This window comes from Erpetoichthys calabaricus, chromosome 1, assembly GCF_900747795.2.
Source record: "Erpetoichthys calabaricus chromosome 1, fErpCal1.3, whole genome shotgun sequence".
Classification (NCBI taxonomy): Eukaryota; Metazoa; Chordata; class Cladistia; order Polypteriformes; family Polypteridae; genus Erpetoichthys; species Erpetoichthys calabaricus.
In genome coordinates this window covers 341,015,202-341,087,290 of record NC_041394.2, presented here as the reverse complement: position 1 = coordinate 341,087,290, position 72,089 = coordinate 341,015,202, and the positions used below count along the sequence as shown (strand labels likewise).

At 41.2% G+C, this 72,089-nt stretch overlaps 3 protein-coding genes across 4 annotated transcripts in view; 2 read left to right on the top strand and 1 right to left on the bottom strand.

Annotated features, from left to right (window-relative positions):
- The window catches only part of LOC127527220 (oocyte zinc finger protein XlCOF6-like), a 13,117-nt gene extending 10,376 nt beyond the window's left edge, over positions 1-2,741 (top strand). The window contains exons 2-5 of one of the 2 annotated variants that reach the window (XM_051925252.1): positions 1-503; positions 840-984; positions 1,321-1,415; positions 1,752-2,741. The exon at positions 1-503 is cut by the window's left edge and continues 201 nt beyond it. In XM_051925252.1, coding sequence (XP_051781212.1) covers positions 1-503; positions 840-984; positions 1,321-1,415; positions 1,752-2,288 — 1,280 coding nt within the window. In that variant the 3' untranslated portion in view covers positions 2,289-2,741. Of the gene's footprint in view, positions 504-839; positions 985-1,320 lie in introns of both variants that reach the window. The other variant, XM_051925248.1, reaches the window with a different exon arrangement.
- Positions 2,742-30,166: 27,425 nt separating this feature from the next.
- LOC127529671 (uncharacterized) lies at positions 30,167-31,613 on the bottom strand. The gene is made up of 3 exons (XM_051934141.1): positions 30,582-31,613; positions 30,237-30,392; positions 30,167-30,190 (listed from the first exon to the last, which is right to left on the bottom strand). The coding sequence occupies exons 1-3, from the start codon at positions 31,611-31,613 to the stop codon at positions 30,167-30,169; spliced, it is 1,212 nt and encodes a 403-aa protein (XP_051790101.1).
- Positions 31,614-40,665: 9,052 nt separating this feature from the next.
- Positions 40,666-71,861, top strand: LOC114668398 (zinc finger protein 569-like). Its single transcript, XM_051934071.1, has 4 exons — positions 40,666-41,749; positions 66,050-66,574; positions 70,249-70,476; positions 70,603-71,861. The coding sequence occupies exons 1-4, from the start codon at positions 40,936-40,938 to the stop codon at positions 71,859-71,861; spliced, it is 2,826 nt and encodes a 941-aa protein (XP_051790031.1). The 5' UTR covers positions 40,666-40,935.
- Positions 71,862-72,089: the final 228 nt, after the last annotated feature.

Below are 72,089 nucleotides of genomic sequence, written 5' to 3'. Positions count from 1 at the left end.
TACACAATTTAGACTCAGCCACCATCCACCAAGATCAGGTGAAATGGATTAAAAGCAAATCTGAATCTAGAAATGATCATCTGAATCAAACACCACATAAACTTTACCAGTGTTTGGAATCTGGCAAACGATTCACACAAATAGACAGCCTTCACATCCATACAAGAATTCACAGTGGAGAGAAGCCATATTGTTGTTCTGAATGTGACAAAAAGTTCACCAGCAGAAGTGGTTTTTGCTATCACAGAAGAGTTCACACTGGAGAAAAGCCATATTGTTGTTCCGAATGTGGTAAAAGATTTAACCACACTAGCAGCCTTCAGAAACATAAAAGAACTCACACTGGAATTAAGCCATATCGTCGTTCAGAGTGTGGTAAAGGATTGGTCTCCAGTAAATCCCTTAAGGAGCACAGAAGGACTCATACTGGAGAGAAGCCACATTGCTGTTCTGAATGTGATAAACGATGCACCACTGCCTCAAACCTTCGAATCCATGAAAGAGTTCACACTGGAGAGAAAACATATTATAGTTCCGAATGTGGTAAAGGATTTAACTTAATTGTTCGCCTTCAGGAGCACAGTAAAATTCATACTGGAGAGAAGGCATATTGTTGTTCTGAATATAGCAAACAGTTCACCAGCAATAGTGGCCGCTGGTATCACAGAAGAGTTCACAATGGGGAAAAGCAATATGGTTGTTCCGAATGTGGTAAAATATTTAACTGCACTAGCAGCCTTCAGAAACATAAAAGAATTCACACTGGAATTAAGCCATATCGTTGTTCAGAGTGTGGTAAAGGATTGGCCTCCAGTAAATCCCTTAAGGAGCATAGAAAGACTCATACTGGAGAGAAGCAATATTGTTGTTCTGAATGTAACAAACAATTCACCACTGCCTCATACCTTCAAATCCACAAAAGAATTCACACTGGAGAGAAGCCATATTCTTGCTCTGAATGTGGCAAACAGTTCACCAGCCATAGTGGCCACTGGTATCACAGAAGAGTTCACAATGGAGAAAAGCGATATTGTTGTTCCGAATGTGGTAAAATATTTAACCACATTAGCAGCCTTCAGAAACATAAAAGAACTCACACTGGAATTAAGCCATATCGTTGTTCAGAGTGTGGTAAAGGATTGGTCTCCAGTAAATCCCTTAAGGAGCACAGAAGGACTCATACTGGAGAGAAGCCACATTGCTGTTCTGAATGTGACAAACAATTCACCAGTGCCTCAAATCTTCAAGTCCACAAAATAATTCACGCTGGAAAGAAGCCATATTGTTGCTCTAAATGTGGCAAACAGTTCACCAGCAAAGGTGGCTTTTTGTATCACAGAAAAGTTCACACTGGAGAGAAGCCATATTGTTGTTCTGATTGTAACAAACAATTCACCACTGCCTCATACCTTCAAGTCCACAAAAGAATTCACACTGGAGAGAAGCCATATTGTTGTTCTGAATGTGGTAAAATATTTAACCACACTAGCAGCTTTCAGAAACATAAAAGAATTCACAATGGAATTAAACCATATCGTTGTCCAGAGTGTGGTAAAGGATTGGCCTCCAGTAAATCCCTTCAGGACCACAGAAAGACTCATACTGGAGAGAAGCCATATTGTTGTTCTGAATGTGACAGACGATTCACCACTGCCTCAAACCTTCGATTCCACAAAAGAGCTCACACTGGAGAGAAAACATATTATTGTTCCGAATGTGGTAAAGGATTTAACTTCATTGATCGTCTTCAGGAGCACAGTAAAATTCATACTGGAGAGAAGCCATATTGTTGTTCTGAATGTGACAAACAATTCACCAGTGCCTCATACCTTCAAGTCCACAAAAGAATTCACACTGGAAAGAAGCCATATTGTTGCTCTGAATGTGGCAAACAGTTCAACGGCAAAAGTGGCCTTTTGTATCACAGAAGAGTACACACTGGAGAAAAGCCATATTGTTGTTCTGATTGTAACAAACAATTCACCACTGCCTCATACCTTCAAATCCACAAACGAATTCACACTGGAGAGAAGCCATATTGTTGTTCTGAATGTGGTAAAAGATTTATCAGTGCTAACCACCTTTTTAAGCACAAAATAATTCACACTGGAGAGAAGCCATATTGTTGTTCTGAATGTGGTAAACAGTTCACCAGCAGTGAAGGCCTTCGGAACCACAAAAGACTTCACACCGGAGAAAAGACATTTTGGTGTTCCGAATGTGGTAAAAGATTTACCAGGGCTAGCAACTTTCAAAAGCACAAAAAAATTCACACCAATACCACCTGATGAAAAAAACATATACTATAAAATGTAATATACTTTTAAAAGAAAAACAGTCTAAGAAAGCATGTAAAATAGAAGTATCAGCTCCTAATGGCTACTCAGTACTAAGAATAGAAAGGAAGAAATAACAGAGTATCAGGAAACGCACTCCAAGACATTCCAAATGTAGAACAAAACAACAGAAATAGTTCCCATTGTGCTGAGAACAACAGGACTAATTAAAAAAAAATGTAAGACCCATCTTGACATCGTACCAACTATCATTACTCCATGTGAATTGCAGAACAAAGCATTATTAAGATCAATGCAGGTGCTACGCCGAGACATCGCTGCAAACTTTAAAGGGTAAGAAATGAAGCAGTACAACTGAACAGTAATCACTAAAGAGTGAAATCCACTCCTGTCTTGATAGCAACAACACCAAGAATATTTGAGAGAGACACTAAGACAAATTGTTGTTAACACTAGAATTACCAGAGCCTACGAAAAAACTCGTATATCCGGCCCACCTTAAATCGCTTCTTAAAACCTTTCTCATCTCTCCGCCAGCGTCTTTTGTCATTTAAATGTACTGATAAAGACAAGCTGCCAGCAGCCGGCTATTCCATCCCCCCAACGACTTAGAATGTAAACAGGCTTTTTCCAGCTCATGTCTTGATTGATTATCTGGGAGTGAAGTGGAGTTTTAGAGTAGAAATAATAAGATTGTTATTTGGAACACACGCATTTCATAAGTGTTGCATTTCTACAGTAATCTGTGTAAACACATTGGTAAAACAGAAACAGTTTACAATATTCTAGTAGCAAATGACAAAATGTAGGCATAAACTATATAATGTATGAAGCCTGAAGTCCAAATATCAAAGAAACACTTTCACAAAAGGTACAAAAAAAAAGCCACCGCCAAAAAAACCCACCTTTAGTGTGAGACATTGACATGACTTAACTATCACTGCTTCCGTGGCGCAACAGTATCAGTCACTGACTGGGAATCAGAAGGTCATGAGTTCGATCCTGCACAACTCCCATTTGAGAAGTGTTCTTATTTTCACTATTTTAAAATAAAATGATACATTTGATTTCAGTCTGTAACAGCCGGTGTAATTTATGATATTTGTAAAGGTTAGCTTTATTTTTTTTAAATTCACTTTTCATTGTCTCAGTCGCGTTCAGGATCCATCCCTACCGCCCCCCACCTGACACTGCGGTTTTTACATAAAGACGCGCTATAGTTCTGCAGTGTATCACGATACATACGACCACGTGTTTTTTTCCCCCAGTATTGCCAGTCCCCACGTGTTGCTGTATGCTGTTTCTTTTATACTCCAGGACATGCAGAGTAAAGCATAGTAAAGAGTAGTAACTTCAGCGCTATATGCAATCATCAGACACTCCCCATCTGACACTGCTGTTTTCATATAAAGACGCGCTAAAGCTCTGCACTGTACTTGTGACTGCATTGTCGTACCAATGCTTGCGAACTGAAGTGTCTGCATGCACTTTTCTTGGCATTATACGTGTATTTTTTGAGTATGCCCATGTAGCTCAAACACAGGAACATATGTTGATGTAAAAGTATAACAAAACAAGTGCACTTTTATTCAAGACTATAACCGAAGAAAAAAGAAAGCAAGTTACAGTAGGTTGAATGCTAAGAACTGCTGATTTCCATTCTGTGCTATATAACTGTTAACATTTGAATCTGATGATTGCATATAGCGCTGTCTTATTCAGTGTGCGCAAGAACATGCAGGTGGCCAGATGCTGAGTGCTACAACGCACATTTTAAAAAAAGAAAGGGACAAATATATGTGACGTTTTGAAGAAATCACTTTATGACGCGAATAGTACCAATCAGAAAACATCGTCGAAGTAATGCAATATTATTTGAAAACGAACAGCATCAGATCGGGTGTGAAGTTATACTGGCGCTGTTTGAGTCAGATCAGAAGCCGAATAAGCTGAAAAAGCTCCTGTTCTGACTCTAAGTAAAAAAGAATGAATTAATCAACAGAAATAACCGCGATTGACATTTTAAAGTTAACGATTTACAGTGCATACCAATTTATAAATTCAATGTCCGTTTGAGGAAAAAAAAAACTTTCTTCAAAGCTGGGAATCGAACTCGCGTCTCTGCGGCACAGTAAGGCAGTGGTGCTCCAAGTCAGCAAACCGTCCTTATAACTTATTTTTTCAAGATCCATAACACACAGACAGACAGAGCACTGCGTAATACAGAGACAGACAGGCAGAGATATACAAACAAACAGGGAAGGCACATGTACTGAAAGAAAAAAAAAATCAACATGTGCGTTGTTTCTGCAGCACTGAATAAGCTCACGCGCTCTAACATCACCCCTCCCTCGATCTGACTCTCTAAGTAACAGCGCAAGTACAGACACAAATCAAGTGCATGTGTGTACTGTATAATATTAACAAAAAGAGCAGCTTACTACTGAAAACGGCAAATATAGGAGTGAGTGGGGATCGAACCAGTACTCTTGATTACACTTGGTTTGTGTCTGTACTTGCGCTGTTACTTAGAGAGCCAGATCGGGGGAGGGGTGACGTTAGAGCGGGGGAGCTTATTCAGTGCTGCAGAAACAACGCACATGTTGATTTTTTTTCTTTCAGTACATGTGCCTTCCCTGTTTGTTTGTATATCTCTGCCTGTCTGTCTCTGTATTACGCAGTGCTCTGTCTGTCTGTGTGTTATGGATCTTGAAAAAAATAAGTTATAAGGACAGTTGTTCATGTTAATTGCAGTCTCAATTGTTAAAAAAATATTTTAAAAGGAGCATCCCACGTGAAAATATAACGATCTCATTACCTGACAGTCCATACCAATTTACAAATTTTATGTCCGTTTGAGGTTAAAAAGAAAAAAAAGAAGTAACATTTTATCCCCAGCGGGGAATTGAACTCATGTTTGTGAGGCAGAGAAAAGCTACTCGGTCTGAGAGGCAAATCTTAGCACACTACGCCACAGAAACTGTTACATGGTGTGTGAAGCTTTTGTGGAAGTGTTTATTTGATCTTAGGAACTCGGACTTTACACATTCTATAGTTTATGCCTACATTTTGTAATATTTATTACTAAAATATGAAAAAGTTTCTGTTTTAGCAATGTGTTTACACAGATTACTGTAGAAATGGAACACGCATGAAATGCATGTATTCCAAATAGCGATCTATTATTTCTATTCTAAAACTCCAGCAGTTCAGTCACTCCCAGGTAATCAAACAAGGCATGAGCTGGGAAAACTTAGTGAACTTTCTGCGACGGTGGGGGATTGAATGGCCGGCTACTTGCTGCTTGTCTTAATCGGCACATTTAGAAGACAAAAGAGAGGTGAGAACGGTTTTAAGGTGGGCCGGATCTACGAGTTTTTTCGTAGACTCTGGTAATTCTAGTGTTAAAGAGTACATTTGCAAAAATATGAATATCCACTGGAGTGCCTTAACTGCACACAACAAAAGTCAAGCCTTTGACCAACTAACAAGCAACGTCCTGCCCTACAGCTTTGGAATGCATGACTCTCCACAAAATGACTTCCGTAAACTGAACTGTATAAAGCAAGAAATGTGCTGCAATTAATGCCATCATTCTCATGTATATCAAAATATTACATCAAATCAAATCAAATCAAATCAAAATCTTTATTGTCTTTGTAGCAATGAGACATTGTACATTGAAATTTAGGGGCAAGAAAAATACAAACACTCAAGTTAAAACTAAAATAAATAAATATATAAGAGGGACTAAATAAAATAAGTGCCAAAATAGACCATAACAGTAGAATATTATTTTCCATTGATACATACAGTGGGGAAAAAAAGTATTTAGTCAGCCACCAATTGTGCAAGTTCTTCTACTTAAAAAGATGAGAGAGGCCTGTAATTTTCATCATAGGTTTACTTCAACTATGAGAGACAAAATGAGAAAACAAATCCAGAACATCACATTGTCTGATTTTTGAAGAATTTATTTACAAATTATGGTGGAAAAAAAGTATTTGGTCAATAACAAAAGTTCATCTCAATACTTTGTTATATACCCTTTGTTGGCAATGACAGAGGTCAAACGTTTTCTGTAAGTCTTCACAAGGTTTTCACACACTGTTGCTGGTATTTTGGCCCATTCCTCCATGCAGATCTCCTCTAGAGCAGTGATGTTTTCAGGCTGTCGCTGGGGAACACGGACTTTCAACTCCCTCCAAAGATTTTCTATGGGGTTGAGATCTAGAGACTGGCTAGGCCACTCCACTTCTTATGAAGCCACTCCTTCGTTACCCGGGCGGTGTGTTTGGGATCATTGTCATGCTGAAAGACCCAGCCACGTTTCATCTTCAATGCCCTTGTTGATGGAAGGAGGTTTCCACTCAAAATGGACGATACATCGCCCCATTCATTCTTTCCTTTGCACAGATCAGTGGTCCTGGTCCCTTTGCAGAAAAACAGCCGAAAAAGTATGATGTTTCCACCCCCATGCTTTACAGTAGGTATGGGGTTCTTTGGATGCAACTCAGCATTCTTTCTCCTCCAAACACGACGAGTAGAGTTTTTACCAAAAAGTTCTATTTTGGTTTCATTCCTCTTCTGGATCATCCAAATGCTCTCTAGTAAACTTCAGACAGGCCTGCACATGTACTGGCTTAAGCAGGGGGACACGTCTGGCACTGCAGGATTTGAGTCCCTGGCGGCGTAGTGTGTTACTGATGGTAGCCTTTGTTGTTTTGGTCCCAGCTCTCTGCAGGTCATTCACTAGGTCCCCCTGTGTGGTTCTGGGATTTTTGCTCACCGTTCTTGTGATCATTTTAACCCAACAGGGTGAGATCTTGCATGGAGCCCCAGATTGAGGTAGATTATCAGTGGTCTTGTATGTCTTCCATTTTCTAATAATTGCTCCCACAGTTGATTTCTTCACACCAAGCTGCTTACCTATTGCAGATTCAGTCTTCCCAGCCTGGTGCAGTTCTACAATTTTGTTTCTGGTGTCCTTTGACAGCTCTTTGGTCTTGGCCATAGTGGAGTTTGGAGTGTGACTGTTTGAGGTTGTGGACAGGTGTCTTTTATTGATAACAAGTTCAAACAGGTGCCATTAATACAGGTAACGAGTGGAGGACAGAGGAGCCTCTTACAGAAGAAGTTACAGGTCTGTGAGAGCCAGAAATCTTGCTTGTTTGTAGGTGACCAAATACTTATTTTCCACCATAATTTGCAAATAAATTCTTTAAAAATCAGACAATGTGATTTTCTGGATTTTTTTTTCTCATTTTCTCTCATAGTTGAGGTATACATATGATGAAAATTACAGGCCTCTCTCATCTTTTTAAGTGGGAGAACTTGTACAATTGTTGGCTGAGTAAATACTTTTTTGCCCCACTGTATGTCATATTTCACTTGTCCCTTAGCCAATGTTGACTTGTAAACATGACAGTGTATTGTATTGCAAACATGAAGGTGCACTCGGTCAGACTGACCACTTAGCAGCCTTCAGCATGGTGATGGCTGAAGGATAGAAACTGTTTCTCAGTCTATTTGTCTTAGTCTTTATGGATCTGAAACGTCTGCCTGAAGGCAGGCATTCAAACAATGCATCTCCTGGATGAGATGGGTCCTGAAGAATTTTCTTGATGTTCCTGAGACAACAGCAACTATGTAGTTCTTCTAGTGAGGGGAGAGGACAACCGACTATCCGCTGGGCGACCTTAATGACCCTGTGGAGCTCTTTCCTCTGTACTACTGTGCAACTGGAGAACCACACACAGAGACAGTAGACCAGGATGCTCTCTACTGTGCAGCAGTAAATGGACACCAGCAGTTTCTCAGGGGTGTTGTTCTTCCTGAGAACCATCAGGAAGTAGAGTCTCTTTTGAGCCTTCTTCACTACCTCAGCAGTGTGTGTTCCCCAGGTCAATTCCTCCCTAATGGTGACTCCCAAGAAGCGGAAGTCTGAGACCCTCTCCACACAGTCCCCATTGATGATGAGTGGCTGGATGTTGTCTGCCTTCTTCCTGAAGTCCACGATGAGCTCCTTGGTCTTGGCTGTATTTAGAAGCAAGTTGTTATTCCTACACCACGTTGTCAGCCGCTCCACTTCATCCCGCACTGTAATGCAAGATCTGTTTGTAGAAACCTGCGGACACCAGATGGGACAAGACTGGTGATGATATAGTGTATAGAGCAGCATTTCTCAACCTTTAAGTATTTGCGACCCGAGTTTTCATAACAGTTTTATTCGCGCCCCCCTAAGGTTTTTTAGAAAGGAGCCCACTAATACCAATTTGTTCTTTTTTAGTTAATGATATATCATAGATGCATATTTTATTATACCTACTTAACTTTTATCGACATTTATCTAACTCTATATTTATTTTTCTAGTATCAGAATGTAGTTTAAGTTAATTTGTTTTGGTTTCAATAGATGTATTTTTCATATTTTCGATTCTTGTTTCCTTTTTTTCACATCTTCACACCCCCCTTTTTGTTACTTCATGCCCCCCTAGGGGTCCCGCACCACAGTTTGAGAACCACTGGTACAGAGGATTTGATACAAAGTTGACTTTACAAAAGGGATGAAGTTACTTCTGAAAATGTTTGATTCCATGCTGATATTTTATTAATCACACATCAGATAAGTATGGAAATGGGAATGGAGTTGTGCTGAACGGAGACTTCGTTTTTGGTTTTAAAAACCAAACGCAAGGTTGTATGTATTATACTGCAGCTGGGCTTCAGACTCCGGTGCAGGTGCTACCAACAACACAACAGCATTCACGAGAATGACTAAAACTCAAACAAGAAGGAAAATAAGAATTTCACAAGTGAAACTCACCAAACGGCACGGTGGTGCAGTGGGTAGCGCTGCTGCCTCGCAGTTGGGAGACCTGGGGACCTGGGTTCGCTTCCTGGGTCCTCCCTGCGTGGAGTTTGCATGTTCTCCCCGTGTCTGCGTGGGTTTCCTCCGGGCACTCCGGTTTCCTCCAACAGTCCAAAGACATGCAGGTTAGGTGGATTGGCGATTCTAAATTGGCCCTAGTGTGTGCTTGGTGTGTTTGTGTGTGTCCTGCGGTGGGTTGGCACCCTGCCCAGGATTGGTTCCTGCCTTGTGCCCTGTGTTGGCTGGGATTGGCTCCAGCAGACCCCCATGACCCTGTGCTTGGATTTAGCGGGTTGTAAAATGGATGGATGGATGGAAACTCAGCAAAGGAGGACATTATTTGTAACTGATAATCCTGCAGAGAAACAATAAACCTAAACCCAGCAAACCCAGACCTGCACCATTGGAATCCTCTCAAATCAGAAACTTCCTTCAATCATTTATTTATGTTTTACTCCCTGTGGAAAATAATGAATTTAATCCATTTGGAATAAGGCTGTAACATAACAAAATGTGGAAAAAGTGATGCGCTGTGAATACTTTCCGGATGCACTGTATATACATATATATATATTAGATAGTTTACTGTCAAATAATGCAAAGAGTACGCGACACGTGTTTCGCCCTTATTTGGGCTCATCAGGCGTACACACTCTACTGCTCCCCTTGGGGTCGAACCTCGGACGTCAGCATTAGAAGTAAAGCCTCTTAACACTGCGCCACAGCATGTGGTTCGAGGGCCCCGTAGCAGATGTTTGCAGACTGGCAGACTAACCACATGCGTTACCTGGTAGGTAACCACTCATACAATCAGATCGAGATTCAGACTATGAATGCTATGAATGTAATTACTCTGCTCTCCAGGCTGTCAAATAAAAATGAACCACACCTTCTGGGTAGGGTGGGGGGTGATCTTGTGGTCTTGTGTGCATGTTATCATCCAGCTGACACTCGGAACAACCACCAGAGGGCGAACTGGAGGCGACTGCCAGCATTCTTTATTTTTGAGCAGCACCGCGCCACTGTTGCTTTTGAAATTAAATAGAGTTGGCCAGTTCTGAGCATCAACTGGATGATAACATACATACAACACCACAAGACATGCACATTTTGTCTTCATTGTTTGTTAAATTTATTTTAAAAATTTTTTTAATTATATTTTTCTCAAACAATAATAAAAAAAAACAAACTTTACTTTCCTCTGGGGCAACGCTGGGTGTAAGAGCCATTTACATAAGATTCATGAATGTTTTACTAAATGACAATGTATAATCTATGGGAGGTTCCTATAACCCCCATAAGTTGAGTAGAATTGGTATATTCTAGCTATTTCTATCTGCTCTGACTAAACCTTATTCTCAGTTAGTGACCAGCCTTGCCATGTGTAAGGTGTAGATGGCACATGGTTTTAAACCGTGCCCGTGCTTATGTGCCAACGGGCCTTTTGAGTGTGTAAAATAATATGTAAGACAACGCGCTTATTTAAGTGCAGAGCCGTACGTTTAAAGCATACAGAAGAAGAAGTTAAGAATCTTTAAGTATATAAGAAGAAATTAAGAACTTTTAAGTATAGAATTAACTAAAGTTTCTCAAGAAAAGCTAACTTTAGAGAAGATACATTTTTCCTTGTTTTGCCTTTTATTCTACTTGTGTAACTACTTTTTTCTTTATTCTTGTGTGAATTATTTGCTTTTAACTTTCACTAAATATTTTTAAAAACGAACTTTTGGACTGAGAGATTTCTTTCGGCACGCGTTTTACCTGTGCTTGATCTCGCCTTATACTTCGGTGGCTACACTTGGTATTTCAGCCAGTATATAATCTATAGAAGTGGGCATGCTGCACTTTTAATACTTCAACTTCAGTATATTCCCCAATCAGTCTGCTTGTTAAATTAATCTTTGTGCATTCTTTCTTTCAATTCAACTGACCCATCATTATTAATTGTAAATATTTCTTTAAATTGTTGTACAATTTATACTGAATAATTATTAATAAAATCTAATTTTTGGTAGTGACAATACAGAGTGTTTTAATTTGTGCTGACCCAATCAACTCGCATATTAACACGACTAGAACTGATAGATTTGAGCAGAGCCTCCTCTTGTATCAACACCGTCTACAAATGGCACTTTGCTGGACTCGCCGGTAATCCCACAGGATAAAACAGCTTGGAAACGGAGCATCCTGATCAAGACCTTGCTGTTCACTTACAAAGACAGTCTACAACAATAAGGGTCTTACTTATCTTTATTTAGGAGTCACATTTTCAATAAAACTTGCATTGTCTTTAACTGAAAATGCAGCTTTTATATATAAGAACAAAATTAAAGGAAAAGGATTGCACACTCCTGATTATCTATCTATCTATCTATCTATCTATCTATCTATCTATCTATCTATCTATCTATCTATCTATCTATCTATCTATCTATCTATCTATCTATCTATCTATCTATCTATCTATCTATCTATCTATCTAATTTTAGAGTCAAAAGTTTTGAAGCTCAGTATTCTAAAATCATAACTCACAGCTAGACCCTTCTAAGGTCTTGATATTAAGTGTGTGTCAGTGTTTTATATATATATATATATATATATATATATATATATATATATGGTTGAAATAGTTTACTGTCAAATAAATGCAAAGAGTACACGACACGTGTTTCGCCCTCATTCTGGGCGGATGTTAGCAGATTGCTGGCCAACCACAAGCGTTACCTGGTAGGTAACCACCCATACAATCAGATTGTGACACAGACTTCGAATGCCGTGAATATATATATATATATATTGTAGCAGTAGAAGTGTGTGTCCACCTCTTGAACCCTCAGGTACCACTCCAAACACCAGGTGAAAATACAAGACTCTTTTATTTTGTTCTTATACAGTGCAACAAGCACCCTCCACTCCACACTACTCATATAACTATCACAAATACTAATTACAATAATACTCTCTCTCCTCCTCGCCCAGACACTTAGCCACCCTACCTCCCAGCTCCGCTCAGTGTACTGGGCTTTCCCAGAGTCCTTTATACACCCTGACCCGGAGGTGTTCCTGCCCAACAGTCCACAGTTCCTTATTCCTTCCGGGTCAATGTAAACAGTCCTTATCTTCACCCCAGAAGCACGTTGTTTCTTCCTGTCCCGGGATTATAACGCACTTCCGGGTTATAGGGCATGTATGAGTCCACGGGCCTCCAGACAGCGACTCCCAGTGGTCCCCAGGGTATCCAGCAGGGCTTTGCATAAAAACTACATAGTCCATGAGGCCCTGCTGGAATTCGGGGCCCGTCCACACTGTCGGGAGAGCTCCTCCTGGCGGCCTGGGGGTGAGGGCCGGAATAGGAAGCCGGCAATCCACCACAATATATATTGTGGCAAGCAGCTGGGGGTGGTACCCAGCCGGGACACCCAGAAGGACTGGAAGGGGTGTTACGCCTCCTCCAGACCACAAGGGGGCGACAGCCGTGGTGGCTTTGGGGACCACGGGAAAGGAGCATTGAAGCTCAACCCAATAGGGGCCCATGGTCACCACCAGGGGGCTCCCAGATGCCTGAGGAGCCCCGGCCCTCAGCACTTCTGCCAGACCAGTAAGTGCTGGGGGGAAGAAGACCAGGGACACCCGGAGTGCTTCCAGGTGCGCAGCCGGCACTTCCGCCACACCAGGGAGTGCCAGCAGAAGCTCATTGGGAGGTACCTGGAGCACATCCGGGTGGGTTTAAAGGGGGCCGCCTCCCTCCACTCAATGGCTGGAGTCAGGTGGAAGAAGGACAGAGCTCAGAGGAGAGGAGTGGAGGTGGACCTGAAGAAAGAGAGACATTGATAAGAAGCCTGGGTAAGGATAAGGGGTACTGGGTTGTGTGTTGTTTATTTGTGTAAATATGAATAAATGTGTGTGTATTTTGGAACCATCGGTGTCCGCTTGTCTGTGTCCAGGCCGGCTTCCACAATATATATATATATAAACAGCTCAAAAAATTAAAGGAACACATTGAAAACACATGAGATCACTATGGGAAAAAAATCCTGCTGGCTATCTCTACTAATATGGACTGATATGGTGATGTGTGAGGAATGAAAGGATGGCAGCCACATGGTTTGATGTAAATAAAAATGACCAACATACTGAATTCAAAGACACCCCAGAAATCAAAGGGAAAAAATGATGCAGCAGGCAGGTGAGTCCATTTTGATTTCATTGTAGCAACTCAAAATCATACTCAGATTGCAACCCCCCATGTGCCTTTATGCATGCCTGAAAACATCCTATTGAGATGACAGATGGTGTCCTGGGGGATCTCATGCCAGATCTGGCCCATGGCATCACTGAATTCCTGGATAGTCTGAGGCGTCAGATGGACCGAAACATAATGTCCCACTCAGAGGTGTTCTATTGGATTGAGGTCAGGCGAGTGAGCATGGGGGCCAGTCAATGGTATCAATTCCTTCATCCTCCAGGAACTGCCTGCATACTCTCGCCACATGAGGCCGGGCATTGTTGTGCACCAGGAGGAACCAGCATAAGGTCTGACAATGGGGCCAAGGATTTCATCGTGATACCTAATGTCAGTCAAGGTGCCATTGTCTAGCCTGTAGAAGTCTGTGCGTCCCTCCATTGATATGCCTCCTCAGATATGCCATCACTGACCCACCACCAAACCGGTGCTGAACGATGTTACAGGCAGCATAACGTTCTCCATGGCTTCTCCAGACCCTTTCACGTCTGTCACATGTGCTCAGAGTGAACCTGCTGTCATCTGTGAAAAGCACAGGGTACCAGTAGTGGACCTGCAACTTCCGGTATTCAATGGTAAATGCCAATCGAGCTCCATGGTGCCGGGCAGTGAGCACAGGGGCCACTAGAGGATGTCTGGCCCTCACGCCACCCTCATGAAGTTTTTTTCTGATTGTGTGGTCAGAGACATTCACACCAGTGGCCTGCTGGAGGTCATTCTGTTCCTCTTTGCCCAAAGGAGTAGATAGCAGTCAGTCCTGCTGATAGGTTAAGCACCTTCTACGAGGGGCCCTGTCCAGCTCTCCTAGAGTAACTGCCTGTTTCCTGGAATCTCCTCCATGCCCTTGAGACTGTGCTGCGAGACACGGCAAACATTCTGGCAATGTCACATATAGATGTGTCTGCCATCTGGAGAAGTTGGACTACCGGTGCCACCAAACTCTGTAGGGTCCAGGTATGGCCTCATGCTACCAGTAGTGACACTGACTGTAGCCAAATGCAAAACGACTGACAAAATAGATGAGGAGGGAAAAATGTCAGTGGCCTCCCTCCACCTGTTAAACCATTCATACCTGTTTTGGGGGTCATCTCATTGTTGCCCCCTCTAGTGCACTAAAGCAGCTGAAACTGATTAACAAGCCCCTCTGCTACTTAACTGACCAGATCAATAGCCCAGAACTTTCATTGATTTGATGCTATACTCTCATTAAAAAGGGGTCCTTTCATTTTTCTGAGCAGTATACAGTATATATATATATATATATATATATATATATATATACAGTGCATCCGGAAATTATTCACAGCACATCACTTTTTCCACATTTTGTTATGTTACAGCCTTATTCCAAAATGGATTAAATTCCATTTTCAGAATTCTACACACAACACTCCATAATGACAACGTGAAAAAAGTTTACTTGAGGTTTTTGCAAATTTATTAATAATAAAAAAACGGAGAAATCCCATGTACATAAGTATTCACAGCCTTTGCTCAATACTTTGTCGATGCACCTTTGGCAGCAATTACAGCCTCAAGTCTTTTTGAATATGATGCCACAAGCTTGGCACACCTATCCTTGGCCAGTTTCGCCCATTCCTCTTTGCAGCACCTCTCAAGCTCCATCAGGTTGGATGGGAAGCGTCGGTGCACAGCCATTTTAAGATCTTTCCAGAGATGTTCAATCGGATTCAAGCCTGGGCTCTGGCTGGGCCACTCAAGGACATTCACAGAGTTGTCCTGAAGCCACTCCTTTGATATCTTGGCTGTGTGCTTAGGGTCGTTGTCCTGTTGAAAGATGAACCGTCGCCCCAGTCTGAGGTCAAGAGCGCTCTTGAGCAGGTTTTCATCCAGGATGTCTCTGTACATTGCTGCAGTTATCTTTCCCTTTATCCTGACTAGTCTCCCAGTCCCTGTCGCTGAAAAACATCCCCACAGCATGATGCTGCCACCACCATGCTTCACTGTAGGGATGGTATTGGCCTGGTGATGAGCAGTGCCTGGTTTCCTCCAAATGTGACGCCTGGCATTCACACCAAAGAGTTCAATATTTGTCTCATCAGACCAGAGAATTTTCTTTCTCATTGCCTGAGAGTCCTTCAGGTGCTTTTTGGCAAACTCCAGGCGGGCTGCCATGTGCCTTTTACTAAGGAGTGTCTTCCATCTGGCCACTCTACCATACAGGCCTGATTGGTGGATTGCTGCTGAGATGGTTGTCCTTCTGGAAGGTTCTCCTCTATCTACAGAGGACCTCTGGAGCTCTGACAGAGTGACCATCGGGTTCTTGGTCACCTCCCTGACTAAGGCCTTTCTCCCCCGATCGCTCAGTTTAGATGGCCAGCCAGCTCTAGGAAGAGTCCTGTTGGTTTTGAACTTCTTCCACTTACGGATGATGGAGGCCACTGTGCTCATTGGGACCTTCAAAGCAGCAGACATTTTTCTGTAACCTTTCCCAGATTTGTGCCTCGAGACAATTCCTTTGACTTCATGTTTGGTTTGTGCTCTGACATGAACTGTCAACTGTGGGACCTTATATAGACAGGTGTTTGCCTTTCCAAAATCGGGTCCAACCAACTGAATTTACCACAGGTGGACTCCAATGAAGCTACAGAAACATCTCAAGGATGATCAGGGGAAACAGGATACACCTGAGCTCAATTTTGAACTTCATGGCAAAGGCTGTGAATACTTATGTACATGTGTTTTCTCAATGTTTTTATTTTTAATAAATTTGCAAAAATCTCAAGTAAACTTTTTTCACGTTGTCATTATGGGGTGTTGTGTGCAGAATTCTGAGGAAAAAAATGAATTTAATCCATTTTGGAATAAGGCTGTAACATAACAAAATGTGGAAAAAGTGATGTGCTGTGAATACTTTCCGGATGCACTGTAAATATATTCTTTATTTCAAGAAAAATCTGAATATGTAATAACTCGAAACAAGATGTTCATCATTAGGAATGTGAGTACATGTTTTGTGTAGACTTAAGACTGAGTTTGGTTTACTGTTGTGATTTATTTCTGTGTTTATTCAATAAAGTTTGGTTTTAAAAATAAAAAAAATCTATATCTATTATATTTTAATAATAACCTTTTCCATCTATCTATCTATCTATCTATCTATCTATCTATCTATCTATCTATCTATCTATCTATCTATCTATCTATCTATCTATCTATCTATCTATTTGCTTATTCATTTATTTATTTATTTATTCATTCATTCATTCATTACTGATGTACAATTAAAGGCCGACAGCAGTTAAGAGTTTCATTTTCTTTGCTTCTTGAACTTTTTAAGTGTCAGGAAGGTTAAACACAGGAGAGCCTGTTTCTGTTTAAAAGTGGATTAACAACATCTTTACAAATGAACTGGAACTTGAAGTCAACCATCACGATATTTTATTTGAAGATGATCTTTCCGTAGTTTCCAGACTTTTACTTAATCAGCTCAAGAACACTTCAGTGTTACATCTCAGGGAAGCAACATTAACATCGAGGTTCTGCTCAAACCAATTTAAAAGTCTGGTTTGAAACAAATTACATAATATGAAATATAGAAATAGCAATTGGAAAAAATTATATTATCAAATATCTAAAACAAAATATGTATAAACATAAAACTTATCAAGTTAATTTCTATGGCAAATTAACATTTTTAAAAACATCATCATTCCCAAACAAATTTAAGTGTACACAACTTTATAAAATGAGATTATATGAAAAATGATTAATGGAAGATCCAAGTAATTGGATAATAAAGAAAAAATGTCCATGTTTGCAAAATTAACTCAAGATAACTTTTAATGTAAAAGTAGCCAGAACTTTCCAAAAATGATAACTGACATGTCTAATAGTGTAACTGAAGAGCAAATTCATTGCTGGTCCAAATATGTAATGACTGGTGCTCTTTCATAAATTATATTGTAATTTAGTGTTTCCCACGTCCAGGTGGGTTTAAAGTGCCAACATTCGTGTGATATTTGAATTTATCACATGTTTTATGTATGGGGAGGCTTAAAGAATTGGTGACAGTCTGAGCTGTGATGAGGCGACTCAGCATGGAGGAAATTAACTTTTGGTTTTGGATGGAAGTCGACGGGTGGAGTTGAGGAAACGGCAGTTGAGAACGTGAGGAGATCATCTAAAGATGGCTCAGCAGATGAGGTCTTACCTAAGAAAATATAAGACCTTGTTGATATCAACTGTTTCCTGTATTAAATAACTCAGCCACATTGCCCTCTTTTTCTTTTTTATTTTATTGATTTTATTGTAATCACACAACATTCCACACAAATAGATACATGTTTACAAAAGTAGGACCAAAAACAAATCAACCCCCAGCCCTGAGAAAGACAGCATGGCCAGCAGAGTAAAACTTAAAGCTAATAAAAATAAGTAGATAGATAAATTAATAAGTGATTAAAGATAAATGGAGAAGAATTCATTAAACCCAAACTCATGTAACATATTAGCAGCACACCATTGAACAAAGTCTGAATTATTAGAGAAAGATCAGCCTCACCATTTAACAGAATGAGATGATAACTCCGTATCTGTAAAGAGCAGCCGGACGACTGGCACAACAAAACAATACACGGGTAAGGTGTGTGCCTCTTAAAAATGTAATCATTATATCCAACTGTGTTATTAACGTTTAAAGGTTTGTGACACCCAGAAGGAATCTGTCATCTTATGTTGTTACGTCAAGGAGTTCCAACCAGGATTAGACATTCTGTGCCTCCCGTGTCATTTTGTAACTGAGTACACTTCGATGAACTGTACCAATACACGTAACTCTGCTGTTTAAATGCCTGCGTCTTGACCAAAGTGTCTTATTTCTCCTTCCTTGATATCTTCAGGTTCAGTAAAACTCCACTGTCCCAGCCCCCCATCGTTTTATTCCTGCAGGTCCCATTCCTCATCAGAAGGCCCAGCCGCCACATGCATGTTTATGTGCCATTTCTATAAAGCTCTACTGATGATATGAAGTCAGCATTAACTCAAATATTACAATAACTTCAAACCAACCCACAGCACACTGTACAAGTATCTTTACATATTAATAATAAATTGGAGTCATACTAAGAGATCCTCAGCCTTATTTCTTTGTTGGTCAAGAGGAGTGACAAGTTTGGTTTAATGCTGGTGAAATCAAAGGTGTAAATTCATTAAATAATAAATGTATAAATTGCCAGCCAGCTACAAAAGTCTACGAGGTGTAAAAGTTTAAAAAGCACAAATTGCTTAATCAGTGCGTTTATCACAAGTAAATGAGGTGAACGCTGATTTGTATTCTAAACTCGTGGCCCACATAACAGAAGCTCGAATCCTTCTGACAGTCGCTTGTGTTTCTCCTGCTGTGCACACATTCAGTGTTGGAGTTTCATAAATGACGTAAGGTGCAAGTCTGCTGTGCATGTGCTAAACTCCACATTACCAATTCCATGAAGCTTATGAAGCAAATGTGTTCTCCAACCCTTGAGTTCTGCCCTTCAGTACCTCACAAGTAGTCGGCCGAGCGTGCGACCGTCCTCACCTCCTCTCGTCTTCTAGTGACACTCAGCCGGCTAAACTCCACTTTAAAAAGATTCTCTAGAATTCCTGCTGTTAGTTTATAAGCAGAAAAACAAAAGTGTTTCAAGAATCCTGATGGATTTTGTTTCATTGCTTCAAGAACATCGAGTGTGGATGTCCTTCCTTGAACCTGCTAAAAAACCTATTCAATGAGATGAGGTTGTTCTGTTTTTTTATACATAGCATTTATTTCATACTCTGAACATTACAAGGTGAATGTCATTAGAAAAGAATATCCATCCAGCCATTATCCAACGTGCTATATCCTAACTACAGGGTCATGTTGGTCTGCTGGAGTCAATCTCAGCCAACACAGGGCGCAAGGCGAGAAGAATAAATAAAATAAATTTACCAAGAGAGTAAGCTAAGAGTCAGACCAGAATGTCAAACCACCTTTAATGCCCTAGGAAGGACGTATTCCTGAGAGGACACTTCATGACTGTGATGTCCATCATGTTGAGACATCCTGTCCGTATCTGTCAGCCTTACTGCATATAAAGAGGTGTCATGGCTTTATAAAATGAGAGCTTAGAGGCCTGCAGATGGCCTGACACATGTGCCACTTGTAACCTCCACAAACAGGAAGACCACATAAAAACTCTACACTGATTTAATCCTGAGTACAATTCAAGATGTGCGGAGTGGGATTCAGCAGGTTTGAGAATGTTATGCAGGTCACATCAGGACCTGGTGGGACATCAAAAAGCAGCCCTCAGAACATGGAGCCCACGCTAATATGGCCATCGACACACAGCTGTACGTTGTGATAATTGTTGTGCTGTTGACGTCTGAGGACTTCTGTTTCCATGAGATCTGCAGCGGCGTTTGCCAGAACCTCAGCAGTGCAGTCACAGGAGTTTCAAGCTGTTAGTGTGTTCCTCACAGAACCAGTAATGGGACACTTTATTGCCATTCGCTGATCTGTGTGTTTCACAGGGGCACTCACAATGAGATACTCAGCCCAAAATCTTTAATATGTCAACAGAAGGCACTGCTATGAACGTACAGCTCCACAATCTAAATACACTCTAATGAAAAGAGCAAGTCCTTCTAGTGCACGCGTGCACACACACACATATAAACACACACACGGATAACAAAACTAACAAGCATCTGGACTTGCCTCTAGTGTCACTGGATTACGTTTGCTGCTAAAACAGGGTTACTGTTTTTCTGTGCCACTCTGCAAATTTCCTGCGTTCAGAAATAATACAAATGAATATGTTAGAAGTGAGGGCAGCATGGTGGCGCAGTGCTAGCGCTGCTGCCTCGCAGTTAGGAGACTCGGGTTCGCGTGGAACTTGTATGTTCTCCCCGTGTCTGTGTGGGTTTCCACTGGGTGCTCCGGTTTCTTCCACAGTCCAAAGACATGCCAGTTAGGTGCATTGGCGATCTTAAATTGTCCCTGGTGTGTGTGTGTGTGTGTGTGTCCTGCGGTGGGCTGGCACCCTACCTGGGGTTTGTTTCCTGCCTTGCGCCCTGTGTTGGCTGGGATTGGCTCCAGCAGACCCCCGTGACCCTGTAGTTAGGATATAGTGGGTTGGATAATGGATGGATGTTAGAAGTGCTGATTTGTATTACTTTAAAAGAATGCCAGCACTGTACAAATGATACAAAAATAGTCACCATTACAGGGTGGCATAGTGGGGCAGTGGTAGTGCTGCTACCTCACAGTAAGGAGACCTCAGTTTGTGTCCAGGGGTCCTCCCTGCATGGAATTTGCATGTTCTCCCCATCTCTGTGTGGAATTCCTCTTGGTGGAGCTTGGGCTTCTTCTCAGTGACCAAAGCCATACAGGTTAGGGGCGTTGGTAACGCTGAATTGGCCCGCGTGTGTGTGTTTGATGTGTGTGTGTGTGTGGATGTGTGTGTTTGATGTGTGTGTCTGTGTTTGTGTGTTTGTGTGTGTGTGTGGGTGTGCTCACCCTGCAATGTTTGTTCCTGCCTTGCCCCCTGTGCCCGCTGGGATAGCCTTAAGCTCTCATGTGACCCTGGTCTGAATTAAGCAGGTTAGTAAATCTCCGGACATATCCACTGTGGACAAAAAAGGCACACTGAAAAGCAGGCAGATAATATTTCTCAATTCTCTTTTTTATTCATTCGGAGTCACAGTAAGTAGAGATTCAAAAGAGCATAACTTATTGCCGCAAAGCTCAATTGAACCCCGAGAAAAAAATTAGGAGGGGTTTTATAATTCAGCATTTCATGATTAATAAGACAGAAAGAACATCCTTATCAAAACAGTAAAGTTAAACAATATGTCTGTTGAGCTAAGCATTATCTGTGTTTTCAAAGCTAAGCACAGGAGAGACGCCTTTGCATAAACTACATGTACTTTCTGCAGCCTTGTGACCTTGTCCCTGAAACATTCACTCTGAGAAAGGAAAAACAAGAAACAGATTAGATTTTATTCATGTGGACACTATTTCTCCTGAACCCTGGAATAACATATTTTTGTTAGTTCATAATCCAAAGCGTCTCTCACTGGCAAGTTACAAAGTAGTTATTAGTAAAAATTTCTAATTTACTAAACACACAAAATACATGGTGCTGAGGAGAACATTCTTCTTCTACACCACCATTACCATTACATTATTTACCATTATATTCACCATTACTTGATATCCTTCACTGCTGCTCGTTTCTATCTGACTCAAGTCATGTGGTATTGTGTGTGTGCCGCATTCCTCAGCAACACATTCAGATTTGGATTAGCCATTAATTGCTACTTAATTTTACTTTCATTAAATCAAAGTGGCAACGTGCTGAGCTGGACAGATCATGTCATTCTGTGCTCAGCATCTTCTGCCAACTCCTCCTGGGGAATTCTGAGATGCTTCCATGCTGGTCAAGAGGCACAATCCCTCTAGTGTGTCACTTGTTCACTCCTAGTTTAATGGAAATGCTATTTCCTCATCTTGGTCAATTTCAGTATTCATATACAGTATATCTATGAAGAATTCATTACAACATACCTTTGGATACAAGAAGCATTTCTGCTTACAAAATCCCACGTCAGATAATCTTCTACAATTCTGTCTTTGTCAGAAAGCCATCCTGCTATCAGAGGCGCTGTAGCATGAACCTCCACTGCACTCCTACGGCATTCCAGTGAGGACGACGACTCGATCACATTCACTTCAAGGTTATATTACAATGTAACTTTAGTAGCAGTCAGGCACAAACAAAGCAATGCTTTATTCAAATATGAAAACAATATTGATTCAACATTTACCTGAACAGTAACCAAGAGGTGTAAAAGCAACTTTTTATATTAATTTAACCCTCAAATTTATAGAAGAATACTTTGTTGGTTTTGTCTTTTATAACACATTATGTGGAGTCTGGTTCTTTATATATATTATTTGTACAGAGAAGTTTTTTTGTTTTTTTCATTTAACTACTAACTGCAGGAAAAAAAGAATAAAAAAAAAAAAGATTTCTGTTGAACTCACCATACCCATTAGTCCTTCATACCACACAAGCTCCGTCAAGCAGCACACTTTTGGCTGTGAGAATAAGAAACAAGCAACACCAACCTGGAAAGTGGGCACAGTGTCATTAAATTTGACATGGCCAGTGTAAGTGGACGTGATCCAGCGATGAAATCAGCAACTCTGATATCCCCAATGGCTACAAGTCATGAAATGTGACATCGGCTCAGTTTTGTTAAATTGGCCCCGGTAACAATGTCACCCTGTTATTATCTGGTGCCTTGGCTAGGTGTTGACCAAGCCTTGCACCCAACATGGACACCTGAATAGGCTTCAACTCCTCTGCAACCCTGCTCTGGAATAAGATGATTTAGTAAAAACAGGAGACAGAGCTGGAGGTGACACAGTTAAAGATAAGATTTGCATTGGTTGTGATGAGAATGGACAGGATTAGAAATGAGGACATTAGAGGGTCAGCTCAAGTTGGATGGTTGGGAGACAAAGTCAGAGAGGCGAGATTGGATTGGTTTGGACATGTGCAGAGGAGAGATGTTGGGTATACTGAGAAAAGGATGTTAAGGATAGAGCTGCCAGGGAAGAGGAAAAGAGGAAGGCCTAAGAGAAGGTTTATGGATGTGGTGAGAGAGGACATGCAGGTTATGGGTGTAACAGAACAAGATGGAGAGGACAGAAAGATATGGAAGAAGATGATCTGCTGTGGTGACCCCTAACGGGAGCAGCCAAAAGAAGAAGAAGTAAATGTATGTATATATCCATCTATCCATTTTCCAACCCACTGAATCCGAACACAGGGGTCTGCTGGAGCCAATCCCAGCCAACACAGGGCACAAGGCAGGAACCAATCCAGGGCAGGGTGCCAACCCACCGCAGGACACACACACACACTAGGGCCAATTTAGAATCACCAATCCACCTAACCAGCATGTCTTTGGACTGTGAGAGAAAACTGGAGTGCCCGGAGGAGACCCACGCAGACACGGGGAGAACATGCAAACTCCACACAGGGAGGGCCCGGGAAGCGAACCCGGGTGCCCAGGTCTCCCAACTGCGAGGCAGCAGCACTACCCATTGCGCCGCCGTGTGTGTATATCTATATGTTCATCGGGGTAATTATATTCATGGCATTTGTAGTCTGAATCACAATCTGATTGTATGGGTAGTTACCTGGTAAGATCAGATTGTGATTCAGACTACGAATGCCATGAATATAATTACCCCGATCTACATGCTGACAAGTGAACGAAGCACACGCCGTAGTGCAGCGCTAGGGGCTTCGCCTCTGGCGCTGATGTTCGAGGTTTGATTCCCGAGAGGGGATGCAGTGAGTGTGTACGCCTGATGAGCCCAGAATTAGGGCGAAACACGTGTTGCGTACTCTTTGCTTTATTTGACTGTAAAACTATTTCAACCATATATATATAGAGAGAGAGAGAGAGAGAGAGAGAGAGAGCGAAAGAGATTCTTTAAATTTAGTTATTCCATTATTGTTCTCCACTTCACTTCTCTTCTTATTCTCATTTTTGTTAGCACCTGAACGGTTTTTCTCTACTTTGGCAAAACATATGGAGGCGCGCCAAGTCAATGAAGCCGTTTGGAATGTTTGAGGGAGTGGGAGAGAGAGAGAGAGAGAGAGAGAGAGAGAGAGAGAGAGAGAGAGCGAGACGCTGTCTGGGTGGGCGGAGTCAGAGAGCGCTGGACAGCTCCACGCAGAGGGTGTCCGAGTGCACCGATTAAAGCTGCGCGATCACAGGATGGAGAGAAAATATCATCGTGGATGACACAATTTGAGAAACAGTAAAGGTACGTGCTTTGCCTATACCGTCACCATTTATTGAACAAGGCGGCCACTTAGATAGTTTATTTTTTTAATCTATACAACCTATTAACGCGATTACATTGTTTGATATAATTTTCGAATACTAGTAATGTCTGACGACCTATCTGAGCCCATGTACAGGACGGGTGGTCTTCTAAATCTCGGGACAGACTGTACTCCTCTTCACAGAGGCTATGTTTACGCTGAGTGTCCGTGTTTCTTTATTTTCTTCAAGTTCAGGTTTGCACGTGTACTTGTTTTAGTAAAACTTTGGCAGGCTTGTTCTTCTTATTTACGACACTTATAGACGATGTCTTGTTGCACGAACAAGCTGCGCTGCACTTTTGATCACTCGAGAAAGTCGGCGAGTGGAGACTCGGATGAGCACTAAAAGACTTGCCAGCATGGGCTGTGAGTGACAGCGTGCAGATTTGGGGCGCAAACCACGAAGGAGAATGTTAAGAAAGGGCACGATGGGGAACACACGCCGTGTCTGTTTAGTACAGAAGCTGTCTCCACGAGAGCTGCAACAGGTGAAAGTGGCGGACAGTCGGACCGAAGAGGTACTGCGTGGCTAAAACACCAGAGAAGCTCGGCACGGGTGCGCTGCGTGTCTACAACACACTCGGGGCGCTTTATAGGGTTAATTATGGCGAGCTCTGGGGTCTTAAAACATTGGAGCTCCTCCCATCGGCTCTTGTTCCAAACCCTCTTTATGATAAGCGGGGGCGCGGTAGAAATGCTCCTATTCCAGCAAGCAAATGGCTCCAGTCCATAGCAGAGCAAAACACACAGACACACACACACACACACTTGGGCCAATTTTGCCTCACCGACCACTTAACCTGTTAATGTATGGACAGTGGAAGGAAACTGGAGAAGCCAGAAGAAATCTATGAAGATAAAAGTGGAGAACATGTAAACTCCACGCAGGGATTACCCGGGCTGTGAACGGTGGTGCCGTTACTGCAAAGAATTAAGTAAAGTAGGTGCAGAGCGCAGGTAGCTTCGGAGCTCATTTAAGAAATATCTCATTTTCTTCTTGAAACCAATAGCTTCAAGTTCTTGTTTCTTTATCTTTGTATTCTCGTGTCTTGAATAAACGGCCATCGGAGCATCTGCAATAACTCTTGAGACCCTTCTTCGTCCTTCTTTACGACAATTCGGCGGCTCCTTACAATTTAGTCTTCTTTCCGTTCTCACTTTTATCTTGATTGCATCGTGCATCGCCGGAACGAGCGATTTTACAAGCAGCGTTTATGCGCCTGCTATGAATCTGACAATATGAGGAGCAAAATGATTGAAAAGATACGGTCCTGTAAATTGTCAGGTGTGCTGTGAGTATGCCACCTTCCAGCAGTGGACTCTTGACTTGCGGCTTGCCCCTTCCATTCTGTGCTGTCTTCTTTCTTGGAATCTGCACTAGACTGTGTATTAGCTACTCCGAGTGTATGAAAAACATTTTAATGTCATTCCCGGTGATTTTATATATGGCTTTACCTAAGCGAAGTCATGACATGAAGACGTGGACCCTGGAGCAAGATTCATCCTGAGTGGCAGCTTGAGGCATGTCCATGGAGCTACACATAAGAGCGGGTTAAACTGCATTGCATTTGCTGTCTTAGATTTGGGAAAAAGCCATGGCCACCTGAATATCAATGCAAAGTTCAGAGGGGAAAATCAACACACCCAATAAAAAATACTGGAGAAATGAAAAAGGCAAATTGTGCAGGGACAGAGCCGAACCGCAGAGAAAGAAACACACTGAAGGGCCACAACTGTCAATGATGACATTCTATCAAGCCTAATAAGTCGAGGTTATGATCATTAAAGGCCTGAGGATAACATTTTTGAGTGAGTAAATATAATTTGTTTAGTCTCACAGTTTGTTCATGGAAGACTTTAACTCAAATCCGTAACATGATGAGGTAGTTCATAGTTTTGATTTGTATCAACTTTAAATATTATTATCATAACTAATGAAAGACTGACTGATCATAAGTGTTACACTTTTCGGCAAGTTCTGTCCAGTGATGGCAATCAACATTCAGTGATGTTGACAAGAAAGTGTGGAGATGAGTTTTCAAGGTCAAAAATACATGTTGGAGGAAATAATGGCCAGGAAGATAAACAGGGAGGTGACGCACACAGCTGGTCTCCTTTTACAGCGTTATTTTGGGAGAATTAAGTGGTGTGGGCTGGCAAGCTTTGTTACACTGAATGGCCTGTTCTCGTCTGAATTTTCTTAAAAGTTCTAATGTTCTAAAAAATGGCTAAATCTCAGAAAAATGTTTGATCCTTTCTAAAACAACATGGAAAAACATACAGCAACCTCAGCTTAGTTCTTCTGATTTTTTTCTAGTGTTCCATGATATACTCAATGCAATATTTTAATCTTGAAAAATCTGTCCTTTTGCAGTGTGTGACATTTTCTTTGTGCCCATTGAGCAAAAACTGGGAATTTAGATAGATAGATAGATAGATAGATAGATAGATAGATAGATAGATAGATAGATAGATAGATAGATAGATAGATAGATAGATAGATAGATAGATAGATAGATTTGTAATTTTAAATAACCTGTAAAGGTATTTTGTACAATGAATCAATTGTTTGAATGCAGGACTATACTGATATGGACTGATATGGTAATATGTTACATCATATATATCATATCATTTGATGGAAATGAAAATTATCAACCTACAGAGAGCTGAATTCAAAGACACCCTGAAAATCAAAGTGATATAATGATGCGGCAGGCAGGCGAGTCCATTTTGTCAAATTTCATTGCAGAAACTCCAAATCGTGCTCAGTAGTTTGTATGGCCCCCACGCGCTTGTATGCATGCCAGACAACTTCAGGGGGTGGGGTGGTGGGAGGCGCGGTCAGGCTCCTAATGAGACAACAGATGGTGTCCTGGGGGATCTCCTCTCAGATCTGGACCAGGGCACACTCAAAAAAATAATTCATTGGATGAACGTAATTTTATCTTGCCACTTATATTCCATCTAAATAAATCATGTTCTATCAATCCATCTTGATAGTGTTGTTTCAACACCACCCATGTTTGTAAGTGTAACATAATATTAACATTTACATTCAATTAATTTGGCTTTTATTAAATTAACATGTTTGTACCAAGTTAGTCTAATTAAATTCATTTAAATTGATTTTATATTGATTAAACACTTTGGCACAACAAAAGTCAGCCATGTTATATGAACTAGTAAATGTTTTGTCTGTTACACCAATGTTAATCTTGTTGAATGAAGTAATGTGAGTATTACAGACAAAAGCTACATCAAACTTTTTTCAGTTAGTGTTTTTTATTGCTTATGTAAACAATTTTAATTCAATTACTGAAACATACATAAAGGATAGCTTGCAAAACCATCTCTTTTATTTTGCTCTATTATTCTTAAAACAACTGTAAGGATCCCAGTTCAGCCCAGCTTTCTCCCCTTCAACCATCTCATACTAAACTTATTAGCACCAACCAAATGGGCTCAATAACTTTTTTCATACTACCCAAGAATTTAAATCAACAGTCCAAATTGCAACCACACTCTTCTTAGGGGTAGTTCAAAGCTAAGAGATCAAGCTGAGCTGAGTAAATAACGGGTACATTTAGAATCTTTCATTAACAGCAATGCATGTAGGAGATTACAGAACTTCCAGAACAATGAAGACATGCTGACTTCCCGTGGACTAAACATTACACCAGATCTTAACTATCATCGTCATGTCAATGCTGCCATATTGTGGAAATGTGTGGGAAATAACAGTTCAGAAATAGTCCTTCAAAATGTGGGCACTTCTGTCATATAAGGTTTAACGTTCAACAAATGTAGAATATTTTGCCAACAAAAAATAACAGCCCTAAAGCAATCTTTTGGGATTTGTGCGCAACTTAGAATTTTTAAACTTAAAATGACAAGTGCAACAATTCAGATTAAACTTACTTGTAAAAATGTAATAAAATATGCATTGGAACCAACAATATGCATTTTAACACCATTTTAAGCACTGTTATAACATTCAACACTTGCATTGCAAAAAATAAATCAAAAGAAATGAAACATTATTGTAATGTTGCTTGCATACCTTTTGCTAACTTGAGATGTCAAATCTTTGTAAATTAGTGCTCGGTTTTAATCAGACTGTATCCATTAATGTAGTCTATTTACATGTGCAGAAAGCATTCAATGTGTGTTCAAGTTCGAGTATGACTGCTCCACTTAGAAACAATTTTTGAAAAACAGTGTGTACATTTGACTTTGTAACAATTGTCGATGTGGTAAAATCGCTGTTTACACTGTAAGTGTATGAGACTTTAACTTATGAGCCAACAATCTTTATCTCAAGTCTACTGAGCAAACCAAATAGTGCTTCTAAACATTTTTATAATTTTGTAATTTTGAACTTTCAAAGTTAAACACAAAACAATCTGCATTGAAGAGATATGGAAAAATATCTGTCTTCCATGAGTCTGTTTCAAGCTCATTCACCCCGTTAGCTTGTTTTTTAGGAACCGTGCCTTGGATGAAAACCTCTGCCCATCCAAATTCATGATAATTTTTTGCAAGACTTCAAAAGTGCATTTGAGCTCCGGTGGGTAGCTTAGGTTCAGACAGTATATCAGTCCAAATAACAGAGCACAAGCAATCGCGATGCTCCTCAAACCGGTGAGAACCTCCACACCTTCAATCAGGACACCAATATTCTCTGGGTCATCTCCAGGCTCTGCACCCTCCTGCTGTATGACATACACTCCCATCACAGTTTGCTCCATGGCTTCAGTGTTGGCCTCAGTGTTCTGTGAAGTAAAATATGATAATAAATACATTTGTTTGAGACTAGATATTGGTGCAAAAAAATGCTGATTGCTAATCATAACATTATAAAAACATTTCCAATTTTATGACTAAAAAAATTTACTCAGTTCAATTAGAGATGTACAAGAATAACACAGATGCACCAAATAGTAAAAAGTGAAATCTAAGCTTGGACATCCCAGTGTGCAATGAGAGAATTAACTGTAGAAACAAAGAAGGAAGTAACAGAGACCAATGATCGCTATAAAAGAGCTCAGTCAACCACATCAAGACAATTGCATACAAGTAGCCTACCATTGCCTACACAACATTCAAAGCCCATCTGCAATTTCCTAGAGGAACTAGGTGGGGCATTTTATCCATATGCATGAATTATTTACAACACTTACCCAGCTCTGTACAAAATATATTAAAATAATATTGTTTTAGAAACTGATATGTTTACCAAATTCTAAATTCTATGTCTCTAATTTCAAACCTCAGAAATTTGACATGAAACAAAAACAAGGACAAATTACATTATGTTTTAGTCGTACAGGGTGTCACATTTTGCTGTTTCAAATTTATTACCCATAACTCCTGCAGTTAATTACATAACACACAAGTAAATGTGTGAATGAAATGTGCTGTAAGTCTACATCTTTGTCACACGTTGTGAATGTAACTCACTGTGTATTCCTTCACAAGTTTCTCGTGGTCTTCGTTCAGGTAGACGCACAAGGACTTGAGGATGCATGCTCGTCTTGAATGTATTGTGTCATCCTGGGGTAAAAAGGGAATCCATTATGAGAATATTTAGCTTTTAGGCAGCAGTTTGAAAAAAGAACTATGGTAGACAATACTTAGGTCGGAGGAGACCAAAAGGCAAGTACTCATCTATCTCAACCACATCAGACACAAAATAAGGCAACCACACACACTACTGTTTTAAAATTAACCATATGATTTTATCAATTCCTTATTAATCTCAGACTGACGCTTATGCAATTGGTATAACAATATGATTAAGTGTCTGATTAGGTAAAAACATCTTAGGACTTTTGCCTACCATATGTATAGATATTTTTGCTCATGAAAGTTTCGTGATATGGGCCTAAAAAGAACTTCATAAGCACAGGTCTAACCATTTTAGCACAAACCTTGGAGACGGCCATCATGATGTGTCTCAGTTTTCTTCCAGCCACCCCACCTTTGCATCGAAAGATCTCCATCATGCGTGGAGTGTACCTGTCTATCTCAGAAAAGAATGTAGATAGCAGTGGTACAGTCGATATGTGCAGGAATTCCTTGTCGATCTGAAAAACATGAACAATGCACTTATGACTTGCACTGTTAGAACACAACATGCAACAGAGAAAGGACATACCAGGAATTATTAGCTGTTTGATCACAATATTATATCACTATTAGTGAAGAAACAAACAACTGGTCATCACTATATAACACATTCTTGGGGCATAAAGCCTTACATATAGGACATGCACCTCTTTCTGAGTGAACAGAGATGGCCATCTGCTTTTGAAGTCTGCAATCAAGGGCTGTCCTTGAATAACTTCTTGCCTTCTGTATGAGAAAGTCTTCTCCATTTTCATTGTCACTATATGGTCATTATTTCTCTTCTGAATCTCTGAAAGCAGTGCAATTCTCTCCTTTTCCAGACTGTCAGTGGTTTCTCCTTTTGGATACTGCGGACAATAATTGGCTTCTGCCCTTCTAGGCTTTTTCACATTCAACGCTGCCTGACTTTTGTCTTGGGCCTTGTTCTTTAGTGAATTTACCATCACCTCAGCACAGCCCAGGCCTCTGAGTTTGGTCCAGAGATTGGCCATTTTATACTTGAGGCTAATCTTCCAACCATAACAGCCATTGAAGGATCCCTGCTCCCTCAGACAAGGATGCTTTTTCACAAAGGCTTCTGCAACTTCATTCAGGTCATTGTCAGTTGGATAGACTTTAAATTTAATTATTTCTTCAGCCAGTCTTTCTAAAAGGTGGGATTTCAGTTTTGGTGAGGGGGTCAAATGAGTTCCACCAGCACTGAACTCAGCGTTGGCCTTTTCAAGTTGCAGTTCGGCCTCATAGCTAAAACGAGGGACTGTGAAGACACTTGGCCACACTGACAGTCTTGTAGATGGCGATGAACCTGATGATGAAGCAGGCTTTGTATTATCCGTATCTGCTGAAGAGCTTGAAAAGGAATGTGTTGGACTCTGGACTGCAACAGGTTGACCTGTCACTGCTTCATCTTCTGTAAACCTTTGTAACTGTAGAGTATATAAGTATACAACCTTTAAAGTTGCTTTATCATTGATTTCAGAGATCGAAGTCAGGTTTATGAACTCATTTCCGAAATCAGGATCTTGATATTGAAGGCGAAAATCCTGTTCCACTCCAAAATTAGTCTTTATATCCTGGCACAATTCCTCAATGGAGTCTGATATCCCCGCTGGTAAAATTAGTTTCCTGGCATCATCTTCTCCAAGTATGATCCTCAGTCTTATGGGCTGGGCCATCATGTTGACCTGGAAAATTATTTAAAAAATAAATAAAGATGCACTCATTGAATATTGTGTGAGTGTGTGTATATATGGGTCAAATTTGTCAACAATTAAGGCAATCAACAATAATTTGATGATGTCACCTAGGACATTGTAACTGGAAAAGGACAGGTGAATAGTGCATTTTCCAGATTTGTCTTGGATTCTTTTAGTTAATGACATTAGTTTAAAAAAATCAACAGTCAATTCTCAAAAAATTAAGTAGCAGCTGGTCTGCAAAGCATGATTTATTATTTACAGTACCAGGTGATACAGTAGGAAAATACTTACAAACATTACTCCTGTTTACCCTGCAAGTTAGTGTGTCTCTTCAGAGTAACCAGACGCAGGCCTCCCACTGAATAGGCAGCTAACGGGTAGTCATCGAGTAGTTCCCTATGCTCAATCAGAGACACCTCTGTCACATGTGACATGTCAAGTTCAAAAGCTCTGAAGTGCTCTCGATACCAAGCAGAGAACTTTTTCACAAAAAAGTATATCCTACCAGTCAAAATAAAAATCTGCAGAATTTCTTCAAACTCTGGCAGACCAAATAATTGCCCATGGACAACTATCATTCCTTTGTTGTAGTTCATGCCATTGTATGACACACTTTTTGTAATATGGACATCAGTTTCATCTGGTAATCTTTGCTTAATAGCTATTGCAATGTCGCTTTGCAGAATATCAATTGGTACTGATGAGACAGCAGTTACCATTAAAGGTGTCCTATGGTCAGAAGAGTGCAAGTCAGAGGCAATCATGAGCTGATGTTTTCTGGCAAGTGTGAGGGGTATGTTTTTAAAACAGTTGGTATGGCGAGCAATCTGTTTAAAAAAACTATGTTTCGCCTCAAATCTCATTGTCCATTTGTGGACAAGAGGCCCAAAGAGCCGAATCAGAGCAGGGTAGTGCTCCAAATAATGATGTTTAGGGAGAAGACTGTTGTTTGGAAAAAGTTCTTGGTATTTCTGGCGATGTTCACTGATTTTACACTCAAGGTATGAAATCGTCTCATCAGACTGGACAGGGGCTACAACAAGCTCCACAATGTCTTTCAGATCCAAAACAATATGCCATGCAGGTTCATCCTCTGGAACAAGTGGACCAATAATTAGAGGCAACAATCGAAGTAGAGACCAATTTTCATGTGCATTTCCACCAATGTTTTTTTTTTACTGAGAAAGCCTGTGGTATTGCGTGAGGCCGATTGGTTTTATCTGCCCATTTGTACTCAAAATTTTGGATCAAGTTGTTAAGTTTTTCTAAGGTTAAATACTTATTAGAGATTAAAAGAGAAAAACAATGAGCAAGCTCCACGGGTATTATGCCCTCTAACAGATCATGTGCTACATCTGGAGGGTAGCCTGCAGTGACATGAAAATGGCTCAGATTCTTACTCAAAATACAATCCCGTTTAACTCCACAACACGCACTTGCTGTTTCTAGTGCACGCTTCAAATGGGCTTCATGAAGTTCCAGTGTTCTACGCTCAAAAACACCAGCAGTCACTGACTTTATTTCAGATTTTTTAGCTGTACAGAATCTGCAGATGTATTCAGCAGAAAAATTTTCCACAAAACCTCCCAGCCCATGGGCTCCTAGGTTGTCAGCTATGACGCAACTCACAGTTCCTTTAATACACTCGTTCAACTGACTGATGAACACACCATGTTGCTCCAAAATCACCAGATCTTTCAAAAGTGGATCCAAGACTTTTTCAAACCCAAATGTCCTCAAATCTTCACTTTTACAAAGGACTGCCAGATAAATGGATGAGAGGGCTGAATGAGAGCCAGGAGGTAAATTGCCCAAGACCCAATATACACCACAAAGCTTATGCTTTTTGCGTGAGGTCCCAAGAGGGTTACAAACCTCAAAATCGTCAATATAAAGGTTTATGGAAATTCTCAACTTCTCAACAGCTAGAAAGCCATTTCTTTTATAATGCTCACCATCTCGAAAAGATCTGTAAACCCGCTGATTCAGATTCTCTCTGTTTTCTTGAGCTATTTGTTCTTCAATCACTCTATCCAATAATTTATTGTGACTCAGTATTACCTGCAATAACTGTAATAAAGGGATGTACTGAAATGACTTCCTTTGGTCTTTAGATAAAAAATACTCAACAGGCTCTACAACCCTAAAATTTAGTGTGTAGTATAGTTTTCTTTTATAAGAACTGGCAAGAGGACCACACTTTCCCAAAATTTTAGCCACAGGGTTAGAAACACACACAGAATCGGCAAGTTCTTCAATAACAGCCTGACCAATATGGAGGTTATGGCTTTTGAAAATTTCTGTAATTGTATGCTTTGTGAGAAGCGCACTAGCTGAACTTAACAGAAAATGTAACTCCTCTAATAACTCATCTACTCCTTTTGCTGGAACATGAAATATATGTTCTAATTTCAACAATATTACTGCTACTTTCCGTTCAATTAGTTCTGGCTGATTTTCAACAGCACTATAATCACTTTCTGTCACTGACTCACTTTCAAATTCACCATAGGATACATCTGCAGAACAGCTAGCCCTTACGTTATCAGAGGACTCTGACACTTGAACCGGGTCCACAAGTGTAACTACACTGGCTTTAAAATCTTTAAGTGTGTGTGGATGATGTTTCCTCTTTTTGTGTGTATAAAATGTATTGTAAATATTTGTCTTGAAAGGGCAACCAAGAAACACACAACTAACTGTCTCGTTACTTCGCAGATGTGTTCCAATGTGGACAAAAAAATCTTTCTCCGAGAAGACGTCACTGCATTCACATAACTCACATTTAAAAGTTACTGAACTGGAAGCTGTCTGCATAAACTGAGATGAATGAGCTTTATAGACATGAGTGTTCAGTCCACTCCACGTCTTGAATGTGCATGGACAATTTACATATATGCACAGATAATGTTGGCCTATTCCATAATGATGATGTAGTTTATAATGCTTTAGTAATTTGTACCTACTTCTCTCTCTGGTGACACAATGTTTGCACTGCCACATACACGTCACTGATAGAAAAAGAAATATGCATTAGCAAACGATAATATAACAAACAAAGGCCGGGTTTGGGTCAGGGGGATTAAACTTCTGCATAATGCCAACTAAATAACAGATACAAAATAATAGGACAAACATATGAACTTATCTGGTGCAAAAGAATCTCAGAGCATGGGGATGTGGCTTTATTTTGTGATGTATTTCTGGTGGGAAAAAAATATAGAGAGATTAAAGTAGTTACTCTGATGAATGTGTGTTAATATCTACATACACTGAAATGTGAAGACTGTTAGCCTTAATGCAGAGCACCAGAGAGCACAGAAACAATGACCCAAACAATATTCCACTTAAATAATTCTGAATTCAAAAACTAAGTGCGGATATTATAGAAAAAGAAAATGCACATGAAATTAATGCTGTTGTCCCCCACTATAGTGCACTCCTCAAAGGCACCAAACTCCACTGACAAAAACAGCAATTTCAGGTAGACCATCATAAAACTCTTCAAAATCACCAAAATCGTTTAGAAGAAATTACGGCGCTACACGGCGTTCCCACCGACTTCGCGCTCCTCAAAGTCAGCACACGCCATAAGTAAACCCCAGAGATAAAACAGACCTAACCACGCAGATAACCATGAAACACATCTCATTCAAAGTCCACAGAAACGAAAAACAAAACTTACCAAAGTCTCCTCGTTTGTCTTTGCACTGTTCCAACAATTTGCGAAATTCTAATTCACCGAATTACATGTGAAAACATTCTGGCTCACTCTCCGCTATATCGTGCTCCTCAAAGTCACCAAACTCCACTGGTAAATCATTTTATCAAACCATGCAGATAACGAAGAAACACACCTCATTCAAAGTCGACAGCAACAAAATAAAACTTACTAAAATAACTCAGATATTTCTAAAAACTACTATTTATCTCTCACACTACTAACCTAAAAGAGATATGTGAATTACTTACTTCACTGTCAAGTATGCCAAAGGATTCACTCCACGCGCGCTCGTTAACGTCTCAATGAACTTTTCCGCATCCGGTGAGCGTGGAGCATGCGCAATAGCTGACGATATCAGAGTCATTGGTTTGATGGACCTCATTCTCATAGGATTGCCATGAATGAATTTAAGTCATCAGATTTTTCTTTGAGTCATGTTCAACAAAAAAGAATGAAGCATTTAATGAACATAAAAATGATTTATTCATGTAATGTAAACATATTACTACTTTGCTAATCAAACACATGCCCTAGTTGATTTTTTTGAGTGCATAACTTAACTCCTGGACAGTCTGAGGCGTCAGATGGACTGAAACATAATGTCCCACCCAGAGGTGTTCTATTGGATTGAGGTCAGGTGAGTGAGCGTGGGAACCAGTCAATGGTATCAATTCCTTCATCCTCCAGGTACTGCCTGCATACTCTCGCCACATGAGGCTGGGCATTGTTGTGTACCAGGAGGAACCAGCATAGGGTCTGACAATGGGTCCAAGGGTTTCATCCCGATACCTAATGGCAGTCAAGGTGCCATTGTCTAGCCTGTAGAGGTCTGTGCATCCTCCATGGATATACCATCACTGACCCACCACCAAACCGGTTATGCTGAACAATGTTACAGGCAGCATAACGTTCTCCACGGCTTCTCCAGACCCTTTCACGTCTGTCACATGTGCTCAAGGTGAACCTGCTCTCATCTGTGAAAAGCACAGGGCACCATTGGTGGACCTGCCAATTCTGGTATTCTATGGCAAATGCCAATCGAGCTCCACAGTGCCAGGTGGGCAGTGAGCACAGAGCCCACTAGAGGACATTGGGCCCTCTGGCCACCCTCATGAAGTCTGTTTCTGATTGTTTGGTCAGAGACATTCACACCATTGGCCTGCTGGAGGTCATTTTGTAGGCTCTGTCAGTGCTCACCCTGTTCCTCCTTGCCCAAAAAAGCAGATTCTGGTCCTGCTGATGGGTTAAGGACCTTCTACGAGGGGCCCTGTCCAGCTCTCCTAGAGTAACTGCCTGTCTCCTGGAATCTCCTCCATGCCCTTGAGACTGTGCTGGGAGACACAGCAAACCTTCTGGCAATGGTATGTATTGATGTGCCATCCTGGAGAAGTTGGACAACCTGTTACACCAAACTCTGTAGGGTCCGGGTATTGCCAGTAGTGACACTGACCATAGCCAAAAGGAAAACGAGTGAAAAAACAGGTGAAGGGGGAAAAATGTCAGTGGCCTCCACCTGTTAAACCATTCCTGTTTTGGGGGTCATCTCATTGTTGCCCCACTAGTGCTCCTCTTTACCACCAAAGCAGCTGAAACTGATTAACAAGCCCCTCTGCTACTTAACAGACCAGATCAATAGCCCAGAAGTTTCATTGACTTGATGATATACTCTCAGTAAAAAGTGTTCCTTTAATTTTTTTGAGCAGTATATTATAACAAATACAAACTCCCTTATGACCAAAACTGAAAAAGGCTGAAGATATCTGCTATGAATATCATTAGGGTCTCTGCTTTGTTAAAAACCCTAATTTATATATCATATACTGTATATATATTGTAGATGAGATACCTTTATCTGTTAATGTTGTCTTTTGATGGATGTACAATGTGAAAGATTTCTTTTTTGCTTGATCTTAAGTTTTTGCAATTTGATTTTTTTATGATATTATTCGCTGATATTTCATCATTACTGGTGCTGGTAGTCTAACACATTCTCAAATACAGTGTCTCTCCATTACTCCTTCACATAAGCTTTACTGAAGGTTGTCTCCTTCCTCGCCTGCCATTCTGGTCTTTCATCACTACCCTCCATGCAGCACCAATGATCTTTTCTTTGCCGTGTCTGCTGTTTGTATATTCACTTTGCCAACTCCACCTCTCACTGCTCACTTGGGGTCAGAGGTAATCCCATCTGCACTCACTTTCATCCACGCTGGAGATCCTACCCTTTTCTTTCAGCGTCACTCTCTCTTTCTCTCCTTCTCTGTCAGGCCCTGTCCCTTCTCACAGAGTGTCTCTTTCAGGTCCATGTGGACCCATCCTTAAACATTTTCCTTCCAAAAGTGCCATTGGTTAAGAGGGGTCTCACAGTAATGAGCTGTAAAGAATAACTGAATGAATAAACTCCAGTGTGTTTGTTTTTGGTGCACTCCTCAGTTCTACTCTTCTTTTTCTACAGATAACACTGAGATTATTATCTCCACTTGTACAATATGGACAAGGTGAGCCCAACTGTCCATGGACCTCAACAAGGGAAATACAAATGTGAAGAGGGGGTCTCAGAAGAAGCGTGCAATGTCAAGGATGAGAAATATCTCAGACGGAACTGGGGGCTCCTCTTAATGAATGGCATAGAAGTTGAAGAGGAGTACTGTAAATGGGGGTCTGATCATCCTGAAGAGGAAAGTGTCTGCATCAAAGAGGAGGAGAATTGTGAAAGTGGACCTATAGACTTTACAGTAGACTGAGGTTTCCTTTTAAGGAATTGCATAGATGTAGATAAGCAGCACTGTAAAAGGGGGTCTGAACATCTTGATCATGAAAGTGTCTGTATAAAGGAGGAGGAGAAGGAGGATTGTGATAGTGGACCTAAAAACTTTACAGTGGTCTCTGAGCCAATGTTTTACATCGGTGATGTGCAGAAATATACCTGTGAAGAGGGGGTCTCAGAAGAAGTGGGCAATGTCAAGGAGGAGACAAATCCCACAAGCCACTGGGGTCTCCAGTTAAAGAATGGCACAGATGTTGATGAGGAGCACTGTACATGGGGGTCTGAACATTTTGATAATGAAAGTGTCTGCATAAAGGAGACGGAGAAGGAGGATTGTGATAGTGGACCTAAAAACTTTACAGTGGACTCTGAGCCAATGTCTTACATCAGTGATGTGCAGAAATATACATGTGAAGAGGGGGTCTCAGAAGAAGTGTGCAATGTCAAGGAGGAGACAAATCACACACAACACTGGGGTCTCCAGTTAAAGAATTGTGCTGATGTTGATGAACAGCACAGTAAGTGGGGGTCTGAACATCTTGAACAGGCAAGTGTTTGCATAAAGGAGGAGGAGAAGGAGGATTGTGATAGTGGACCTACCTGTATAGACTTTACAGTAGAATCTGAGCCAATGTCTAACATCAGCGATGAACAGAAAAACAAAACTGTCGATGGCATAAAGGGAGAAGACCTCAGATATGAATCTGACCAGCAGGGTTTTTACCGAGATGAAGAGGCTCCTGGATTAGGATTCACCCCCAGTAGACACTGCTCCATACAGCAACATTCTATAAATGTGAAGCTGGAATCTGTGATGAAGAAGACTACCAAAGCATCGGGTTCAAGTCCTTCAGGAGAAGGTAGGTGATGAAATTCAAGAATTAGCCTGAGGCTCTGGGCTGGTGGGATTTACCTGACATGCACAGCTTTTTCTTATCACTGAATTCAGAACTGCAGGCTTGTTTCAGTTTGTGCCAAATCTTTACACCTCTTAAACAGTAACATGGCCAGCACTGGGCAGCATTAGGCCCAGCAAAGGAATACATTTTGCTGTTAGTGAAACTCCATCCGTTTCAGGAGTGAAATGCTGAGTTTTGCTACAAATTACCTTTTCTAGCGCAGTTATATCCCAATGCAGGAGTGTCCACCTGCTCTATTTATTTAGATGGGGTGCAATTAATTCACATCTAGGGCTGTCAGATCGAATGTCACTATTCAAATATATTTCAAACGTATTTTAAAAAAAAGGTCTTATTTGAAGACAAAAGCAGACATTTGATTTTTAAAGAGCGGCTGTTTTTATTCATTTTGGCATCATGCTAATCCTGACACGTTAGGCAATGCAACACTTTTTTACTGTTTATGCACATCAGTTTTTATAATTTTAAATGGTTAGTTTTTTGTTCTCTTTATTGATAAAACTTACCAAGCACACCCCTTCACAATGTAGTTTGGGACAATTTGATATCCCTGACTGTTTAATGCTTAAATGTTGTCATTAATGCAAAGGGAATATAACTGTCGTACTTCTGATATTCCCTTTCTTAATACAACATTTTCAAATCCTCACGTTTAAGAGCCTCTTCAGTGTCAGTAATGGATATTTAGTTACCTTAGCTAACTCACAGTGTCCCACAATTAGTCTCCATTTTATGTGGCTGATTGCTCAATGCCTAAAAATATGGAGTGTAACTAAAAATATTGAGGCCACCGCTATTACAATATTGACGCATCTGTGAAGGAGATCAGAGTAGTCAGAGTGTGCAGATCCTGACTTAGCACATTTGTAGTGCAGGATGCCAGATGAATGTGGCAAGCAGGACCCACACAGCATTGTCATAAGCGCTTCATGCAATGAGTGAAAATATTCATAATTATGGAGTGAAGCGCGCTGTCAGCACATGTGGCTTGTGAGGATTTCCACTCCTGCTTGTGGCTGATTGTTTGGCTCGCTGCCCTAACAAGTGTTTAGTGCTCAGTCATTCATCAGTTACAGACTGAAGACAAACCATCTTTGCAGATCCTTCCTTTCCATAGATGGTTCTTCTATTTAAATAATCATTGCTTGAGTGACACTAAGATTTTTTCGGTTTGTTATTTCTGAGGCCAGTGCTGCCACCGTGACTGTAATAATAATGTTGATGTTACACCCAGAATCATTGATCTATGTCTGAGTATTTTTAAATATTTACTCACTTTTATTTTGAACATTCATTCCTAATTTTTGGATTAACAGTCATAACAGTGGTTTATCTCACTGATGAGCCCCGAGCCCCCTTACCAAGGATAAAGCCTTCTCTGAAATGTCCACGCAGCCCCAAGGCCCACATACCCCTCTTACACACCTCTATCTCTTTTTGTTTATGCATTTCTGAATACTCTTCACATAATCCTTGTTTGTGTGCCTGATTGTGTTTTTCATAGACAAATCACAATGATCTGTTATAAGTTTCAATTAGATTTATGAGTGGAGACTGGTTCATAATTAATACAATTTCCATTCTCCATTTTACTTCTCTTATTCCAAGGGTAATTTTTTTCTTTGCACTTGGGATTCCATTTCAATCCGAATGAACCCATCCTCGATAAAGTGAAAGTACTGATGGTTGATCTCACCTCTAAGTGTTTGTCTTTCTTAGAAATGCACCTCTTGTTTCCATGTTTGTATTTCTGCAGCTTCACAAGACAATGGCAGCTTCTCCTTATCTTCATTGGCTCAGACGGCTCTTCAGTGCACATCACAACATGCAACAAAAGAAGAAAATTTAAAGAAACTTACATCTGGATCGGAGCATGAGACATCAGATTCTATGCACAATGATTCTCGACTGGTAATGAAACTAACGACACTAAGTGCCATCACCAGTCAATTCAATTCAGACTCAAACAGTGTCCACCATGAGCAGACAAAAAGGTTTAAAAGCAGCTCTCAATCCAGGGATGGTAATCAGAGTCAAACACAGCAGAAGGTGTACCAGTGTTCTGAATGTGGCAAGCAGTTCAGATACAAAAACAGCATTTACAATCACAGAAAGATTCACAGTGGAGAGAAGCCATATTGCTGTTCTGAATGTGGCAAACGATTTACACAAATGAGCAGTCTCTACTCCCACAAAAAACTTCACACTGGAGAGAAACCATATTGCTGTTCTGAATGTGGCAAACGATTTACACAAATGAGCAATCTCCGCTCCCACAAAAGACTTCACACTGGAGAGAAGCCATATTGCTGTTCTGAATGTGGCAAGCAGTTCAGACACAAAAGAAGCATTTACAATCACAGAGAGATTCACAGTGGAGAGAAGCCATATTGCTGTTCTGAATGTGGCAAACGATTTACACGAATGAGCAGTCTCTACTCCCACAAAAAACTTCACACTGGAGAGAAACCATATTGCTGTTCTGAATGTGGCAAGCAGTTCACACACAGAAACAGCATTTACTATCACAGAAAGATTCACAGTGGAGAGAAGCCATATTGCTGTTCTGAATGTGCCAAACGATTTACACGAATGAGCAGTCTCCGCTCCCATGAAAGACTTCACACTGGAGAGAAGCCATATGTTTGTTCTGAATGTGGAAAATCATTCACCAGCAGTAGCGCTCATCAAAAGCACAAAAAACGTCATACTAAACGGAAGGGACAGTAGGGACAATATACACCCTACACCAAGCCCTGTCACCACATCTAAGAGAATAACAAAGGTTCACTCGTGTCTTGAAAGTAAGCAAACTAAATCATTGCTGAGAAATTAACCCAAAGAAGTCCTGAATGAGTAAGCTGGATGGTGAAGAATAAAAGGAGCAGAGGAAGAAGTGAAACGTAACTCTTCATAATACTTAAGTCTTGATGAGTGTCTTCATATGGTGGGCTTCATTGTATGTGATCCACCTCACACCTCATCAAGGAAAAAGTACTTTTATAATGTTAAACGGACCTAAAAAAAGTCATTCATAGTGGCCACACATCTCCAAGGATGGAAAGGTTCTGACCCCACGTCTCAGCACTAGCATAAGTGATAATGCAACATCTCTAGAAGAAGAGGAGAACACCTCCATTGTGATGTAAGTCTAAATGCATAGTGTTGCTGGTCACTCCACAGTTGAACTAGTCAGGCCACAAAAGCACACAACTAGAACAAGAAGTTAAGAGGACTGGACACAGTTGAATGTTCTGCTGAAGGTTAACAGAGGGTTGTGTTCTGCCACCTTTATGCAACAAATCCAGATTTTCTAAATAAAGGATATGTCAGAATAGCCTGTGACAAAAAAAAAGAATCCTGCAGAGTAATCTCAGTTTCCAAAAGAAATCAGATACCTAATCAAATATCCATCCATCCATTATCCAACCCGCTCTATCCTAACTACAGGGTCATGGGGGTCTGCTGGAGCCAATCCCAGCCAACACAGGGTGCAAGGCAGGAAACAAACCTTGGGCAGGGCACCAGCCCACCGCAGGGTGCGCACTCACACACACAAACACACACACACTAGGGACAATTTAGAATTCCCAACACACCTAACCTGCATGTCTTTGCACTGTGGGAGGAAACTGGAGTACCCGAAGGAAACCCACGCGGACACAGGGAGAACATACAAACTCCATGCAGGGAGGACCTGGGAAGCGAACCCGGGTCTCCTAACTGCAAGGCAGCACTACCCACTGCGCCACCGTGCATCCCCCTAATGCAAACATCAAATGTCTAATTGGGATAATTTAAGAAAGAAAGCAGATTAGTCCATAAATTACAACATTTTCAATGAAAAACAAAATAAGAAATGAACTGGAAAAAATAGAATCCAGATGACTTGAGAATAAAAATTGGGAAGAAGAAATGGAGAGACTTCATACTTTGTGGGCTTAATCCTAACATGAAAGCATCAGCATCCAAACTAAGTAAAAAAGAGGAAAACAGGCATAGTTTAAACAAGTTCAGAAATAAACATAAAATATGAACAATCTCACTCCAAAGATGATTACACAAATGTGGAATGTCTTTAAAAGTATTTGATTCTCAAATGAAGTGAATGCCAATAATACAGAGAAGTTTTGGAACAATTAAGAATGGAAGGAAGACTGAGGGTGACAGCAAAATCCAGTGTGCAACATAAACCATCCAAAGACCACAAAAGCAATCGGCTCCAAGTGGTCAAGAAGCAGAAGACCAAGAAGAACAGAAAAATCTACAAGCACTTAATAGAAAGTCACCAACAACAAAAAAAAAAGACAATACCCTAAAAATGACAGAAAAGATCCCATCAATTGAAGACAGAGAAATCAAGGAAGGCCTCATGGACCTCACTGACATTGACAAGTCCAGTCTTAAAAATAAAAGGTGCCAAAGCACTTCTTTAGAGTGATGCCTTTGGGAACCATTTTAGTTCCTAAAAGAAACATCCCCAAGAAGGTTCCAGACACATCCTTTATTTATTTCTTTAGATCCATAAGGATGTCCGTACATATCCATGAACAGAAGATAACAGATTTATAAAATACCAGTGGGTTCCTGATTTTCCAAGGCCTCTTGCTATATGCAGTGACACAAGCTAAGTTCAGGTGTTCTCAGCCTTTTAGGACCCTGCCAGGTAGCCTACTAGAGTCAAGTCAAGTCAAGTCAAGGGACTTTATTGTCATCCCATCCATACAGTGACACAAAATAACATTCAACAGGACCACAGTGGTGCAATTTGCACATAAACACAGGGCAAGTGCAGCACAGGTAAAGAACTATACCATACTATAATGAAAAAATAAATGATAGGTAAGTAGATAAATATAAAAAAATTGAAATAGATATTAATAAATAAATAATCAATAAAAGTAAAGCTAATAATAAAACCACAGTAATGACAAATGTACTGCATGTAAATTTTTACTTGGTGCAGATCTGAACACAGGTGGGCCATACAGAGTTCAGAGTCCAGATAGCCATGGGTAGAAGCTGTTGTAGTGCCTGGCAGAACTGGTTTGGATGCTACAGCACCTTCTGCCAGACTGAAGTGAGATAAAGAGACCATGGGAGGGCTGGGAGTGGTCCTTCACAATGTTGTGAGCTTTGCAGATAGAACACTTTACAAAGATAACTTAACGAACATTTCTGCTGTGTGTACTATCCACTGCTGGACCTGATGGTCAGAGACACTGCAGTTCTCAAACCAGAGAGTGATGCAGCTGGTCAAACGTTCTCAATGGTGTTCCTGTGGAATGTGGTGAGAAAGGGGGCAGGTAGTCTTACCTTCTTTAACCTTTTGTCTGGCCATGGATGAATTAATTGACCAAGTAAGGTCAGCTGCCAGGTGCACACCAAGGAATTTAGTGCTCTTGCCCAATTCCACCTCAGAGCTCTCAATAAGGAGTAGGGTGTGGACAGCATGGGCTTTTCTAAAGTCAACAATTGTCTGTTTTGTTTTGTCCACATTAAGAGACAGATTGTTGCACTTGCACCAGTCTGCCAATTGTCGTATCTCCAGTCTGTAAGCTGACTCATCTCCCTTGCTTATGAGACCCACCACCGTTGTGTCTTAATGATGGTGTTAGATCGGTACGCAGCCATACCGTCGTGAGTCACCAAAGTGAACAGAAGTGGGCTGAGTACACTGCCCTGGGGGGCTCCAGTGCTCAGCATGTTGGTGCTGGAGATGGTGTTTCCAATGAGGACTGTCTGGGGTGTCTTTGTCAGGAAGTCCAGGACTCAGCTGCATAGGGAACAAGGTAGCCTAGTAGACCCAACTTCCCTATGAGCTTCTAAGGGATGATGGTGTTAAAAGGTGAACTGAAGTCAATAAAGAGTTTCTTTTGTCTAAATAGGACAGGGCCAGGTGAAGATTACATCCAATTGCATCTTCAGTGGAATTTTTTCGGGCGATAAGCAAACAAGAGAGGGTCATGTGATGTGGGGTCAGGCTTTCAAGTGGCCCGAGACTCAAAGCACTTCATGATGACATGTGTGAGTGCTAAAGGGTGATAATCAATGAGGCAAGAGACAGAGGACTTCTTTGGCATGAGGATGGTGATGGTGGTGGTTTTGAAGCACTGGGGGATGATGGCCTGCCTCCGGGACATGTTGAAGATGTCTGCAAAGATGTCCATCAGCTGATCTGCACATTCCCTGAGAAAGTGGCTATGTGTGTTTTCTGGTCCAGTGTCTTTGCATGGTGTTTAAATTCAACAAAGTTCTTCTCATGTCAGCACTGGACAAGCACAGTGCCTGTTCCTCCATTGAAGATTAATGAAGACATTTATTATGAGATTATTCAAGATATTAAAGCTTTCTGTTTGTCTCCATGTTAGGACACTTTTCAAATTCCCAAAGAACCAATTTCAAAAGCAAAGGCCCCTTCTCTGCATGAAGAGGTCATTGGTCAAGCAATGGCTCAACAAGGAACCACACAGGTTAGGTGGATTGGTGATTCTAAATTGACCCTAGTGTGTGCTTGGTGTGTGGGTGTGTTTGTGTGTGTCCTGCGGTGGGTTGGCACCCTGCCCAGGATTGGTTCCCTGCCTTGTGCCCTGTGTTGGCTGGGATTGGCTCCAGCAGACCCCCGTGACCCTGTGTTCGGATTCAGCGGGTTGGAAAATGGATGGATGGATGGATGGAACCACACAGCCCAGCAAAGTGCCATTAAAGAACCATTATTTATAAGAGTTTACACACACACATCTATAAAGGAGAGATGCGACCAAGAACATCAGCATATGGAGCAGTAGAGCAGAGTTCAACACGGTCATAACTGAAATAAGAAAGCCAACAGCATATAACGGATCAGAACTGTGCAGCAGAGCTTCTCACCTCTGAAATAACAAAGCAAAGGAAGATCAGAGTATCCTCTCAAAAATGCTGGGTCTTTATTGGCACTTTAGAGTTCTTTACTGGGTTGTGTGGCACCTTACAGAGTCATTTTTTAACCAAATATCATTTCATTCTGGGAAGGGTTCTTTGCATATGAAGTTGGGTCTTTGTGATTTGAAAAACTTTCTAATATGTAGGAGAAATCTGAAATCTTAGGCTACTTATAGGACTGTAACAGATTAAGAAAACCTGAACATAGGCTGTGTTATTGTATGCAGTGAGAGTCCTTCTAAAATCAGGAAACTGTTGGTATTTTACACATCTGTTACTCATTTAAATAAATAAAGGATTCTTCTGGATGGGTGTTTGTGGAACCCAGGATGGCTCCCCTATGGCATCTCTCTGAAGAACCACTCTGGCACCTTTGTTTTTAAGAGTGTATGAAGAAACTGACTAAACTACAGAACTACAGTCCAACACGGATGACATTAATAGGAGGCAGAGGTTTATACAGAGAGAGACAATCAAGTCACCGGATTACTCCACTGAAGGAGGGAAAAACAACTTGCTTGATAGCACCACAGATGTATCAGGAGGTCAGTGAAGGCCGAATAGCAGACTATGAGGAGGAGCGGGTGGTCACTTGGGACATGTCAAGGTGATGTTGGGGAACCAGGACGGTTTATAACAGCTTTATGTTCAGCTTTGTGACAGATAAATATCTTTATGATTATACAGATTATACAGATTATACAGATAATATACAGATTATAATTCTAATTAAAAATTATATTTATATATATTATAATTATATTCTAATTATTATAATTATACAGATTATACAGATAACCATCTTTATGACGTTGGGGAACCAGCTTTATTTTTTATTTATATTTTTCCATCCATCCATTATCCAACCCGCTATATCCAATCTACAGGGTCACGGGGGTCTGCTGGAGCCAATCCCAGCCAACACAGGGCGCAAGGCAGGAACAAAAAACCCCGGGCAGGGCACCAGCCTAACGCAGATTTATATTTTCCATCCATCCATCCATTTTCCAACCCGCTGAATCCGAGCACAGGGTCACGGGGGTCTGCTGGAGCCAACATAGGGCACAAGGCAGGAACCAATCCCGGGAAGGGTGCCAACCCACCTCAGGACACACACAAACACACCCACACACCAAGCACACACTAGGGCCAATTTAGAATTGCCAATCCACCTAACCTGCATGTCTTTGGACTGTGGGAGGAAACCGGAGCGCCCGGAGGAAACCCACGCAGACACGGGGAGAACATGCAAACTCCACGCAGGGTGGACCCGGGAAGCGAACCCGGGTCTCCTAACTGCGAGGCAGCAGCGCTACCACTGTGCCACTGTGCCACCCAATTTATATTTTTGTCAAGTGAATTTATGTGAAATGCATTTGTCTAAAGTTGAATCAGTGACACTAGACTACGTTCCTTAGACTTCTCAAATGTTAAAGACACTCCTGTGTGAGTAATGGCAGTGCTAAGCTCATTAGAGGCTGAGCAAGTATGCTAAAAATCATTCATGGCATCCATGCACAGGTCCGTCTTTTTAGAGGACCATGATGTGAGTGGCCAGTCAGACGGAGCACTCAGTCATTCTGATGAAGACAAACTAATCAGCAGAAGTGATTTTGGGCCACCGGTATGGTGTGCCAATGTTCTTTCATACATCAATGTACGGTATATTCTAGTAATTCTGAAGCGTGTTCTTGTATGTAATTTGCTGACAGACCTGCTTCTCATTGTTTGTAAATACTTCATTGTTTGAAGTGTTTAAACTCGAACGTTCATAACTATTACATTTACAATCAAACTGGGCAGTTCACATTAGCTTTCTTTGATTTGGGTAGTGCCATTAACTTCTAATTATGCAATGCACAAATTCAGACTCGTATTGTCCTTCGGCATTAATCGCTGCAGCCTCTCCCAGCTTCCTTAATAGAAGACGCATTTCTTTTTTGTGTTATTATAAGCTTTGATCCACAGTTACTTTTAGATCAACTGCTCAAAGGGCTGCCACTGTCTCTGCTATGTGTTCTTGTATTTTACTTCATTTATTTTTTTGACAATTAAATAAAGCACTAAACTTTTTTAAGCTGTTTGTATTGCATATGATTCATTAAGTGTGTACGCAACATGTGGAAATGAATGCAGTAAAGGTGCAGACAACACCAGTATGGAGAACAGAATACGGCTGATGAAGATGCATGTGTTTATGACTTTATTGCTGAGTTTATTTCCGTACTAAATTTTGGCCTGCACACACATGTGCCATTTCCTCCATCTTCATTGCTTGGTGGACTTTAGGTATTTTTGGCTTTTATGTATTGTCATCTGATATTACATATGGCCAAGCATTTTTTACTTGATCCAGAGCAGGGCTTCCTAACCTTGGGGTGCTCTCCCCACCTGGGTGTGTGACAAAGGGGACTGCTGCGTTGTGACTCACCAGAATTGAGTGAGGTGCGTTGTACGACTTTATTGCAGTGCGTCACTAGAAGTTACAGGAGACATAAAAAGGTTTGGGGCAGCCACCCATATATTATGCCCTGGAGGCAAAAGGGATGCATTTCTAAGGGATGTCTCTGGTTCAGAGTCCAAAATCGAACTGATGAGATGTGGTAAAGATGGTAGGCTTTAAAGGTCTGCCCCGGAAGTGACGTCATCATGGGCATCAGAACTGGAAGTGACCCGTGTGGGATTTTCCCAGGAATGGTCTGCAGAGGATTGAGACAGAAAATCAGTGCACCTCGTCCTCACCTGGTCAAGCATGGAATTCGGTATTCAGTATTCGGACCCTTTAGCTGCCTCCCACGCACACGTGTGTCACAAGTGCAACTGGTGTCTTGCACTGTGTCACCATTTGTTGGTCATTTATTAGTTTGTGCTCCAGTCCTATGATATGAAAAGAACTGAGCATGCAATTATCACCTGTAAATGAACCACAAAAGTGTGTGGTCTCATGGGTTGCTTGCTGAGGGCTTTTTCCCCAGTGGGGACTGGGTGGTCTCTTGACCATGGAACCCCTGCAGATTTTGTTTTATTCCTCTGGCCCATCTTGAGTGTTTTTTTTGTTTCTGTCCTCCTGGCCATCGGACCTTACTTTATTCTTTGTTACTTAGTATTGCCTAATCTTATTTTTGTTTCATATAAACTTTTCTTTCTTTATCTTGTAAAGCATTTTGAGCTCCACTGTTTGTGTGAAAATGTGCTATAGAAACAAATATTGTTGGTTTTTTTTAAGAGGATGGAATTTGCACCTTACAATGACCAATAGAGAAGGGTGAGGTCAAGTATTGATTTCAGCGAGAGCCCTGATTGTGACACATCACTGGTTTCGAGGTTAGGTCGACATTTTTGTCAGGGGGGACTGAATTGGATGTAACACCTGCTGCTTACATTCAGCCCATCTCTCCTGCTGGCGGTGCTGGCAGTAGCACAGCAATCTGAATTGTGTGGCACATCTGTTTTCGAGCTGCAGTTGCCGGTGTTATAGGAGGGACAAAGCTTGGCGACTGGTTTCATTGTTTATTGGCCCATTGGCACCCGTTAATTCACGGGGTTCTCCAATCCCCCAAACCCCTCGATCATTGATTGTATGTCAGTTCTATGGTGCTTGAGATTTCACACTTGGATCAACTAAGCTTCAAGGGTGACACATTTACAAGATGATTGAGATTTATTAAAGTAAATAGCTCCATTTATATTTAAATTGTATGCACTGAGTTAGAAGATGTATTTTCCTGAGTTCAGTTTGTTCACCCGCAGCACTGGATATGGTTCAAAAATTAGAAATTTGACTACTTCATCTTCAAATGTGATATTCGTTTTCCAGGAGGTGCATAGATAAATCAAACATTTTCAGAAAAATCTACCAGAACTTAATAGAAAGTCACCAACAACAAAAAAAGTATGTAAAGACAATGCCATTGAAGAACTGGGATTTTTAAGAATGTACGGCGCCGCCATCTCATCTCGCCATTCAATACATTTAAGTGTAAAGTGCATCTTTCTGTAATGATATAATGGATTCCAAATTATCTGCTAATCCACCTATCTTGGTATCATCTGCAAACTTAACCAGCTTGTTCCTTATATTCCTATCTAAATCATTTATATTTATTAAAAATAGCAGTGGCCCTGACACTGACCCCTGCTGGACACCAGTCTTATCAGTCAATTCTGATGAGGTTCTTCACACCATCACCCTCTGCTTCCTGTGTCTGAGCCAATTCTGCACCCATCTACAAACATCACACTGAACTCCCACTTCTCTAAGCTGGATGTCCAACCTCTCATGTGGCACCTTCTCAAATGCTTTCTGAAAGTCCAGATAAATAATATCATAAGCTCCACTTTGATTGTATCCTTTTGTTGCCTCCTCATAGAATTCCAGCATATTAGTAAAACACGACCTCCCTCTTCTGGACCCAGGCTGACTGTTCAGAAAAACTCCTGTCCTTGCCAGGTGTTGCTCAATCTTATCCTTAATAATTCCTTCCATTAATTTTCCTGTGATGCATGTTAAGCTTACTGGCCTTTAGTTCCTGGGATCTGCCCGGTCACCCTTTTTATATAATGGGATGATATTTTCCACATAAGAGGATGAACAGCAGTACCCCAAATACAGGGGAAGTGAGGGACCCCAGTCTCACCACACCATGAGAAGTGAGCCCAGAGTTCACAACACTGGATGATAAAATATGAGATGAGAGGGGAGGACCAGACAGTAGGTAGAGCAGCCAGATACAGAGTTGGCAGAAGAAACAGAATGGATGCAAATTACATGGATAGTCCATGCATGCGTGTATGTTTTTTTATATACTTATTTGTAATTAATTGATATGCTAAAGTAAATCTGTATATATAGAAGGGTGTCATGGTGCTTCCTTGCAGCTGGAGACTGGGGTTCTCCCTGAGTCTGTATGGGTTTCTACCAGGTGGTCTGCTTTCCTCCCACATTTGAGGCCATGTCACAATAGACAACTTTGCCAGTAATTTTAAGTCATTTACACAATCTCAGTGAGTCGGGGGTGGTCGACGGTGCACTCACATGACTGCCAGATATCCGGTGTGACATACCCCATCACACACGCCAACTAATCCGGGACTTACCCCATTATTTACAGCGGTGGACTCTGTGTGACTGAGAGCTGACAACCAATGAATGCTAATCCAGATGTACAATGCAATAATGCCTATGATGAGGAATAAGCAAAATGTGTGTTTTGGATCTTTAAAACAGAAGAGAAGTTTATCTGTGTGATGTCTTATGTTTTATGTACCAAGACAATCCTGACATCCCCAATGACTAGAAGTCATGTAATGTGACATCAGCTTATAGGCAAATCTGTGCTGTTAAACTGGCCCTAATATACAGTATGTTCATCCTCTAATGGACTGGTGCCCTGTCCAAGTGTTGTTCTTGACTTGCACACAGGCTGGGTTTCTGGACAGGCTCTACCAGCCATGAAACCCTACTCTGGAATAAGTGAATTTAGTAAATAGAGCAATACACAGTATGTACAGTCATATGAAAAAGTTTGGGAACCCCTCTTAATTCTTTGGATTTTTGTTTCTCATTGGCTGAGCTTTCAAAGTAGCAACTTCCTTTTAATAGATGACATGCCTTATGGTAACAGTAGTATTTCAGCAGTGACATTAAGTTTATTGGATTAACAGAAAATATGCAATATGCATCATAACAAAATTAGACAGGTGCATAAATGTGGGCACCCCAACAGAGATTTGACATCAATACTTAGCTGAGCCTCTTTTTGCAAATATAACAGCCTCTAGACACTGTCCTCCTATAGCCCTTGATGAGTGTCTGGATTCTGGATGGAGGTATTTTTGACCATTCTTCTATACAATCTCTCCAGTTCAGTTAAATTTGATGGCTGCTAAGCACAGACAGCCTGCTTCAAATCATCCCATAGATTTACGATGAAATTCAAGTCAGGGGACTGTGACGGCCATTCCAGAACATTGTACTTCTCCCTCTGCATGAACGCCTTTGTAAATTTCGAACTGTGTTTTGGGTCATTGTCTTGTTGGAATATCCAACCCCTGCGTAACTTCTACTTTGTGACTGATGCTTGAGCATTATCCTGAAGAATTTGTTGATATTGGGTTGAATTCATCCGACCCTCGACTTTAACAAGGGCCCCAGTCCCTGAACTAGCCACACAGCCCCACAGCATGATGGAACCTCCACCAAATTTGACAGTAGGTAGCAGGTGTTTTTCTTGGAATGCGGTGTTCTTCCTCCGCCATGCAAAGCGCTTTTTATTATGACTAAATAACTCAATTTGTGTCTCATCAGTCCAAAGCATTTTGTTCCAAAATGAATCTGGCTTGTCTAAATCAGCGTTTCTCAACCCTTAAGTATTTGCGACCCGAGTTTTCATAACAGTTTTAATCGTGCCCCCCCTAACATTTTTAATAAAATGTTTTCCTGTATTTTTTGCTGCCAATACACCGCTACAAGTTTAAAATTTTCCTACGAATAGCGAAATTACATCACATATGGCAACATCCGTGCCCCCTTTTTGTTACTTCTAGGGGAGTGCGCCCCACACTTTGAGAACCGCTGGTCTAAATGAGCATTTGCATACAACAAGCGACGCTGTTTGTGGCGTGAGTGCAGAAAGGGCTTCTTTCTCATCACCCTGCCATACAGATGTTCTTTGTGCAAATTGCACTGAATTGTAGAACGATGGACAGATACACCATCTGCAGCAAGATGTTCTTGCAGGTCTTTGGAGGTGATCTGTGTGTTGTCTGTAACCATTCTCACAATCCTGCGCATATGCCGCTCCTGTATTTTTCTTGGCCTGCCAGACCTACTGGGTTTAACAGCAACTGTGCCTGTGGCCTTCCATTTCCTGATTCCATTCCTTACAGTTGAAACTGACAGTTTAAACCTCTGAGATAACTTTTTGTAGCCTTCCCCTAAACCATGAGACTGAACAATCTTTGTTTTCAGATCTTTTGAGAGTTGCTTAGAGGATCCCATGCTGTCACTCTTCAGAGGAGAGTCAAGGGAAGCACAACTTGCAATTGACCACCTTAAATACCTTTTCTCATGATTGGACACGCCTGTCTATGAAGTTCAAGGCTTAACCAGCTAATCCAACCAATTTGGTGTTGCAAGTAATCAGTATTGAGCAGTTACATGCATTCAGATCAGCAAAACTACAATAATTTTTGCACAGCCAGTTTTTCACATTTGATTTAATTGCATACAACTAAATACTGCTTCAATGAAAGACATACCACTGTTATCTTTTTTGTTGAAAGTAGAGTACATTTTTATGCAGGCTGAGAGGGGTTCCCAAACTTTTTCATATGACTGTATGTGCATATAGATTCTTTCTTTAAATGTAGTCCATTATTATTCTCCTCTGTACTTCTCTTCATCTTTTTGTCATTGTAGCCTAGTAAAGCTGCGGTGAACCTTTGAGAAAGAGAGAGAGAGAGAGGGGGGAGGGGGGTTGGCTGTGCTGTCAGAAGGGGCGGAGCCTGAGAGGCCGAGCAAAGGGTTTCTGTTTGTTCGTGCGGGAGTCACAAAGCGTGAAGCACTTGGAGAGCAGCGCAGATTAGAACTGCTTCGTTGTTAAAAGGCATTAACATGGATACGTAGCCACGAGAAGAGTAAAAAGAAAACACATCATCGGGGCCACGTGGAAATGCTGCTGCTGTACTGCTAGTTAGTCACGTTGAAGACAAGATTCGAGGAACAGGAAAGGTACGTACTCGTGCCATTTACGCGTGGGATAACTTCAGAAAAAGAGAGCACTGAGCAGCTTGCAGGGATCACAATCGTCAGAGAGCCTCGTCAGCTCCCCAAAGTAAATTTCTATAAAAGTCCGTACAGTTGATGCTGCACCTGGACACTCCTATTCTATGATTGTCCGCCTGGTGTCTGCACAACTACAGCTCGCTGCGATGGCGGTTTTCTTAAACAGTAAAAGTTCAGTGGCGCGCACTGTTTCTTTCTCTCCTTTATCCGGAGTGTATTCCTTGGCTTTAAAGTGTGAAACCCGCCTGCCCTTTACACAGACCACCCCACTTGGTCTTTTAGTCGTCCTAGACAAGCGCCTGCAGACCCCGTTATGAAAACCGTTATGTTTCCCGTGGAGCTCAGTGAATCCACGTGGATTTTCGGTAGGAATTTGGGAAAATTGCGAGGTCCCTGTTGATTTGCTACTTGGTCCGCACGAATTTAAATGCCTCTTATGTTATCAGTGGAAATTCTTGGTGATTCGGAGGTTCTTTTTATTCCAAACCAGGTACCCTGGCACAGTTATATCAGGATGAACTGAATCCGCATTGAAATGCACAAGTACTTATAATTTTTGGCATCGTATGACATTTTAGTTATTTCGCATATAGGTGTAAACTAGCATTTCAGTGAATGAGCGCTTCTTGTTTCATTTTCTTGCTGCGAGTCTACAATCTTTCTAGGTTTGCTGTGACCTTGTACCGAGCAGGACGGACTTCTTCAGTTTATCACGTATTGTACACACTTGAGCTGCTGCAGGGCCTCTCACTCAGCCGGTCAGCTTCTACAAAGCGCAGGAGGTGCGTCTGCCTCACATTTTTTGAGACTTATTAATAAATTAAGTAAAACCTTGTTAGTATAGTTAATTACATTTCTTGTTCAGTAAGAACAATTTAAGATAAGATGCGATTTTAATGAAAACAAGCACGTTAAAAGTAGACCTCGTCTTTCAAAATAAGTTTGACCACAAAAATGCGATTTCTGTCTAACGGAGTTATTGTTTTCTATTTTCTGTTATTGAATGTGGTGAAAAGTCAGCGTTATGTGCCAAATCGAAAACAGGTTTCACAAAATCGCTCCACTCGGAGCTCCCACCGTGAAGGACTTTCAGGTGAGATTTCTTAATAGGGAAAGTCGTTATCTCTATCCGATGATACGTGATCATGGGCAGTGCATTGAGAAAGAAACGCGCAGTCAGGCCCCTTCTGCAACTAGGTACTCGTGACTGTTTCTGCTTACTGTTTGCTCGCTAACTTCTGCATATCGCTTCGAGAAAGCACTCGCCTCTGAGTCTTCCGCTTCGCTTTTTGAGTTTACGCATGCTCCATGACCGGCGGTAATACGCACGCGCAATCGCTCGCTCTCCTTTGGTTGCTCCCTCATCGTCATTTAGTTTGCAGTCTGTTCGCTTCGTTGTAGCGGGGTGCTTTGTCCTTGAATACGTTAGTAACGTTTGTGAAAAGGGTGTAACAATTAATAGAAAGATCACATAAAGTGTTCAGTCTTATCATTGCTCAGTTCTTTGCAGCCGTTTTGCTATCTGATTTAGTGCAGAGGCTAAATTGCACGTCACGTGCTCACTTTGCCTGGTCGAGGTGACCGTGCGGTTTAAATCCAATGTCCGGCAGGAGTGCCACCGACCTCCGCTAAGGGAATGAACGGTAGTGTTATTACCCTGGGAGCACCATTGGGGGTCTGTAACTTCTTAATGGGGCCCTTAGTACTTTTTAGAAATTAGCGTATTTTGCGCGATAAGAAACCCGGGGCAGTGATAGAAACGTGTTGGGGGCGGATGTTAACCTCTGGCCTTCTTAGCGATACTACATCGTGAAAACACAAGGTTGTATTTGCTCCCTGGGTTTCCAATTAAAAGACAAAAAACAAGTTTGAATTTGAAAACCTAAATTAATTATAATTTTTTTATTATTGTTGTAATAAATAATTACATTTAGGTATCAAATCGGTGTAAACTGATGTCATTAAAAAAATGTTACAAGTGTAGGTCCAGCTATAAAAAGTGGTGGGGGGAAAAAGTGTTAAAATCAAACTGATGTACAGTAGTGTGATGAATTGATTTTATTGACAGATTTTATATGGTGCCATGCATCAGTTTTAAGTAGTCATGTAGTAAATGTGTGTAATGTTACCAAACAGCCGACATGAGGTAACCTTCCTCTTTGATCTCCTTGATTCCCCAAGCTTTGAAGTTCTCAACTTTCATTGATATCAGGGATTTTATCATTATTTAATAATCAATTGAAGCTATGGTGAACATGACAGTCCCTAACCCTAACCCATAGATTTCTTTCACTTCTGACCAAGAATTAAACCAGTCAGTCAGTCAGTCATTATCCAACCTGCTATATCCTAACACAGGGTCACGGGGGGTCTGCTGGAGCCAATACCAACTAGCATAGAGCGCAAGGCGGGAAGAAATCCTGGGTAGGGTGCTGGCCCACCTCAGGGCATCCAGAAATAAGTAAAAAAATGAATACACTTTAATGAACAGGTTTTGAGATTTGACAATGTTGGGGTGCTCTTGGCTCCAAGATTTACTCTAAACAGGGAGCTGGAGCAACACGAACGGCTGACTTCAACATATGCCTATGCTTTGGTGAGCTATTGGATTACAAAAATATCAGAATAGAGCATTAATCCCATCCATTTTCCTAACCGCCCTGTAGTTAGTTTAATCAAGTGTCTTGGCTCCCTGAGGTTAAAGGTTACTCCTAATGTGATGTCGATTGTCTTACCCTTACCCATTATTCTAACCTTAACCTCACTGTAACTGGGCCCTAAGGTTAAAACAGTGTTATCTAGTGCCCTGATGTTAAGGTTACCCCTATCCTAATGCTTTATCCTTTTTCTTAGTTTTAACCCTAATTTTGTTAATAAAGCCCTAATGTTAATTAATATTCTGGGTCTTGATGTTAAAATTTGTCTTTAGGATCCATTTTTTTAATAAAAAGAATAATATTTAATTGCTGTATAAGTTTTAGTACCTTTTTTTAGCTGTGTTTATGCAATGAGAGAACCCTAATTTTAGTGTCCTTTTAATATCTATTTCTAGTAATATTTATTTTTCTAATTTATATTAAATATTATGTACTTCTTAATCTGACCAGTAGGGGGTGCTTCATTTGAACCTGCTAATCTGGATTGGAATTTTTAAACAAAAATGAATGGAAATTTTAGATATATTTTAAAACTGATTTTTAGATACATTTAGGGCAATTTTCATGGGGTTTTAATGTATGTTTTTAGACATTTTATAGAATAGGTGCATATACCTTTAAATAATTTATTTTTGAAACTTCGGGCCACTATCCCCTACACTAACACCTAACGAAGGGAGCTCATCATAGGACCCACGATAAGCCTAAAATGAAGAATTGAAGCCACCCTGTGAGACAATTGTTGTAAAGGATTACCCCATAAACCTTTAAGTGTGTAGTCTTTCAGAAAAAAGGCTATCACTCAGTTAAATGGTGATAGAAGCTGCACATCCTTACACCATGGATAGGAGACCCAGGAGAGCCTCCACCATCTTGAGGTATGGGTCGGATGTTTAGTACTAAATAACTACATGAATGCTATTTAAGAGACGACATGAAGAATAAATGTCTCAGGATGAGTGAGGCCTGTCCTAAAATACAGATGACAGTCAAATATAATGGATGGTGAGAGGAGAGGTGAGAAACACAAGTGATAGATAGATATCTTTATTGTCATTGTCATTTTTAGAAAGGAACAATGAAATTGAAGGTGCGGACAACTCCGTGTGAGGCATAAGAGTTAAAAAGACAAGAAGAGAGAAAATAATAACAAACCGAATAGTAATAAAAGTACTTTACAAAATATACAAATTGCACTTGTTGACTTAAGATCTATATTGCACATTGGGAGAATGATATTGAGCAGTTTTATTTTGAGTTCAGGGCCTTGATTGCTTTTGGATAAAAGCTGTTTTAACCCAACATGTTGGAGGAGATTGCAAGCACCTCGTTTTAGGGCAGGGTGGGGAATTGGGTTCAAACCCAGTGTGGTGTTGTCCCTTTTCCCATAGGAAACCAAAGGAGCCCATCACAGTTACCTTCAGGAGTTTTCAGGCTAAACTGAGAGAGCACTGAAAATGAATGAGGATTTATAATTCTTGGACATTCTATGGCCGTCAGGTTAATCGTTATGTAACTGTTAGTTAGGGGCTCTGCTTTTATTCAATTAGTCAGTCCTGGGTAAATAATTCACTAATCTTGCCGAATTTTAAAAAAAATGATCTTTGGACTGAAGAGTCTTCACTTTAGCTTAAAGTAAAACTTTATTAATAAAACAATTCTTCTTCATGATCATTCATTTAATGTTCTTCTGAAGAAGCACCCTCTAGGCTTGTCCACAAACTTAACTTAAAAGATGATGGCCATGTCTTGTAAGACCTCAAAGTGTCCTGCCCCTGTATTTCTCTGTATTACCTCTGGTGGGCTGGTGTGGGTTAAACTAAAGACCACCACCAACAATCTCAAAGGGGAGTCACTCTTTCATTGGGTTGTGATAATAATAATACATTTTATTTATTTGTAGGCGCCTTTCTAAACACTCAAGGACACTGAACAATAGATAAAACACAGATTATAAACAAGACTAAAATACAAAAATTAAAATCGGGCAGAGCAATTGTAATCAAAGAGAAAAAGCAGTCGTAAACAGATGAGTTTTAAGTTTAGATTTGAAAAGTGAAAATGATTCAATATTTCTAAGCTCATATGGTGGTGGGTTCCAGAGCTGGGGAGCAGAGCAACTGAATGGTGGTAAGACGGACGAAGGGGACAGTCAAGTGGATGGAGGAAGAGGATCTAAGGGTACGGGAGGGAATGGCAACATGGAGGAGGTCAGACAGATATAGAGGGGTGAGGTTGTGGATAGCCTTAAAAGTTAACAGCAGAATTTTGAATTGAATGCGGAACTTAACTGGAAGCCAGTGAAGCTGCTGCAAGACGGGAGTGATATAGTGAACTGTGGGTTTCCAGTAATGATGCGGGCAGCTGAATTCTGGACCAGTTGAAGCTTATAAAGAGAGTTGCGAGAAAGACCAAAGAGAAGGGAATTGCAATAATCCAGACGAGAAGTGACAAGGCTATGAACAAGGATAGCAGTGGTGTGGATTAACCTGAACTCCATTCCTGGTCTCTGCTTTCTTTTACCTGTTTATTTCATTTGTTGTTTGTTGTCTCGTTAAGTCATATTTATCAAATTCTCGGCACTTATGGACTCCATGATTTTTGTGACAGACACAGTCACACGTGCTGTTAAAATGCCCACACAGCCCCTCCTTTTGGGGTTTTTGCTCCTGCACTGCACCACATTCTGAAGGTTGCACTTCTGTGAACTGAAATCTGGCAGGCCAGTAGGACCAGGAGATGAAAAATGAAACAAAAGGCGAGCAGGGGTCAAAAACCACAACGATGAAAAAATAACTGGAGTCTCGGAAAGCTAATGAGCACATCAGAATACCGTGAAATTAATACGTCAATCGAGTGAAATGCACAAATTTGGATAAGACTTTGGTGTGCTAATACTATACTTCCTTAGAAGGCTGGCATCCTTCAACATCTGCAATAAGATGCTGCAGATGTTCTATCAGACGGTTTTGGTAAGCGCCCTCTTCTACATGGTGGTGTGCTGGGGAAGCAGAATAAAGAAGAGGGATGCCTCACGCCTGGACAAACTGGTGAGCAAGGCAGGCTCTATTGTAGGCATGGAGCTGGACAGCTTGACATCTGTGGCAGAGCGACGGGCGCTGAGCAGGCTCCTATCAATTATGGAGAATCCACTGCATCCACTGAACAGTGTCATCTCCAGACAGAGGAGCAGCTTCAATGACAGACTGAGGATATCGTTCCTCCCCCAAACTATGTGACTCTTCAATTCCACTCTGCGGGGTAAACGTTAACATTATTCAAAGTTATTGTCTGTTATACCTGAATTTTTATCACTCTTTAATATTGTTTTTTATCAGTAAGGTGCTGCTGGAGTATGTGAATTTCCCCTTGGGATTAATAAAGTATCTATCTCTCTATCTCTCGATAGATAGATAGATATATAGATAGAGAGAGCGAGCCGCTTTGAAGACATTGTGTGCCACGATTTCCAGGAGGCACAACCGTAACAACAGTATCTTAGCAACCAAGTCAGATCAATGTGCTGCTGAGGTTACACATTCAAGATAACAAATGTCGGTCTTAAAGAACAGGAAGTCCATCCATAAAGGCACATTTATTAATAAATACAAATGTGGGGGGCGATTTGTTTTCGATCTTGTTTGTAAAAATTGATTTATCTGTATGAATGATGTGTGATTTTAATAAAATCAACAAAAATAAATAAATACGAGGTCTGTCTTATCATACATGTGCATTTAGGAGATAGTTAACAAGCCTGGAGGTGAGTGAAATATCGCAAGACAAGGGGGTTGATTTGTGGTACTAAAGCCCCTCTCTCTTTTTCGTCAGACCCAAAGAAGAAAATAAAGTACGTATCATACTTCCAGGCTCCCAAGATGGCCGCCAAATGTCACTTCCGGCACCCTCTGATGACGTCCCTTCCGGCTCCAGCCAATGACCTTACTTATGGTCTGAGGAAGATGATGTCACTTACTCCATCACATCACTTCCACTTCCAGTTGACGTCGTATCCGTTTGCCAGTTTTGACGTCGTCTCCTGCCACCTCATTTCTGTCAGCCATTTTGTTCATATATAAAAACGGCATCTGTTATATTCTTGTTATCGACTGCTATTTTTGACTGCAATTTTTGCCCTAGCATTTTTCTTTTGTCCTTTGGACATTATACGAGGAATGTCCCCAACTTTTTCCCGTTGTAGAAGTGTTTTGTTTATCACAGTCTATTAAATAACGAGACTGACAGAATAACTCACTTCATTTATATAACAATTCTAATGCTTGTCCCCTTCAATATATTCCCCACTCCCAATTATGCACCAATGCAATCTTGGTGTGCACTGGTCGAAGTTTCTGTCAGCTGTTTCAAGACATCGGACATTTTCTTCTTTAATGCATCCATTGACTCAGAATGTGTTCCGTTAAGCACCGATTTCAATTTAGGAAAAACATGCGTGCACGAGACATGCAGTCCTCCGCGTAGGCCACAGTATGCACTTAAAAAGACTCAGTTGGTGTTTTGTTCAATATTACAAAAAATTTCAAATTGACACGTAAAGAAGAGTATAGTCTTAAACTTGACATTTACATATAGTCACAGAGAATCATAAGCATGTATGATAATACAGTAATCCCTCCTCCATCGCGGGGGTTGCGTTCCAGAGCCACCTGCGAAATAAGAAAATCCGCGAAGTAGAAACCATATGTTTATATGGTTATTTTTATATTGTCATGCTTGGGTCACAGATTTGCGCAGAAACACAGGAGGTTGTAGAGAGACAGGAACGTCAAACACTGCAAACAAACATTTGTCTCTTTTTCAAAAGTTTAAAACTGTGCTCCATGACAAGACAGAGATGACAGTTCCGTCTCACAATTAAAAGAATGCAAACATATCTTCCTCTTCAAAGGAGTGAAGCAAACAAATCAATGGGGCTGTTTGGCTTTGCGAAGCACCGCGGCACAAAGCTGTTGAAGGCGGCAGCTCACACCCCCTCCGTCAAGAGCACAGAAAGAGAGAGAGAGACACAGAAAAACAAGCAAGCAAAAATCAATACGTGCCCTTCGAGCTTTTAAGTATGCGAAGCACCGTGCAGCATGTCGCTTCACGAAGCAGCTGCACACAGAAGGTAGCAACGTGAAGATAATCTTTCAACATTTTTAGACGAGCGCCTTTATCGTCTAGGTGTGCGATCAGCCCCCCTGCTCACACCCCCTACGTCAGGATCAGAGAAAGTCAGCGCAAGAGAGAAAGAGAAAAGTAAGTTGGGTAGCTTCTCAGCCATCTGCCAATAGCGTCCCTTGTATGAAATCAACTGGGCAAACCAACTGAGGAAGTATGTACCAGAAATTAAAAGACCCATTGTCCTCAGAAATCCGCGAACCAGCAAAAAATCCGCGATATATATTTAAATATGCTTACATATAAAATCCGCGATGGAGTGAAGCCGCGAAAGGCGAAGCGCGATATAGCGAGGGATTACTGTAAACAGTATATCCTAATGCACCTTAGTATAGTAGAGGTTAAGTCACAAAAAGGCTTGTGGCTGCGTGTTTTTTATTTTTCTTAGCAAGCTGGAAACCACCGATATTTTATGACTCAAGGTCAAGTTTGTGGAGGGAGGCCAACAGGCAGGCCTGTAAACCGCCCGGTCTTCTCCAGAGGACTAGAGATAATGGTGGCCAGAACTGGATGGGTTCAAGGAGGGGAGAAGGCCTGCGAGGCGACCTTGATGGATAATACCGAGTGCCATGTTCATTAGGCAGGGAAATATTGGTGGAACCAAGGCTGTGGGAAATTGGAGTCAGAATGAGTGTTGACGGAACTGAGTCAGGTAAAACTGTAATACAGGTAGTCCCAGAGTTACAGTCTTCCGACATACGACTTACGAATGGGACCGCAGCTGCTCCTTCATCTGTCTGGGAGACGTGACGAAGGCTCCTCAGTAACTGCCGCTCCATCATCTCTGGCCTGGGGACGCTGCAAGCAGTGGCTGGGGGGGGGGGGGGGGGTAGGGGAGTTTCGCTGCTTGTGCAGTATAGTGTCCCTCGAGCGGCTCCGGTTGATGAATGGGGTGGTGGGGGCCGCACCCCATTCATTCTCAGTGGACGGCTGGGTGCGCGGCAAGTGTTGACTCGGGGTCCATAGTCACCAGGGCCACAGCTACCGCTGGTATGCAGGACAGAGGCTTAATGGGGCGGTTCGCTGCCTGCCCACCACGCTGCCGTCACAGCTACTGCTCCTGACTGGCCAGAGGCTGGATGGGGCAGAGGAGGGTGTTTCACTGCCCACCCACCACACAGCCTTGCAGTGTTCCTCGAACAGCTGCCCCGTTCATTCTCGTTGGGCGGTTGGTGATGCTGCAAGCGTTGACCCAGTTGTGGTTGAATGGAGACCATTGAAGGTGAATGGGGCAGCGGGGGGCAGCATTAATAATAATAATAATAATTCTTTGCATTTATATTGCACTTTTCTCACTACTCAAAGCGCTCAGCAATTGCAGGTTAAGGGCCTTGCTCAAGGGCCCAACAGAGCAGAGTCTCTTTTGGCATTTACGGGATTCGAAGCTGCAACCTTCCGACTGCCAGTGCAGCTCCCTAGCCTCAGAACCACCACTCGGGTGGCTGCCTGTTGAATGGGGGCGGTGGTGGGTGATTCACTACCTGCCTTTGGCCACACCCTGCTCACTCTTGGTGGTGGAGGTGACTGTGTGGTGGCGGGTGGTGAACCGCCCCTCGCTGTCCCCATTCATTCTCAATAGCAAGCCTCCTTGTACTGTTACGTACATAGCAGGAAGTTGTCTCTCGTTCAGTACGCCAGACGTGCTGACAGACATGCTATAACAGCCTTCCTGCTGTTATAGCGTGTACAGTGCTGTGCAGAAGAGCTCATCTTAACCCTTTGTCTTCACCTTTCAACAATGTCTCTGAAACACAAATCTGATGCAAGTGCTGGTGATACAGTAAAGAAGAGAAAAACCATCACCATGGAAAATAAAGTAGAAATAATAAAAAGGTCAGAGAGAGGTGAAACTCCATCATTCATTGGCAGAGCACTTGGTTACAGTCAGTCAACAATAGCATTTATTAAAATAATGTACCTGTTCTGACTTACAGTATCTCACAAAGTGAGCACACCCCTTACATTTTTGTAAATATTTATTACATTTTTTCATGGGACAACACTGAAGATATGACACTTTGATACAATAGTAAAGTAGTCAGTGTACAGCTTGTATAACGTTGTAAATTTGCTGTCCCCTCAAAATAACTCAACACACAGCCATTAATGTCTAAACTGCTGACAATAAAAGTGAGTAAACGTTTAGATAAACTGTTTGTAGTCCTTTTTCTCGTTGCCACTTGCAAAGTGCTAAGGGGTTTTTAGTCCCATCGTTGCAATCAGTTATGTGAGATTTCAGATGGACAAGTTCATCGCATAGAGCGGGTTCCAGATCATCTTTAAAAATCAAAAGCAGGTTTCTTCCCTCTTCTTCAAGTTCAGGAGAAGTCATGGCAATGTAAATGTACCACTCAATTTATTGAATGTATATGGATATAAATTTAAAAAACAGCATCTTATATGGTTGTTATTTCTTCTGTATATATGCCCCCCTGACTGCTGCGCCCTAGGCCATGGCCTAGGTTGTCCTTATGGGAAATCTGACCCAGGTTTCAACATTAAAGGATAAGTTTAATATTTTTCAAATAGAAGTGATTGTTTTCAGATATTTGGTATATATATTAACTTACCACATGAAATTGCGCTTTATAATTTAAGAATGCCTATCTTGCTCTTGTGTTTCAAAACCAAACTGAAGGGGTAGTAGTCCAAACATGGAAACAAAAGCCTTAACACTTACCGAACACAGGCACAAAAGTTTCAGTTTTAAAAGATGTGCCTTCCGCGTTTCTGAGACGAGTTTCAAATGGAAGCCATACGTTTGATCAGATTCTTTGCGTGGTTAAGGTAAGGATATGTTTCTCGTTCGCTTGTCTGCTCAGTAGTGGTCACTTATGGCTTCTGCAGTCCATGACCCTGACCATATAAATTGTTCAGGGCACATCAGTAATTTTAAATCGCCGGCCTTTTCACGTGTTTCTGTCTATCTCCCTGTCAGCTGGTTTGTGTGGCTTCAGCAAATCAAATACAGAATAACCCTCCCAGATCACAGTGGCACACCTAAAACCATTGGCCAAACCAAAGTGCATTCTTGATCCGATGTAGAACCGTCGTCATAATTTGAGTTTACCTCTGTTATAGCGCATCTATGTGAAAACAAATGTGGGGTTTGGGTCTGGGTCTGGGCCTGGGATCGTGAACGCGGCTGAGAGAATAAAACTGAATAAAAAAACAAAGCAAACCTTTACAAGTATCATAAATTAAACCGGCTGTTACAGAATGGAATCACAATTATGTTTTTATTCTAAAATAGTAAGAATACGAGCAGCTCACTTCTCAAAATGGACTCGTCCAGGATCGAACCCGTGAAGTTTTGATTACCAGACAACAGTTGATACTGTTGCACTACCGAAGAGGTCGTAGCAAATGCGTGTCAATGTCGCACCCTAACGCGGGTTCTTTTTTTGCACTTATATTTTTGAATAAAAGCGCAGTTGTTCTATTATATTTGTACCTTTTGTGAAAGTGTTTCTTTGATATTTGGAATTCAGGCTTCACACATTATACACTTCATGTGTACATTTTGTCAATTATTACTAAAACATGAAAAATGTTTCTGTTTTAACGATGTGTTTACATAGATCGTTGTAGACATGGAACACACATGAAATGCAAGTGTTCCAAATAATGATATAGTATTTATAAAAGGTGTCATTTTGCTTGACTTCTCACTCTATACAACTCAAAGCAACTGACACGCAGGTAAACAGACTTGAGCTGAGAAAACTGTGTGGGGTGGGGGGATATGATAGCAGGCTGCTTGCTGTTTGCTGCTTATCCACACATTTACAGGACAAAAGACGCTGACGGAGAGGTGCGAAGTGATTTATGGTGGGACTGATCTACGAGTTTTTTCGTAGGCTCTGGTAATTCTAGTGTTAAATTTCCAATTTTTGTCCAATTGTTTAAGTATATTCGTTTGAGTTTCTGCCTCATTGTTGAATATTTCTGTTGATCCTGTCTTTTGCACCGTATGATAAAACATTATGCTGGTAGATCTTTCTGTTTTCTTGATGCTGGTGCTAGTAATCTTAACATATTGTCAAATGCTCTCTCTCTCTCTGACTTCTTCACACAAGGTTTGCTGGAGGTAATCTCCTTCCTCGGCTGCCGCTTGGGTCTTCCACAACTCCCTTCCAATGATCTTTTCATTGCCACGGCCACTGCTTGTATAATAACACTGCCAGCTACACCTTACACTGCTCATTTGGAGTCACAGGTAACACCATCTGCACTCACTTTCTTCTTCACCGTATTAGTCTCTCGGGCCCTTCTGTTCGTGTTTCTCTCCCAGGTTCATGTGACTCCTCTCCCAGAGTTTTCCTGCCAAAAGCACCAGTGCTTACGAGGGGTCTTGCTGTAATGAGCTGTGAGGAATGACTGCAGGGGTCAACTCCTGTGTGTTTGTCTTTTTGGATTTACTTCTTAATTCTACTCTCCTCTGTCTGCAGATAACAAGAAGGCCACTATCTCAAGTTGTCCAGTATGGAGAAGGTGTGTCCAGCTGTCCAGGAACCTCAACATGTAAAATATGAACAAGGTGTTTCAGAAGAAGTGTGTAAGGATGTGGAAATGTCAAAACCCACACTGCACCGGAGCCTCCTTTTGACGCATGGCCTAAATGTTAAAGAAGAGGACTGTAAGTGGGAGTCTGAATATCTTGGACAGGAGAGTGTCTGCATGAAAGAGGGGGAGAAGGTGGATTGTGATAGTGGACCTATGGACTTTACAACAGACTCTGAGCTGATGTCTTCCAGCGCTGATGTACCAAAACACAAAACTGTCAACAGTATAAAGGAGGAGCACCTCGAACAGGAGAATGACTGGCAGTGTTTTGATCCAGATGAAGAGACTCCCAGAGTAGGATTCACCTCCAGTAGACACTCCTCCATACAGCAACATTCTGTCCAGGTGAAGTTGGAATCTTTGGAATTAGACATAACAAAGACTGCCAAAGTGGTGGGCTCAAGTCCTTTTGGAGAAGGTAGGTCCTAAAATACAAGAATTAGTACGAGGCCCTGGTATTGACCAGACAGGCTCAGAATTACATGCTTGATTTGGTCGGAGCCAAATTTAATCGTACACTTCATGTTATGTGCTGGACAAGTCATTTGCAGCAGCAGAATTAATCACTTCTTAGGCCCTAATATGGCCAGCATCGATCAGCATTAGGCTCAGTAATGGAACCTGTTTCAGTGGAAGTAAAATTTCCTTTATGTTTTGTAGCAAAGCAAAACAGTGAGTTTGCCCAGCCATAGGATTGTACCTCTGTCGTTTTGATTGATTGGGTGTTTTTAAGTAACGTCTAGTATGGTCTTATTGGCAGACAAAAGCTGGCATTCAATCATCAAAGACCCCTTGTTTTTATTTTGTTCTACCTGCAGTGTGTGGTAATGTTCCTTACTGGCATTACCAACGATTAAATAAAGTTAGTTTTGTATACTATGCATTGTTGAGAGAGACATTATTTGTCCTTTTCATCCAAAACTAATGTTTAAAGAAATAACGTTTGCCTTTTGGTCCATTTAGAAAGTGTAGTGGGATGTCTTTGCTAACGATATAAGTGGCTGCTGGGGAGCGTAATGCCGTATTTCGTGCAAGGGTGGAAAGACGGCTCTCCCATTGTCCGGCCAGGGTGGCGTTGTCCATCTCCCACACGTGCGCGTGCTTCCCATTACCTTGTAGCACTGGAAGGGCAAGAGACAGTGTCAAGAATCTTAGTTTTGGCCTTTGTCGGCCTATATAGGGATCCCATATCGGCAGTTGTCCAGGTGGTAGCCCCGAAGGAATAAAGAGAGCTTACTTTCAGTTGTCAGAGAAGCGCAGTTCATGTATCAAATATTGGCATAGCTATGCGCGTGCGTGCGCACCGGCTGCCTGCATTTTAATAGTAACTTTGTGGGGTGGTAGCCACAACTCTTTGTAGATGTATACACGTCATTGTGTGCATGTAGATGGATGATGTTTGGCAGCTTAATTGGTTGGTGTGATGTCGCCAAATATAAAAAGGAATTTCTCGCCTCTAAAAAGGGTCTTCTGGCTACACTGCGCTGAAAGAGGTACTTGGTAGAGCGATATCTTGAGTTTACCAAGCTCAGCGGCTTGTGTGTCTATTTTTGTAAATATTTTTTCCTTCCGGTATATTTTGTGATAAATGTCTCTTTTTCTTGTTCTGTTCTACAGCTCTGCACTTTGATCTGCATGTCTGCTCAGGGAAATTTTTCTAAACACTTCTCCAGTATCCTAAAAGTACTGTTCTGCTTCTAATCCTGTTCTGATTGACTCATAAACCATAGATACAAGACTATTGTTTAAAACATTTTTATTAATATAAATGGGGGGAAAAAAAAACTTTCATAATTCTGATTATTCTTTTATTATTATATTAAAGCCCAAACATTAAAGAGCCTCCTCAGTATCAGCAATAGATATTTAGCTACCATTTTATGTGGCTGCTTGTTTGGCACACAATGTCCAGAACGGTAAGATGTCATTAAAAGTTTGCTGCATCTGAAAAGGAAAATAAAATAGACAGTGTGTGAACCCCAACTTGATATGTTTGTAGCACAGGGTGCAGAGTGTGGCAAGCAGGACCCACACAACATCGTCATTCTTTGCAGAATCACCACAAGAGAAAAAAAAAGTAAAACTATTAACCCTTTAAACTTAGAAGGTGGTAGAAGTGAAAAAGTTGTCCAAAGGTTTGAAAAACTGCTGCTCTAAATGGTTCTCTTCCTCGATTTGCCCAGTCTTTGGTCTCTCTATATGTCCCTTCAAGAAGACCCTGCTGTGCCTCTGCCTGCTTGCAGACCATTCCTGCTCTTGAATAAGGGGTCAAGACTGGACATTGCTGCTTCATTTTCACTCCAAAGCTGTGGAATGATTTCCCTTTGGCTATTCAAACTACACCCAGTTTACTCATGTGCAGGCATCTTTAGAAAATGCCACTTTTCATTAAATATTTTAGAACTGCTTAATATCTTTTCTACAGGATAGTTGCTACTGTACTGAAAAAGGGTTTAGGATACTGATTTTTGTCTTAGTCTAGTGGTATACTATTATATAATAGCAGTAGTAGTACCCCCTCATGCTTGGTTTATTATTATTTTCTTTTGATTTTAATGCTTGAACCTTCTAATCATTCTTGTATGTATTATAACTTGCTTTAAACGTCACCTTGAATAATAGTCAGTCAGTCAGTCAGTCAGTCAGTCATTGTCCAACCCGCTATATCCTAACACAGGGTCACGGGGGTCTGCTGGAGCCAATCCCAGCCAACACAGGGCACAAGGCAGGAAAAAAAACCCAGGCAGGGCGCCAGTCCACCACAGGGCACACACACACACACACACACGGCACACACTATGGACAATTTAGAATCGCCAATGCACCTAACATGCATGTCTTTGGACTGTGGGGGGAAACCGGAGAACCCGGAGGAAACCCACACAGACACGGGGAGAACATGCAAACTCCATGCAGGGAGGACCTGGGAAGCAAACCTGGGTCTCCTAACTGTGAGGCAGCAGCGCTACCCACTGCGCCACCGCGCTGCCCAAGTGATGCTTATTTGTTTTTGAAATTCTTAAAAAATAGAGTTAGAATAAAGTGTGGAAACGTTTTGAACGTCCCTCGTATGTATTATTTTATACACTGTAATGCATGTTAGGAGTGACAGTTGCCAGGGCATGCACACACACACCCACACACCAAGCACACACTAGGGGCAATTTAGGGTCACCAGTGCACCTAACCTGCATGTCTTTGGACTGTGGGAGGAAACCCACACAGACACGGGGAGAACATGCAAACTCCACTGCACCACTGCAGCGCTACCCACTGCACCACCGTGCCACCCACCTTGGATAATAGCATCTTCTAAATAAATAATAACCATACAGCCAGGAGATTTCAGGACAGCACAAGGATGACAAACAATTGGGGAAAAAATATGTATATATTTCTATATAGCTGTCTTTTCTGCACCAGGATTCTGCTGAGCTGTGGTTCGCTCTAAACATTTTAATAACAAACTTCCAAATTTAAGTTATGTATTTTGCACACCCCACTAGCTTTTAATGCACCAGTGATTAGAACACAAACTGCTGATAGACCATATGCACCACCTGTTGGTCATTTTGGTTTGCCAAGTATGTAACACAATGGCTTACATTTGAATGACTGCAGTACAAGCGTTTACCACACATTTTGCATGGCTACATTTGTACTTGGTCCTGACTACATGAATGGCTCACATTTTCTGCAAAGTTATGAAACACAAAGTGAAATTCACACTTTAGGAGACTCTTCATATAAACATTTTTCCTGCTCATGTTTTTCACAAACAATTTATGTCATTTAATAATGTATAATTTATAAACTTCACTTAAACATTTTAATGGAGAGTGGCTCACTTCTATTCATTGCTCATCTGTGAATCAATTTCCAAGTTCACTTTTTTCCTTTTGCACTTAGCATTGCACTCAATTCAGAATGAATCCATTCCAAATAGATAGATAGATAGATAGAAAAAAATGAAACTGCTGGGGATGGTACACAAGTTGTGTTCATTTTCATTTTAAATCATTGCCTCTTGACAGATCTCTTTCAATATTTGTTAAAAGCTCACTTTTTATTTCCATATTTGTATTTCTGCAGCTTTACAAGACAATGGCAGCCTCTTCTTATCATCATTGGCTCAGACGGCTCTTCAGTGCAAGTCACAACAGACAGCAAATGATGAAAATATAATGACATTTGGATCAGAGAATGTGATAAAAGCCTCTTTTCCAGTGACTTCTCAACTTCAAACACATAATTCAGATTCAGCCACTGTCCACCAGGAGAGGAAAAACAGGTTTAAAACCAAATCTAAATCCAAAAATGGTAATCTGAATCAAACACAACAGAAGTCATATCAGTGTTCTGAATGTGGCAAACGATTCACACGAATGAGCAATCTTCTGATCCATACAAGAATTCACACTGGAGAAAAGCCATATTGCTGTTCAGAATGTGGAAAAGGATATGGCAGCAGTGGTGGCCTTCAGTACCACAGAAGAATTCACACTGGAGAGAAACTGTATTGTTGTTCTGATTGTAGTGAACAATTCAACACCAGCAGCGGCCTTCAGCATCATATTAGAATTCACATTGGAGAGAAGCCATATTGTTGTTCTGAATATGGCAAGCATTTCCCACAATTGAAGAGTCTTCAGAACGACAAACAAATTCACACTGGAGAGAGGCTATATAATTGTTCTGAATGCAGCAAACGATTCACCACCAAACACAACCTTCAGAACCACAAAAAAATTCACAGTGGACCCCAAAAGAATTCATACTTCTGTTCTGAATGTGACAAAAAATTTACCACCAGCAACGGCCTTAAGCTACACAGGAGAACTCATACTGGAGAGAAGGCATATTGTTGTTCTGATTGTGGAAAAGGATTCAACTACCACAGCAGTTTTCAGTACCATAGAAGAATTCACACTGGAGAAAAACCGTTTTACTGTTCAGAATGTGGAAAAAGCTTCATTGGCAAGAGCAGCCTTCAGTCTCATAGCAGAATTCACACTGAAGAGAAGCCATATCGTTGCTCTGAATGTGGAAAAGGATTCACGTACAAGAGCAGCCTTCAAAAGCACAGCAGAATACACACTGGAGATAAGCCATATGTTTGCTCTGAATGTGGTACACAATTTTCACAAATTGGTGTTCTTCAGGCCCACATAAGGACTCATACAGGAGAGAAGCCGTATTGTTGTTCTGAATGTGACAAACGATTTTCACAAATGGCTTCTCTTCAGATGCACATGAGAATTCACACTGGAGAGAAGTCATATGGTTGCTCTGAATGTGGGAAAAGATTCTCCTACAAGAGTAGCCTTCAGACTCACGGAAGAGTTCACACTGGAGAGAAGCCATATGTTTTTTCTGAATGTGGTAGACAATTTTCACAAGTGGGTGGTCTTCAGTCCCACACAAGGACTCATACTGGAGAAAAGCCATATGGCTGTCCTGTTTGTGGCAAGCAATTTTCACGAGTGGCTTCTCTTCAGATACACACAAGAATTCACACTGGAGAGAAGCCGTATGGTTGTTCTGAATGTGGAAAATGGTTTACCACCAGTAGTTATCTTCAAAAACACAAAAGATTTCATAAGAATGGAGACAACAGGGACAATACAAGTACTATGCCAAGTCCTAGCACCAAATATCAGAGAATGACAAAAGTAGAAGTGCAAAAATCACTACACAATCCATGAGCGAGTTGAATCGTATCATGTAAGTAAGCAAACCAAGACTTTGTGGAGAAATTGACCCAGAAGGAAGCCTTAACCCTTTGCAGTCGTATTTAATTTTCAACGTCACGCTACATTAGTCGTAATTAATTACTGAAAAAATGCCAATAATTACAGCAGTTATTTTTTTCAAGCACGTAGGAATAACACAGGCCACTTTTCTCGACCAGGCGACTGTGCAAATCGGTCAGA

Coding starts and splice junctions, on each gene's coding strand:
- LOC114668398 (XM_051934071.1), top strand. CDS start 40,936: ATGCACAATGATTCTCGACTGGTAATGAAACTAACGACACTAAGTGCC. Junction 66,575..70,248: donor CTCAAGTCCTTTTGGAGAAG/GTAGGTCCTAAA, acceptor GTATTTCTGCAG/CTTTACAAGACAATGGCAGC. Junction 70,477..70,602: donor CAAATCTAAATCCAAAAATG/GTAATCTGAATC, acceptor ATTGCTGTTCAG/AATGTGGAAAAGGATATGGC.
- LOC127529671 (XM_051934141.1), bottom strand. CDS start 31,613: ATGATGGCCCAGCCCATAAGACTGAGGATCATACTTGGAGAAGATGAT. Junction 30,393..30,581: donor CTCTGTTCACTCAGAAAGAG/GTGCATGTCCTA, acceptor CATGTTTTTCAG/ATCGACAAGGAATTCCTGCA. Junction 30,191..30,236: donor TCATGATGGCCGTCTCCAAG/GTTTGTGCTAAA, acceptor AGTTCTTTTTAG/GCCCATATCACGAAACTTTC.